The 72089-nt window shown below is 39.1% G+C and overlaps 1 protein-coding gene across 4 annotated transcripts; it reads left to right on the top strand.

Annotated features, from left to right (window-relative positions):
• Positions 1–26654: 26654 nt before the first annotated feature.
• On the top strand, positions 26655–61988 carry ZNF217 (zinc finger protein 217). 4 transcript variants are annotated; one of them, XM_088153685.1, is made up of 6 exons: positions 26655–26765; positions 46479–48245; positions 51463–51588; positions 52968–54476; positions 57429–57555; positions 59371–61988. In XM_088153685.1, exons 2-5 carry the CDS (start codon positions 46847–46849, stop codon positions 57536–57538), a joined length of 3144 nt encoding a protein of 1047 aa, XP_088009811.1. In that variant the 5' UTR covers positions 26655–26765; positions 46479–46846; the 3' UTR covers positions 57539–57555; positions 59371–61988. The 4 variants fall into 4 exon arrangements, with proteins under 4 accessions (XP_088009811.1, XP_007423567.1, XP_088009812.1 ...); XM_007423505.4 differs by lacking the exon at positions 26655–26765 and adding an exon at positions 27549–27654; XM_088153686.1 differs by lacking the exon at positions 26655–26765 and adding an exon at positions 28144–28196.
• The last annotated feature ends 10101 nt before the right edge of the window (positions 61989–72089 follow it).

The following is a 72089-nucleotide window of genomic DNA, read 5'->3' as shown; positions in this document are numbered from 1 at the left end:
AAGTGCAGTCTATTGCAACCTGTAGCCCTTTAGATGTCATGGACTACAACTCCTGTTGTGTCTCACACTTTCCAAAGCTTGATAGAAATGGATGGAAATAGAGTTCATCTATGTGTTCAACCTGTAAATTACTCCTCTTCTATTTCAACTTGTGATGCTAATTGCTAGAGACTGTTGGCCCTTCCAAAGGGTGAACAAAGTAATATAGTATTGCTGTTGCAAAGCATTTGAAAGGGGCATTTTCCAAAGTACATTAATGCAAGTGAAGAACCCTTCTTCGAAGCATTAGCTCACTGTCTTCACACGTGTGTGCATGCACAAGCAATACTTCCACTGGGATGACCAGCGAAGCAAAGAAGCTGCAAATTTCAAACTATTTATGCCTTAGGATGCTTTGGGAATATTCTGTTGCTGAGGTTCCTAATCCTAAACAAGACAGCCACTTTGCCTTACTGGCAATCCCTGTAGTGTTGTCTATTTGTGCACCTGCGCAGATAAACACCCAGGGACAAGGCTTGCAAAGAACAGACTTGCTTTACAACTATATTGAGAAGTACTTGGTTCATATGAATGGGCTTTTCAAATCACTTCTTTCAAATGCCTTGCACAGCTGGTTCACATGGCAAGGTTCACTAAAGCACAACGAGCAGGGATGCATTCTTCTTGACCAAAATGTCAGAAGATATTTCCCCACATTGTGTGGCTTCTCATTTTTTTGTTCTCAGCTTCTAGTGGTCAGAAAATATTTTTGCAATTTGTCTGGGTGTGTCAACATTTGGGATATTAGTTCCTAAATAAAAACCACCACAGAATCCTGATTTGTGTAAATGGTGGCAGGTAGGGGACTCTATACATCTGCTGATCTAAAAAACTCTCACTTTGTCATCTTGCTGTGAGATGAGCAACCCACTGTTTTTAAGCAGAACACTAACCCTTATAAATATTTCAAAGATCAAAAGAGAAAAGGTTATTATAACTGGATTGGCTTTCACTTTTGAAATGAAGTCTCTGATTTAAATAAAAGTAAGTCCTTTCTTTTGAAGGATCTTGGTTATAGTTTAAAAAATGTGGCAAACCGGTTGATGTGCATTTGACAATGCAACAGTCATTTCAAATAGCTGTGACCACTGGTAAGTCTCATACAAAGCGACTCCTTTAATATGGTACCTAGGCCTGTTGTCTGAGTTCATTCATTTGCTGAAACCAGCTGGATTGACTCAGACTCCTGATATCTCTATCTACTCAGGGATGGGCAGCCAATCACCTGCGGTTGAATTACAATAGAAGACAATATCTGTAGCTCAGGGTTGAACTGTGGAGTTCTTGATACTCTCTGAGCTTGATCTTACCTAGTTGGGTGATGAAATGCCTGCAAGCAAACAACCAATCTCAGCACCAAGAACTCCACAGATGAGTTACAGCTCAAAGCAGGCGTAATAAGCCCTAGCAAGATATAATGCACCAGTTGAGTCATCCTTACTCCAAAAAAAGAGCTAAGGATGATCAGGACACATCCAGCCAATGATGTCAGCAGAACATGTGTCATGATGTTGCTGAAGATGTGTGTCCCCTGATTGGCTTGAAGTTGTCCCCTGCATTCCAAGAAGAATAACTATTGGAAGACCATCAATAGTGGGCAAAACTGAAGCAACCAGCGAGTGGTCCTACAGCCATTCTCTCTTTCTAATACCCCTTTCATCTCTCATATAGATGCCCTCTTTTCTCTCTCTCTCTCTCTCATTCTCCTCCTTCTTCCCCTCTGAATGACAAGCCACTATTGTCAGAGAGCTGACTTCAGTGCTTTGCCAAAGACTTTTGAAATTAGGTCTATATGCATGTAACTCATATTCACTGTGACAGAATTTGGTGAATTTGAGGAGGGGAAATTGCTAGCTGGCCCTCCCACCCACCCTCTCCTATGCTTTGAGTGGATGGTCTGAATCTGCAAACCTGATTGTTAAAGGAGGGCAGCTCTATGCAAAAGAGGCTTTCTATAAGCAGGTAATTCAGAAATCATAAGCTGATTCTCATTTGGGTTTTTTTCCTCCCTTCAGTTAAGGGCTTCTGCTACTTCCACAGTCATCTGAAAAGAAAAAAAAATTAGAAAAAGAGAACTGGGTATCCTCAACATACTGATAACCCCTCAGTTCAGGTCTTTGGACTAGTTCTCCCAGAGAAGTTTTGCAGACGTTAAAAAGCAAGAGACTTCAAGGAGTTTCCTTGTACCCTCTTTGGCTGAAGACTGCAGTGTGTTCTTGTTTTACTTGTAATCACCTGGTTTGCGGTTTTCTGCTCCTCACATTTTGCAGATGGCAGGGATTTATTTACCATCACACAAACACATTTACCTTTTGAGCAGTGGCTTTTCTGTTCCCTTTATCTCCATGATTATTCTTTATTTAGTAATGCCCATTAGCTTAGAAAACTGTTTCCTCATTTTTTCTGTTTCCTCTAAATCAGTGTTTCTCAACCTTGGCAACTTTAAGACGAGTGGACTTCAACTCCCAGAATTCCCCAGCCAGTCATGCTGGCTGGGGAATTCAGGGAGTTGAAGTCCACACGTCTTAAAGTTGCCAAGGTTGAGAAACACTGCTCTAAATCTTGGAAAGGAAGTACAGTATTCCTTTAACAATGAGAGTTTAATCTTTTTTTTTTCCCTAGGGAGAACACTTGATCCAGGAGAGAAGTCCCATCAAAGTCTGTTCTGCTGGTAGGCAGGACTAGAGTAGTGGGGGGGGGGGCTTCTTTCTGCCCCCCCCCTTTTTTTGCTTGCAATGTTTATAAAAGTGAGATTCAGAACACTTAAGGAACAGACACACAAATCAACTAAATTATACATGAATTAATCTAGAATACATAATGATTTCAGGGCCAAAGATCAAGCTTTCTTCATGCAGAGGTTTTCTTCTTTTTAATTTATACTCCGAGTTATGTGTCTTGAGGAAAATCTCAGCACCTCAGTTTCCTTCTGTGGCATTTGCACCCAGCTGTTAAGACGAGTTTCAGTTATACTTTCATGGTGATTCACTGGCTTCTGAAGTATAAGTCACGCAATTCCCTGGATTTTTATTTTCACCAGCACAAATGCCGAAATTTTCATTATCTGCAACAATAATACTTGGCACCAAATCATAGTGATAAAAAGCCAGAAATCGTCCCAACAAGTCTGAGGTTTGCAGAAGTCTGTATCAACTTGTTTCCTGGTTCTGTTTCTCAGAACAGCAGAAACTCCCAGGACAGATTTGTAAGATAAACTTCCCTGAAAGGCAAAAAATTGAGAACATCAGAAGCTGCCTCCCATTACAGAAAATTTTGGTCCATTGATTTAAATATAGCCACACATAGCAGCTGCTTCAAGTTTCAAATACAGTAGGAGTCTTTCTCTGCCCTACTTGAAGATGCCACCCTCAATCTGGGACTTTTCATTCATGGAAACCTGCTGAACTAGAGCAAATGGCATGGCTATTCTGTATTTGTTCGTTTTTAATACCACTCTTCCTCCAAAGAGAGCCTGGAGCAGCGTACATATAAGCTGCAAGCCTCCTCCATAAAAACAGTTTGGTAAAAGTAGTCAACCCTAAAATAATAAAAGCAATCAAACATATGAGACAGTACAGCAATGGAAGAGCAGAGGAATTTCAGATAAAAGGCAGTGGTGGTCGGAAGTTACTCTACAGATGCCTAGTGAATGAGGAGGTCAAGTTGACCTTTGAAGCAAGACAGTCTGAGGTTAACCATTCTTTACCGGGAGAATGTCCCGATATGGGGCACTGCCATGGAGAAGGCCTTGCTCCTGTGAAATGGAACTGCTGGTGGAGCATGAGTGCCCTCCCCAGCTGATCTTAACATAAGGTGTGATAAACTGAGAGGAAGGATAATTGGCAGAGCCCTTCTTCCAAGGTTTTTCCAATAATTTATAGGTTGTCGTGCCATCAACAGGCTCAACCTTTGCTTTTCTAGCCCGGGACTTAGCTGTTCTACCAAGACTTTTTGCTTCAGCTCAGATGTAGGAAAATGGAAAGAAGGGAGGTGATTTGCATCTTCCTGCTGAAAGCCAGGAATGTAACAAAACTTGCGCAAACGGGATGGGGTGGGGGCCAGAATAGGTGTGTGATCATGCAATCTTGCATATTGAGAAGGTTTTAATGAGAAAATCCCTTCTTAAACCAACTGAACCAACCTCCTAGATATAAAAAGAAGTCCAATGGGGAAATGGGGATAAAAGAAAAGAAGGGAAGACAATAATCACATGTGGAGAATTCCAAATAAAATAAAGACAGTCAACCTAACTAAACCAGTTACTAATTACCACTTGTGTAACAGGTCAATTTCAGCACATATTCAAAATTCACTGGGGAGGGAATAACCTGAGCCTCCTGCTTGGATGTTGATAGGCAGGCCCTCATTACTGCAAATGCTTGCTTGCTCTTTTTCTCCCATTACGCTTTGTTTTACAGAATATGGAGCATAAGTGAAAATATGGGGAAACCTGTTGTAAACTCTATTTGCAAATATGTAAGTACACCAGTGGAAGTAAATAAGGACCTGAGCTCAAGAACTGCTATCAAAGCAGCCCCTGTCTCCCCTGCACCTTGGCTCCCATTTAAGGAGTTTTTTTGCCTGCTGGCTTCAAACTGGTATCTCATTCTACCAAACTGGAAATGGCCCCCAAAATGCAGGCATATGATTAATATGGGGAGGGAAAGAAAAATGTCAGTGCCCATTCGATTTCTGCCTCTCATAATTCTATGAACCCCACTGATTCATGAGGTCTTTGTCCATTTATAAGAGTCACTTGTATAGTGAGATGGGTGGCATATATAAATTTGAAAAGGGCAAATTACATTTAGAATGATGATCAGGAAAGGGCTGCATATGATTCAGGGTCAGATATCATGACATAACAGATTTTAGTTCTTAAGAATGGAGGGCTGCCATTTGGGAGCTGAGGCCATGTGGTTGGGGTGGAGAATTAAGTCAAGCAATATCTGAAGGACTCCAGGATCCCTCCCCCCACACACTTACACAAATGCCAGGAGAAGACCTGAGCAAACTGTTGAGACTGCCGACTGCTATTTATTTCTTCTCCATGTTACCGGCCCACCCGCTTGCTGCTCATGAAGGGGGCAGGAAAAAAAACAAAATGAAGACAAGGAGTTCCTTTCTCTCACCCCCTTCATATTCCAGCCCATCAACTGCCACATACGTATGCACATATCTTTTCCAAACCCACAGTGCCCCAAAAGATGGGCAAGAGGGTAGAAGGTACTTGAAGGTCTGGCTAAGAGGTCTGAAGGTGGCTTGTTTCAACAAATGGCACCGAAGAACCAGTGTGGTGTAGCGGCTAAGAGGCTGGGGTAGAAAGCAGGAGACTGTGAGTTCTAGGCCTGCCTTGAGCATGAAAGCTGGCCGGGTGACGTTGGCCAGTCACTCTCTCTCAGCTGGACCCATGTCACAGGGTTCTTGCTGCAGGGGAAATAAGAGGCAGGAGCATTAGCTCAGCTGCCGTGAGTTAACCAAAAATACAGGCAGGATAAAAACCAGATCAATAACTAAACCATAGAACTTGCCCAGCTATGGACACATTGACCAACTGCAGCTAATCTAATGTCTCTCATGGCAATGCCCTCAAAAAGAGAGGGGAGAGGCGGTGCCACAAGGTGCTCTGAGTCTAACCTTGTGTGCTCTGCAATGTTACTTTTGTAAAAGACGGGTTTTGCTCCAGAACAGTAGGCACGATGGAAACGTCTGCAAAATGTGAAAAACAGGCGGTGCCAATTACTTTTTGTTCGATTATTTTAAATATTTCCATGTCACACCCCTGCAGGAAAACATTCCATGTAATCTAGTCCTACTGATAGATAGATAGATAGATAGATAGATAGATAGATAGATAGATAGATAGATAGATAGATATGCAGGACTAGATTATATATATATTGTATCATTGTATCATATTGTATTATATATATAATTTATCGCAGAGCAAAAAACGGTATCTGCGCCTGTATATGTCTCTGCAGGAGCGGAACTTGCATTTTGACCTACCTGGTCTCTTGAGTGAAATGCATGATGCTGCCCTATAATCTGATATGTGTGAGATAGGTAAAATATTTGAAAGCATAAGAGAAGGCAAGCCAAACATAAGAGAGGTGGGACATCGGTGGTCAAACTCATAGCAGGGAGAGGGATGCGAATGCAACAATGGAAGGAACAATTATCAGAATGGATGGCTTCTCCATCTGAGGGATGCAAGGAGATGAGTGATGCCACCTACTTTATGACATAATCACGCAACTGATGCCATACATAATTTGCACAATGATGTCATGATATGCATGATATTTTTTTTCTCATGGGTTTTTGAAAACAATTTTCTGGGGGGAAGAGTATTTTTTAAAACTAATTTTATCTCTATTTGATGGTGCATATTCTGCCATGAACCTTTCCTGCACTTCGTAGGGGAGCAGGAAAGTTAATGAGTTAATCAACTGTTAATCCTAAGCGTGTTCTTATTTTATGAGTTAAAAGTGTTGAGAATTACTGAATCACAATGTAGATCGGCTTGTGCTTATTGCAGAGTTGGGGCCGGCCAAGTCACTCCCTGCATCTGGATAGGAATTCAAAAGCGGGGGGTGGGGCTAATACACTCTACTACATAATCCTTATTTTCTACGGAAGCTTAAAATCCAGGTATTTAGGGACAAATCAGAGGCAGCGTTCTATTGAGTAAAAGATTCAGAACATAGTATGTTTCCGGAATAAGACAGCTGAGACTTGTTCATGGGGTTCTCCATATACAGCTAAGTGCGGAAGACCCTATAGAAATTTACTTGTGTAGGTGGGATTTTGAGTTTCTTTGAGCCAAGGCCTTTATATTTAGAAACATTTTTTTCCTGAATCACTCAGGATGATGTGCATATGGAAACAGGTTTCTGCAGTCCTTGGAACCACCTGAAACTTATTTACACCTACTACAATCTAATACAATTAACTCTGATTGTCATCTAATCTAATTACCACTAAAGTAATTGCTCTGCCCCCCTTCCCAATGCAGCCATTTTACATTCAGGAAACAAGAAGTGACTCTTACCTCTGATGAAAGGTAAATTGCTCTTTAAATGCATTAGATGTATTAAAAATTGGAATGCAGACCAAGAACAAAAAAACCCCCAAACCACCACAAAACCCATGTCTTTGTCTTCTCCCTTTGTTTCCCTTGATTTAGCTTGTCTGTTTATTTAACTTGCAGTTTAAGAAGACCTCTAGGAAACCTGGAAGTTTATATATTACCCTGCAACCATTTAGTTAATCATAATAAAATATACTTTCCTATTGAATGAGGGCTTCTAGATCTGGAAGTGCAAAACTGTGCTGAGGCAGAATTTGTACATCAAAAGCCCCTGATGCTCCTGCATTACATTGCCACAACACTGTTCATGTTATTCTTTATAACTCTTACTAAGCTAAATGGTGGATTATTTGGTATTGGCTTAATGTGATATGGGAAATAAGCCGTTAGGATCTGTCAGCTGAGCTCTGGGTGTAAACCAAGTCACTATGTCTTGTTCAGTAAACAGTGTTAAAGCTAACTATGGCTTAGTAGAACATACGAACCAAGATTGGGGGGTGCTTTTGAATAGTGTTTCAAAAATCCACTAGTGTGAGATAATAAAGTGAGATAATCTTATTCTTCTATCAGATGATCTTATTCTACGATCAGTAGAGAATAATTTGGTGCAGTGGTTAAAGTGCCGGACTATTGGGAGGCTGTGAGTTCCAGTCCTCCCTTAGGCATGAAAGCTGGCTGAGTGACTTTGGGCCAGTCCCTTTCTCTCAGCCCAACCCACCTCACAGGGCTGTTGTTGAGGGGAAAATAGGGGGAAAGAGCATTATGTATGCTACCTTTTTCACAAAATAAAATCAGGATATAATTTACGGCAGCCAGATTGCTCTTTAAAAATACATTTTGAGACTTCTTATACAGTAAAATCCTAAATGGTTTAGAATCAGCGAGCTAGGATAAAGCCAGCCCCCTCCCCACAAAACATCTTCTTGCAAATGGATCTGTATGCAAGATCGTCCAAGGCCCATATTGAGACACTCACCAAAACAATTCTGTGGATGGGAATACAAACAAAGCATTTTCTGTGATGACCCAGTTCATATGAACCTTACCCTCGTGCCCTCTAGGTGAGCAATAAAACCTTGTCATTCTGCTGGTTGCTTTTTTAACGCTTCGGGGCTTTAATTCTCTTTTTGATTTTAAGGCTTTGATTGGAACTGGAAAGAATTCACAATATTTTGTTGCATTTTGAAATCTGCTTCCAGGGCTCTTATAAGAGCTGAGGATCAGGGCAGAAATGTGTTAGGTAAATAACAGAAGCGTATGCTGAAAGATTGCCAAATCAGTGGTAGCGTTGTTCCTGCTGCCACTGTGATCAGCTGTTTTCTGGTGGCAATATCTGAACATAGCTTCTCTTTTCCAAATAATCAGAACTGGCAGAACTGCATCTATTTAGCCAGGAAGAGGACATTAAGCTTCGCTCTGTGTCAATATTTCTAGACTGAGGCCTCCCAAATATGTATTTTTAAAAATGCTACAGAAGGAAAATCCATAAGGAAGGAGGAGAAACAAGATTACACAGCTTGAGCTGAGTCCTCAAGTTCAGCTTTTTATTTGCACCAAGAATTAAACTCCCAGCTCCCATCCTCACAAATGACCCCTTTATGGCACAGTAGGACAGTGGTAAATATTTGTGGGAAATGTGCTAGACTTCGACTCCAAAAATACCGGAAGCCTGCAACAGGAAGCATTTTTAGATGCTGATTGTTTATACAGTTGCTAGATAAAATATAACTACATCTGCTAAAGGTGGTTTTTGCCAAAGCTTGAAGCTGATTGTTCAAAATCTGAAAGCATTCGGGGTTTTTATCACTTTGTCTGGCTACACACTTGAACATATACAACAATTTCTGTTGCCCATAAGTTGTAAGAGAAATGCTCCCTATTTCTCTTAACTAATAAAAAAGTATATTTTAATCGGGCCTGCTCCAAGTATAAGTCCCTGATCTCCCTTTCGTATCCAATCTTTTTCTGCCTTTTCGCTTTCCACAGTCGTTATGGGGTTGGCTGGCTTTAGAAACTGGATAAATATATTAAATTTTTAAATGGGGCAGCTGATAGATTACACTGTTTTCCTAACTTTCCTCTGTGGAGCTCAAGGTGGTGTGCGTGGGGTGGTTCTCCTCCTCCTTCTCTAAAGCCCTATGAAATAGGTTGGGCTAAGAGAAACTGATTGGCCCAAAGTCCTTGAAAGGGGATTTGATCCAGGATCTTCCCCTCTAGCACTCAAACCATTACTTCCAGCTGAGCAGTCATAGCATTACCCCATACTACATTCAGGTTCCTCCACTCATCATTCCAGCAGGAAAAATAAACAGTAATAGATTCCACTTAGTACTGTCCTTAGTCATTGGAAAATTGGCAGCAGAGATGCCTTGATAATATCACTTTCTCTGTGTGTGTTTCCTTCTGCCTTAAAGGACCAGTAACCAATCTAGTCAAAGGGAAAGAGGAAAGCAATGGGTATACTGTAGCTCAGTGTTTCTCAACCTTGGCAACTTGAAGAGGTGTGGACTTCAACTCCCAGCATTCCCCAGCCCGCATGGGGAATGCTGGGAGTTGAAGTCCACACCTCTTCAAGTTGCCAAGGTTGAGAAACAGTGCTGTAGCTGCATGATGAGTGAGTCCAGTATACCTTTCATCTCCATGCATCCTGTTAAGTCAGAATTGCCCTGGGTTAAACAAAGGCAGAATTTAACAGGCTGCATGCATTGCCTGGTGGTGTGCTTTTTGTTTTTTGCAAAGCCTGCCAGATGTAGCTGTTATCAATGCAGTAGTGGTTGTGGCGTAGCACGTATCTTGCCAGTGTGTAACTTTTGCCCATCTCTTTTGCCACCGTAACAGCTCTTGAATAGTCATGCATGTGCGTGCACATACACCTACGCCCAGACCTAATAACACATCCTGTAAGTTTTTTTTTTTAATTACAAAATAGTTTCATATCACAAGCACATTTGGGAATAAAATATGGCAATAACATCTGCAAGAAACGCTTATTATTTTCAGCTTACCTGGTATAGATCATGAGTGATCCCACAGTATCCCTTTTCTGTTGTCCAACCCCCCCCCCTTTTTTTTTTTTGCATTAATAGGACCTTGGGGGAGGTCATAAGTCTAGGTAGATTAAAGATGCCTTTAATCTTGATTGCAAATCTTGAAAGCACCCTTCTCATCTCTTGAAAGCACCCCTGAAAGCACCCTTCTCATCTCTTAAAACTCCTGAACTGCCCTCAATAAAAGGAACCTGGTCCCATTCATTTTGGAGCACATCCTTCAACACACCACTACACAAGACCTAGTGTGGCCCTCAGGCTGATAGAGGTTGGACACCCTAGTTGTAGAGCAATAGTAAACCTTCCTAAAATTGCATGTTGTCCTGGCCTTTATGGATCCCCAAAAGACTGCTGTCAAACTACAATATTTAATACGTCAGGGGAAATTATTAGCCACAAGGGAACAATCATGTCAACTGCATTTAATTCTTGTAATTGGGTTTTAATTGCATATACTTATACCTTAAACAGGATCCAATTTAGATTTAGCTTGGTCCCACTCATTTCTTTTTTTATGGCTCTACCTATTTTTTGCAGTGCAGCCTTTGATCTGCAAACCAAAGACCTCAGGGACACGTGCATTTATACCAGGGTTTCTCAGTCTTGGCAGCTTTCAGATGGGTGGACTTCAACTCCCAGAATTCCCCAGCCAGCCTTGCTGGCTGGGGAATTCTGGGAGTTGAAGTCCACCCATCTGAAGGCTGCCAAAGATAAGAAACACCATTCTATACACACTGAGGTATTCCCTGCAGATTTCTGAAAAGTTCCAATTTCTGACTATCCCTTTTTAATTCTTTTCCATATATTGAAGCACATGGACCATTATGATTCCTTTGCACGTTCTGAAAACAAGAGGGCAAAGTGACAGGTCAAGGATAAAAACATCTGGATTCCTGATATTGTTGAACAAATCAAGCAGCCCAAATCAACATGGCCCCATCATGAGGTAACCTGGGATTGTAATTCAATATTTGTCCCACAACTTTTTTCTCCAACTAGATGCTGTTCAGATTCGTGGAACTCACCTAGCTCATGTCTGATGGAGGTGATGGACACTGAAATATTTAACAGCTTTAGGGATCATGCATGACTGGTTATTATTGCAGAAAATCCCTCCTGATTGCTGCGTGTCATAGGAGAGGCTACCTTTGAAAAGTATCTGGAAGGTGCCACTGATACAAAATGAGGCAGCTTGGCTGTTAATCAGGCAAGAAATCATATCATATCCATACTGAAGGACCTACGTTTGTTTACGGAGCATTATTTGAGGTGTGGACAGTGACTTTCCAAACTCGAAATGTCTTAAGGCCTGACTTCCTAATGGACTTTCTCTCCCATTACGAACCTGCAAAGCTATTAAGATCTGAAGGAGAGACCTCTTCAAAGGTGGCCCTGGGGTCAGAAGCCCTTATTTCCAGCAAGTAGGAGTTGAGTTTCTTCTCCAGTGTTCTCAGGCTACGGAACGCATTCTCCTGGGCCCATGCTCAGCCATCAGAACAACTGTAACCATGTCTATCACCAGGCTCAATACGTTATTTCAAAACCAATTGTATTGGATTATTGGATTATTACTTGTATTTGTAATGTTTTGGTATTCTGCTTTTTTCTTTCTTTCTTCAAATGGCTTGCCGCTTTGAGTCCTCACCAGAATAGAAAATTGGGATCTCAGTCAGCAGCAGTCGTGACTTATTCCAAGTCAAATAAATGTTTTACCGATTGGGTAAAAAAGATAACAGGCAGAAGGACTCTGGTAGCAGCTTCTCTGACTGACCAATTTTATTAAAAGGCCCAAGCCAACTAATAAGCTTTGTCAGTCGGAAAAAGGAGCGGCAAGATTCCTTTGAATAGTTAGGCTGCCCTTCTACATGGTAAAAAGGTAAAAACACTCTTAAGTCGAGCTTAACTGTAATAGATAAATTTGATAAATACATTAAATAAATAAATCTAACTACTGGTGACTACATGGCCATATTCATGTAGTCATCTTGAAACAACACAGAAGGCATTTGCCACTGCTTGTTCCACCTTTTTTCCCAGGATAGCCTTGAAATTTCCTGAAAGTTTCTCCATCCAAGTCTTAACCAATGCAGCTAGTTCCCGAAAGGTGCTTTGGATTGCATCAGGTGTGAATATAACAACTACCTGCCAATCTTTAAAGCGGTTGCATTTCTTCGAGGATTACGTGGCGGCTGCAAAGGGCAGCCATACCCACCCGAGAAAAGATGGGGTGCTTTACAGATCTGCAGATGGGAGCTTCGCATACAGGCCCCTTACTCCAAAGCCCCTTTTCCAAATTATTTTGGAAGTACAGCACAGTCCTCCTAACCACATCTGATCTGGCTTAGCTTTTTTCAAGATCAGCCCAGGTCGCTAAGATGCTGCTAGCTATTGTGACCAAGATTTGGCAGTCCTACAATAGAACTCTTTGAAACTACCCGGGCAATCATCCATGCACATCAACAGGATCAGAATTTGCAGAATTAGAGACAGTAGGGAAAAGGAGATGGGTGGAAATAAAATAAACCAAGAGAATTAAGGATGCTCAGGGACTACCACTGAGGGTTGGAAAATGCAAAGCCAGGTAGAATTGAGAATAGAAGAGAGCAGTGTTTCCCAACCTTGGCAACTTTAAGATGTGTGGACTTCAACTCCCAGAATTCCCCAGCCAGCATGGGAGTTGAGGTCCACACTTCTCAAAGTTGCCAGGGTTGAGAAACATTGGGACAGAGCAGCATTTCTTAAAGTGTGGCTGTAGGACTCCTGGGGGTCCCCCAAGAACCTCTCAGGAGTCCTCAAAACCAAAATTATTTGCCAGCCTATGTTGAAAATAATATCATATTAAAATCCCATCAAACAGTTGTGAGAAGTGGCAGCGATTTAAATTTAAAAGTTAATTTAATTTTTAATATGGTAATTATTGATAAATATAACCCATACAAACAAAAGCTCTTTTGGGACCCTCCATAATTTTTAAAAGTAGGAAGGGGTCCTGAGAGCAAAAAGTCTAAGAAACACTGGAATAGATTATCCTGGGCTGACTAAAACTCTAATCATGAAAACTCCTTACTGTATCATTGATTGCAAGTTCCCATGAGAAAGAATCATTTTGAGAGTCTTCTGTTTTGACTACAGATCTTCTGCAGTATTACACAGTATTGCACAATTTTTAAAGTAAATGAATAATTCTTTGCGGAGGAATGAGTTAGTTACATTCAAACCTTTTATATTTTTGTATTACATGAGGTTTTTTTGTATTTCAAGTAAAAATATTTATTTTAAGGAAGGCTATTATTTGCTCAGAATTTGAAATATTAGCTTCTTCTATGCTGGGGGAAAAGAAGTGGCATTACATATTAACTGTTTATTTGCTGTTACGTAATCACTACTCTTCATATTACTAGTTCTTCCTTACTTTAAATTCTAAGCTCCAGCATTAGACACGCCTCCATACTAATAAAACAGGTTTTTGCATGCAGCCAGCAGTTATCAACATTTTGTTTAGCTGTCTCTCTTTCTAATGCAAAACACTCTTCCACAACTATTTCTGGGCAAACATGCAGCTATTTCCTGCTTCATTAGGACACCATAAAGGAATAAAAAGGAAGAGTAAATCATTGTTATCACACGTTTTATTTTGTAAAAGGCAACATATGGATGTTTTTAATCACTCTAAGGATGTGGTGGCTCAAAGATAAATTACACCATTATGAACTGAATCCATATTTAGTCATATTTCAAGTAAATGATCTGAAATTAATATGACTTGAGTTTGTGACTCATGTAAATCCCTATAATTTGAGTGGGCTTACTCTAATGACTAAGCTTGGATCCAAGTCACTACAGTAACTCAGAACTATTTTTGGGGAAACTTTCATATGCCTCTATCAAACCATTTATAACAAGGAATTTTTATCCCACACAAAAGCTTTCCTTCATTACAGCAACTGATGTAGATCCAGACTTGGTTTAAACATTGCTTAAACAATGGTTCCTTTAATTGGTTTATTAATAAAAGACAGTTGACTGGATTTTCCCAACACATCAAACCATAACATGTAAAACGAAGTTTGGATTCATGCATTGTGTGAATTCAACAAGCAAGCAGATCACCTTCTGGCTTAGTGTGATCTCTGAGGGCAGTCAGTTATGTCAGCCTATCCTAATCTCTGCCAGTATAATATATTGGTGTATAATCTCACGCCTGGCCTCTTGGACATACTGTAGATAGGTTGAAAGGGTTACTATTCACTTTGGTTAGCTATCATGAAATTATTAATAATCCTTTCTGCACAAAACATTGCATATCCTAACACAAATTCTGCCGTACTCCATCTTCCCCAGTGGCAATTTTTAAAGATGTCCAGGTAACTGAATTGAATCTTTTAATTTTTTTATGAACTTCCCCACAAACTAGCTTTCCCTAGCCTGGTGGGTTGGAAAAGACTGATTTAAATCAGTGTTTCTCAACCTGGGCAACTTTAAGATGTGTGGACTTCAACTCCCAGAATTCCCCAGCCAGCACTGACATGGAATGCTGGGAGTTGAAGTCCACAGATCTTAAAGTTGCCCAGGTTGAGAAACACTGATTTAACTTATGTACCTTCTTTGTACAATTCTGTGGGAAAGTGCTTAATTATGGGGAAATGAATATTCTAAATGCATTTAGAGGAGGAATTTACAGGTAATGATAACTATGAGACATATATTGTTTTGTTGGTTTAATTTTTCCTTGATCAAAGACAGCGATGAAATGCATTTCACAGTATTTTCTTTTTTCTTTTAATCTACTGAGCAAGTATATTCTCATTTCAGCAAAATAAATGTTTCAGTCCCAAAGGAACAACATTTTTTTAAAAAATCATCTATAGAACTAAGACTAGCCTTTACATGCAACCTTTTTGACAATAAACGAATATGCTTTTTAAAGAGCTTAATTCTGAAATGAATTTGTCAGATGCTGTTGTCATTTTCAGGAACAGTGCAAATGAAAAACAGAGTGAAATACTTTTGCTGAGGCTGGCATAATCACCAAAGTTTGGAGCGAAAGAATACTTTCAAAAGTCTTCCTTTCACAGCCACTGCCCTGGCAGGGAAATGTCTTTATCGCCACCTTTGCATTTAGCCTTTTGTGATAAGCAAACAGCCTTTAGTCGGCTACAAAAAGAAATCACGTGGCCATCATTCAGCTTAGAGTAAAGCAGTTGACTGTACCACTGTATGCTGGAAGCATACACAAAGCTTTGCCCACATTAAAGCAGTCTACATATTTTGTCAAAGTTGTAAACAATGTACAGAAAAGATAGCTAGTCATCCTGCTACAGTCATGGGAAGGCAGAGAGGAAACTTAATGTGTTTGTTCATTATGCATTAGGGCACTCGCTCCTCCAACTTTGCCCCTAACAACCCTGCTAGGTAGGTACAGCCTAGACATCTTGTCTGGTCACAAAGAAAGTGAGATTTACATGAGGCAGAGATAGCCAGTTTGGAATCCTCCAGAAGTGTTGAATTCCTATCCACCCCAGCCAGCCTGGCCAGTGATGTGGGATTATGGGAGTTTTAGTCCAAAACAGTGTTTCTCAACCTTGGCAACTGGTTGAGGTGTGTGGACTTCAACTCTCAGGATTCCCCAACCAGCCATGGAATCCTGGGAGTTGAAGTCTACACATCTTAAGGTTGCCAAGGTTGAGAAACTAGTCCAAAACTTCTGGAAGTTATCAAGTTGTTGACCTGTGATGTTACAGTGGCCAAATACTCCAACAATCTGCATTTGAAATGCTACAGTTCTTTACTTACTGGTGTCTTCTCATGTGAAAGGCTGTCCAGTGGTAGACAGACAGACAGACAGACAGGATATAGTGACATAAGAATGGAGAATAAGAGCCTTGATAAGGCTGATATTTTACAATACAGTCTCTGTGGTTTTTTTTTTTTTAATTTCAGTTACAGCTACTACACCTAAATATTTGAATTAACAAATACAATTTTATTATAATAAACACCCTTTTCATCAGTGCACTCTCTTTTTTCACAGCATGCAGCTTCCCTCACAACAATAAAACCCAGAATCTGTGAAACTCTGAATAATAATGAATTTAAAGGTTTTTTTAAAAAAAACCCAATATCATTATATTTTTATCCCGCCTTTTTTTAAAATATTTGGTCAACTCAAGGCGGTGAACATACCTAAATCTCCCGCCTACTAGTTTTTCCCAGAGTTTAGATTTTTAGATTGTTTTAAATCGATAAATAGTAAGTTTTACTGTATAGAGAGGGAAAGGTTCTGCTCAGTTATGCAAAGGTACTAGTTACTGTACTGTACCGTACTGAGAAAGTAGAATAGAAAGTGACATGCAATTTTGTGATTTGGTGGTTAACGAAGACAGTTAACTAGGACCCCAGAACTCACAACTTTCTCGCTTGCAATTTTACAAATATAATCATGTGAGCCTATTAGTCAAATCAGCTACTCCATCCAGAATAGCAAACTGTCTGCATAGCAAGCACTTCCTGTAAACACAGTACTAAGTTCCGCGGCTAAAGAAAAAGAAAAAGAAAAACATAAGAGGACTTACTAAATGTCCTAATGCTATTTCTGGCCGAGCTTACACTGAAGCTGTCTAAAATAAAAGAGCTCCCTTTTTTTTCTGCGAAGGACCAAAGGGAGGGCCTTTTGGGTTGGAAGGAATTAAAATGTAAAACAAGGCTCTATCTGAACGAAGATCACCAGTTGTTCGTGTCATCTGCTCTTACTGATAGGCATGCAAGATTAACTGAATTCAAGGCATTGCAGGTTCTGATTCAGGAACTACATCGCTTTCTCTTAAAAAATGCGTTCCAGTCAATATGCTTGATTGAGCTTGCAGAGGAAGAGATGGGTTTTTGTAATAATGAACTAACTATAGAGTTTATATGCAGCCTGGCTCCTGGGTACTGTATGTAGTTAGTTCAGCAAAAAAGTACTCTCAAACTGGGGGAGGGGATATTGCAATCTAAGAATTCACAGTTTGCAACTCCTCCAGTTGCACGTAGTTCTCCTGGGTCTCCCCCCCCCCCCGCCCCCCATCCAGTATTTGCTCCTGGATTGTAATTTTTGATGCAAGAGCTGTGGGAAACAAGTCTATACACATGGGACTAATAATGTTAACTGTATTAATTTATTTTAAATGTAATTAAATCCAGTTTAACTTTGGCCCGGTATACCACGCAAAGGCTAAGTACAACATGTTGCTTTAAGTATCAGGATCCCACTATATGAAGTTTACTAAGTACCAGAGATTCAACTTTATAACATGGTTCTCTTCCCATGAATTAGCTAAATTTGATGCATGTTAGGAAAGCCGTGGCATCGTTAATTTAGCTTAAGGACACAGAAGTGGAGTAAGTGTGGTGCGTTAACTGATCCCAAAATCAAATCTATAGGACAATTAGCATGTTCACCACTGGCCTTCCATGCCCATCCCTTTTTTAAAAAGTTGTTCAAAAATCCAGATTTAAATATCCTCAAATTTATATCATCAATTTATTTATTTTTGATATAAACATATTAAAGAAACATGCAGAAATATTTAAATCTCGAAGCCTGTATTTTGTAGGACTTACTCTCAGGAGCATACATATAGGACCCCATGTAACATCTCTCAAAACCAAATTAAATCCTGTCATTTTCAATATGACGTATGTTATACTTTACTTGGAAGCAAGTCCCCTTGTATTCAGCGAGACTCTTACTTAATTTAATTATATATAGTTTTTATGTTATTTTATGTTATTTTATGTTATTTTATGTTATTTTATTGCTCTCTGGCCATTCTCCAAGGGTAAACAACTAAAATATAGAGTTTGATTATACATAAACAGATACTTATAAATAGATTTACTAATATCCAAATGAACTTTTGGGACAGAGATTAATGCACTTAACGTGGTGCATCATGAAATGCGGTTTAAATGTTTTAAAAATTATAAGCTATTGTGTTTTTTCTTCTCTCCTAGAAACAATGAATTCAGCTTTACACACACACAGACACACATAAAAATTGGTATTTTAAAAGGGTATTTTAAATTAGGCGCTGCTGATTAGTAAGCAGGACAGATAACATTATCTTAGCCCTTCAGGTATAATTCTCTTTATAGAATACATATGAAAAAAAATTCCTAAATTTGCTACCAATTTCCAAAGAGTGTGTGAAACTAGGAATAGAGTTTAATCTGACAACTGATACCAAAAGGCTATGAGGTTGGTGTGGGATTTAATTTTGCTTACGTATTAAACTGCTTATGGTGCCTTCTGAAAGGTAAACAGAGTTCTTTGGCCAAAGCAAAGGGAAGGGACTCTAACAGGTACAGATTGTTCTGTACTCTCACAGGTACAGAACGAATGCTGTAGGTGCAGAAAGTTCCAGATTTAATCCTTGGTATCTCCAGGTAGGACTGGAAAAATTCTGGTCTGAAACCCGGAAGGGTTAATGCTGGTCAGTGCGGTCAATTCTTCGCTTAGTATTACCGCATTAGTTGCTGTCACCAAATGTGTGTCCAGATTTTTGCAGCCCATTTCATAACAGCCCTAATTAGGCTAGATCAGTGTTGTCCAAACTTGGCCACATTAAGATGAGCGGACTTCAACTCCCAGAATTCCCCAGCCAGCCATGCTGGCTGGGGAATTCTGGGAGTTGAAGTCCGCTCATCTTAAAGTGGCCAAGTTTGGACAACACTGGGCTAGATGGACCAGTACTTGGCGAGACTGACTCAATATAAGGCAGTTTCCAGTATTCCAAATAAGAGAAAAATAGGGCTTAAGTTGACAAATACAATTAAAATAATCAGATCTATAAAGTTCTGTAAATGTCCATGCCATGTGCTGCTAACATTGGAACCAATGACAGAATAATGTAGCACAAATCGCCACCACCCTATCCCACTCTTGCTTCTTTTCCAGCCCCATTTAAGTCAAAGTGATATAACTGAATTCCAACACAAGGAAGTTGCTTTATGCCAACTCAAACCATTTCTTTCATCCAAGTATGGCTTAATTTGGCCTGAAGAAAGAAATCTTCCCCATCACTTGCTTCTGGATCCTTTTATCTGGAGTGACTCCTGATACAAACTGGGATCTTTGCATGAAAGCCAACTTTAGGGAGTACTTTTCTGCCACGATTTTTGGGAGCAATCACTTTCAAATGTCTTTATAAGTGTTGTAAAGTATTTATTAAGTTAGTTTCTATTTTGTACCAAAATAACCACCATCACCATACAACAACGGAATATGGTCTCTGTTCAGAATTTGAAAAAGAAAAAAGAAAGCCCTGCAGGGGGGAAAAAAGCCCTCAGATTTTATTCAGATTTTCAATGATATAAATGTATTACAACAAGGCATCCAGTTTTACATTGTCATTTGTTTTTTGTTTAGTTTCTCTTTCCAAGCTTTGCTTTACTTAAAGGGAAGGATCTCATGAATCCTTGACAGAGGAAAAGGCTTCAAGTGGAAACTGAATGAGTAAGAAATATATAACCAACCTTCTCAGTGGTGTCCACTAGAACACACCAGGCACCAACTTAAATACTCTTCATGCATGAAAGCCTCGCTCAGGCCTTCTAATAGATTTCTACTGTCTATATTTTTATTAGTAATGCGTTGCGTTATTTAATTGCTATTGTTATTTAATTCTTAAGATATTTTGGAAAAAAATGTTTTGAGTGGCCTACAATTTAAAAAATACGTAACTAATATATTTTTAATTAAATTAGGATGGTTGTTTGATAGCCACATTTCCCACTGACCCTTTTGCAAATGCAGTTTCAGAGCTAAAGATGGGTTTTCAAGAACTGGTATGTCAGGTTTAACCTGTGGTGAACAATACATCACATAGTATTGGTAACAGCAGCATTCATTTACACTAGGCTGCTCAAGTGAGCAAAATTATGCACTTCTATAAGTTTTGAATTTATAGAGAGGGAACAAGTATAAACAAGGTTTCCATGGTGCAATTTGTAGAGAACTCAAACCACAACACTGACAAAGAATAGCCCTATAACTTCTAAAGTTTAGGTGAATTTATTGTCAGACTTTAAACCCTAAAGCAGTGTTTCTCAACCTTGGCAAATTTAAGATGGGTGGACTTCAACTCCCAGAATTCTCCAACCAGCATGGCTTGCTAGGGAGTTCTGGGAGTTGAAGTCCACCCCTCTTAAAGTTGCCAAGGTTGAGAAACACCACTCTAAAGGAAAACAAGGAAGGTTGTGTAGTGTTTAGCTGTAATTAGCCACATATTGCTGATGCTTGGATAAACCATTTTTGCAGGAAGAGGGTAAGGATCCTATAAAAATACTGCATACTAGTGAAAATGAGTGATTCCTGTGCTGATCTTAAAACTCAGGATATAAAATGGTTCCCTTTCTGTCAAGTCACAGATGCTGCTCTTGATTCTGCCTTAAGATACGTGGCTTTGTGGTACAACAGTCAGAAATGCACTAATTCAAGTAGTCACACTCGCTCTACCTATCTATCATTGTCAGTACCCCTTCTTCTGTTTTGTATTACAAATTTCTGCTTAAATCTCACCTTAAGGGCAATTCCATTCAAAATTCTGCACCAGGTGAAAAGCAGGGTTCCACATTGGCTGAGTTTGGCATCTAAGCAACTTATTCCTGGCTCAACAGCAGTGTAAATCAAACTCCAACCTCCCTCTCTGAACTTTCTTTCTGCAATGACAAAGCTCTGCTGACTTTGTGGACAGTCTGGTTCTCTGTTGGAGGAACTGTTGTCTTATTGCTTCTCCTAAACATAGTTGACCTTGCAAGTCTTTTAAGGAGAATGCTGACTGGACTTGGGGTAAAAGTAAGCCTGGATTTGTTTCTTCCTTTTCTTTGGAAAGGAAGGAGTAGACTGGTAAAGTACCAGATGGGATGATGGTTTTTGTCTTCTCTTTAGTGCAGAATGGGAGGATGAAATGACTTTGATTACTGTACTCCAGTGAAATAGAAATGGTGGTGATGTGGAAGTGCTGCTACAATGAGTTTCAGTTGTGGCAGGCTAAGAAATTTGAGTTAGAACAATTTTCCCTTTCTCCCACTTCAGAGGGAGGAGGCTACAACCAGGGTTAGAAGAGCTGGAAAAAGCGCTTGGTTGCAAAATTGAGGATTTGATGTCATGCTGCCCTCATAGCTTGATACGGAGACTGCAGGAAGAATGATGGCACAGTAACCCAGCAATTCCACTAATTATAAATAGTCAGATTTGTGTGGGTGCCAATGACCCACACAAACATGTTCTGAAAACACAGACGTGGGGTGGCACTAGGAATTTTTTTCACACCTTTTTGTTTGGAATGGAAGTGAGGGGATGTTTTGCTTTTGTTGTTCCAGGACTAACAATACCTTGGATTGACTGATTTTTTTTTTCTTATTGGTCACCTGGAAGGAGATCAGATCTTGGCTCATGATCTTCTGTGTTCCAAAACTGGAAGAGGGAACGCACATAGGAGTTTTGCAGTACTTCTAACCAGTTTGAATGAACTGTAGGGTGGAAACTGTGTTCAGATTTAAGTTTTTTTACCCCAGGGCCTATACATTCCCTCTTTCTCTTTCAACTATGTTTCTCAACCTCAGCAACTTTAAGATGTGTGGACTTCAACTCCTAGAACTCCCTAGCCAGCATGGAATTCTGGGAGTTGAAGTCCATACATCTTAAAGTCGCTAAGGTTGAGAAACCCCAACTGTGGGTTCAGTTCCAGACCACCGCAATAAAGCGAATATGGCAATAAAGTGAGTCACACGAATGTTCTGGTTTCCCAGTGCATATAAAAGTTATGTTTACACTATACTATAGTCTATCAAGTGTGCAATAGCATTATGTCTAAAAAAATGTACGTATCAATTTAAAAAATTCTTTAATAAGACAACAATGAAGTTTGCTGCATTGATTGACTCTTTCTTTCACGAAAGATTTCTCTGTAGCGTGTGATGCTATTTGATAAACGCAGTAAAACGATATTTGCGAAACTCAATAAAATGAGGTATGCCTGTATAGGGAAGATGCTATCCAACCTTAGTTTCTTATTGCATTTTTCCACTTCATGTCCACAATAGTAAGTTGCTTTTGACAGAAAACGTGATTTGTAAGTGTGTGTAGAAACTTCCTCTTCCCAACAACTTTGTGCTCTTTTCTACATATTTTGCAAAAGTTTAACTTTTTCTATTCCTTGTATTGTCGAAGGCAATTTTTTCTATTCCATTCCTTCAGCAGCATTGCCCAGTCATCTTGGGGTGTGGGTGTCTGTGTACTGAATATTAACCTCACAACTACATGAAACACAACTTTCTAGAAGTGAGGCATATCTGTGTTCTGTTTTTTGAAGGGGACATTTTTAAAATACATTTTTTTAAAAAAATACATATATTCCTATAGATCTTTGGAAAGCACAAATTATTAAACTTGTGGTTTGATTTCCAAAAGTAATACATAAAAAATATTTTGCTTTAAATCAAACTGTCTATTGTCTCAGAGGAATTTTGTAAGATTTGTCCACCATTCTCAATTTTTTTGTTATCAGCTGAAAATAATCTAAACACTGCAAATTGTTGCACTGATAACACAAGTTTTTCTGGGCGCGCTCTTCTAGCTTTACTTGGCACAATAGGAGTTGCTCTGCCAATGCCAATGCATTACTGAAAAGGCTAAATTCTTCATTTGCCTATGAAAATACAAAGGGTTTTCTACCTTGTCCAGGAAGTTTTCAATATGAACTAAAAAGGACATACATCCAGCAGCACTGTTGAGAAGCAAAATCCAGGACAAGGATATGAAAATGAAAGAGCGAGGCTACAATTTAGGACTTGTTCAGATCTTCAACTCAGATCTCAGTGGTTCTTATGGAATCCTGTGGCCCATAGTAAATGAGTAAAACTTTACCTTCCCTAAAGAGAACCTTTTCTTTGATCTCACAGAAATGGCTGGAATTAATTTTTATGGCGAAATCATTAAGTGCTGAAGTTCAGGCAAGGGAACTAAAGAATGCCACTGAACCAAGAACAGAGAGGGGTCTCAATGACAGCAATGTCTCTTTGAGTGGAAGACATCTGGAAACACTGTCACCTTAAGTCTTTGTGAAATAAAAGCCCCCTATAATGATTCATAATTAGATTTTTCTCTCAGTTGGCTTCCAATAAACAGAAGTTATTTTAAAAATATATACATAAGGAGGTGCTACTGAAGGAAAAGGGGGAGAGTTCAGCACAAATGCCCACCAGATTGTCCCTCTGACTCTAGCATCTCTTTACATCATTACCCAACTACCGATATATATCAGTCCCCATCACATGTAGTTTTGCCTACCCAGACATCAAGAAACTTCTCCCTTAGCTCTTTGGGTCCCCCACCACCACGTGAGAAAGTATTCATCTGTTCTAAATAAATGTTACCGTTGAACTCTTACAAGTATGACAAGACCAAAAAAAAAAAAGTGGGAAGTGATAGTTACTATACTGGGTCTACCATACTATTTTTTTTTTCCAGAAATCTCAGTTGCTGTTTGCTTAATTCCTATAATTCCTACTAGACTAGAACAACAATTCAAAACAGTTTTAAGATTTTTTTTTAGATTTAAAGAACCACATGGTGTTATTTTGTGCAAATATTTGCTTGAAATATGACAAAGGAAATCAAGCCAGAGAAACATGATTTATTATTGCCATCTTTTTGTTGAAAGATTTAAGAATACATGCATACAAACATACTGAAAGATCTCTGAGAACACATTTGTGAATATCAAGAAACAAGTCAAGGGTTCCTCATTGGCCCTGTTTTAAGCAACATTTGGAGAATTATTATTTGGATTCCCAGAGATGCTGGCTCCCTTTTCATATTCAAACAGTAGCTAGGGATACCAGATTGCAAAAATGTGGGTTGCAAAAATGTGGATGACCACTAGATGGCAGAGAATTTCTCTTTGATGCCACCTTATGGTTACCTAGACTTGGGACCACTAAGAATAGCTGATACTCCATGGAATTCAGCTCTAACGGCAGGTATCGAATATGGTTAACTCTTGATTTATTATCATTACCCACTCTTATCTATATTTTCCTTTTTCTCTTTTGTCCTCCATTGCCATTATGGGGTAGAAAATGAAGAAAGTAACACTTTTTATAGACTAGGTTCCCCATTACTCCATGATTCCCCTTCCTCTCTACAGCACCTTTGTATTCAGCATAGGCTTTTGTGTTCCTTCTGTTACAATCCAACAAGAGATACTCCTAATTGGAGCATCTCACTCTGTTCAAGTCTACCTGATTGGCAACCATGTCTTCATTTTTTTTTCTCTGTCTGTCATCCCTTCCTTTATAACCAAACTGTGCTATAATACACACTAAAAAAGTGCAATTTTATTATTGTAAAAACCACTTTGGGAGGAAATGAATGGTCAAGTTTGTGCAATACATTGAATCCCAAAGTAGAAATCACATTTTAGCCCAGGGTATGATGCAGATCTAGGCCATTTATAGTTCAATGTCTGATGCAAACTGAGTTGAATCAGCCACGGTTCAGCCGGTATGTTGTGTAAACACAGTCATTCGTATGTGTGAAGGTGGTATTGCTCACTCTTATCCAAAATCTAAAGTACTCCCCATTTCAATACTAATAAGCATGATGAAGTTAGATTGTTAGATTAAAACTGGAAACCCAGGTTCAAAATTCCGCTCATTCAATAAATATACTCATGAATTGCTCAGAGACTAGTCCTTCAACATTGGAAATAAACTTATGGCTCCAGTTACTCTGTGGATTGAAAATCTGATGTTATTTGCAATTATAAACAAGTTTTTTATGCTTGTAGATTAAGTATGGGCTATTTCAATTATATGTGGTCATCCCTTATTGAAATTGTTGTTTTGCTTTTCTTTTTCTATTTTCATTTTTAATTAATAAAGGCAAAGAAAAAGAAAATAGTAAAAAAAAGTAAAAGGAAAGAAAATCTGTGGTCACTAGGAGTTGAAAACAACTTGATGGCACATAATCAAAATAAAAGTATGTTCGTGAAATAATCCTATATTAATATTCAGATGCAGGACCTACTGATTTAATCTTTGGTAAGTGTGTTCAAGATTAATGCCTCAGTGATCTGTAAAAGTCACTTTTTTTGCATAAGCTATCTCAGAGAGTAGTTCTGCATATAAAATAGACAGGACAACCACCATTTATGTATTTCTGAACTAGGAAAAGTCAAATCAATTACAGATTAATTTTGTTTCACTCTTTCAGTCTATAGTTGGTCAGAAAGTTTTGCATTATTCCAACTGTTATTCACAGTTCAGTCTGAATAAAGCAGTGTCTGTATGCAGAACCTAGCGGCCTAAAGTGCCAGCTTTGGGCACTTTTAGATTTAAATCCTACCTCAATCTTATTTTCAGATAAATCTCAATCGCTGCCAGTAGGACTTTATTCAATTTATAGTTTGGAAACTGGATGACTTCACAGGATGGTCGCAAGGCCGATCTGGATAACGCAAAGCATTTCAACCAGTTTAGCACGGATGTTCAACCTTCTTAGGCGTGAGAAAGCCCAAAGGTCATCGCTAGCAGATTTCCTACCCGTTGCAAGGATGCCCTTCACCATCAGCTCTCCAACCTCCTGAGCCGTGGCTAACAAGAGGACCATCCCATGGATACTTCGGGGAGCGCTGCTGGCGACCAGCCAGATGTGCACGTGGGGAAAGGCCCCATGCAGGCCCAGATCTCCCCCCCCCCCGTCCCTCCCCAGGCGGAGTCCTTCCTCGGGCGGAAAGCCTGGCTTCTTCCCTGAAACGTTCTCCCTTCCCCGTCCCTCGTTATCCTTTCCACCTCTTGTTTCCCTTCTCCACGTGGTTCAGCCGAGAAGAGGGCGAAGCAGCGCTAGCAGCGGCTTGACCCAGGAACGGTTCCCCCTTCTAAACTTCCTCCTCCCTCCAGCTGCATCTTTTGGGGGCAGCCCCATTGCAAACTCGGGCGCTCTCGGCGCCAAGTCCTTCCACGACGGCCCCTCCAGAGCCTCCACGGCCCCTCTAGGTGCGCGGGGTTGGATGGGCCCGCGCGCGCCCCAGGAAGGTGGGCCAATTCTTCAGGGCCGCGGGGCTCGCTCTGCTTCCCGCCTCCTGGCCGCTGCTGGGGCGCCTGGGAGGAGCCCGGCGAGGCAGGGGGGGGCGCGACCCAGGGCAGAGGAAAGGCTTGGCGGAGGAGCCCGCGCCCGGGGGCGCGCCGAGAGCCGCCCCTCGCTCTAAAGACAGGTTACCCTCTCCAGTGGCGCAGGGTCCCTCGGCGCCCGCAGCCCTATAGAGGGAGGGGGACAAGGGGGAGACCCTTCCCCAGCCTGAAAGGGGGGCTATGGGGAGAAGCGACGGGGGGACCCTTTCCTTGCCTCCCCCCTTGCGGGGTGACTTTCTGGAGGTCCTGCCCTTCCCCCTTATACAACAAAGGACGGGGACGCAGAAGCCTGAGCAGTCCGGCGGGGGTGCCCTCCAGGACGGGGCGCGCGGGGAGTCATAACCCCCCTTCGCAGGAGCGGGTGGAGCTGCCGAAGAGGAAGGGCTCCACGCGGGATGCAACCCCGGGTGGGTGTAAGTACTGTGCCTGGCGGCGGGGCTTGCTCCCGAGGAGCGCCTGGGGGGGGCAGTTGGGTTGTTAACCGCCCGCGCTCTTTCCAGGGCGGCTTAAAAGGCCCTGAACGCCGTGCCAAGATAAATAAAATACATACATATGTACATGTGTATAATATACATATAAAATACAGGTCCCTGCCCCCAAGGCGTTTACAGTGTAAAGAGAGAATGAGGACACACACACACACGGTGGTCTTGATCCATCTTGAAACTTTGTGGGGGGCTTTGGGGAAGGACCCCTGAGGAGACGCAGGGAAGGTGGCCTCGGGATCAATGTGCTTTATGCTCCTGTGTAATTCGCAAAATTACTTTTGTTCACCGCCTCGACAAACTGCTTCGCAGACCGTTTACACCTACAGGATCCTTCCACTTATGTAAAACAAATGCAAGAAAACAATTGTTCCGATTCCACCCTCCCCCCAAAAAGGGGGGGGAGCAGGGGTGTGTACAAAAGGCTTTCTAATTGGCAGAGATGCTGTCCAGCTGGATCATGATCACTGCATCTTAGAGCAACACGGATTCCCTGCATTGTCTTGGGCAATGCCTTCCTTTCCCCTCTCCTCCTAACCCCCTCTTCCTCGCCCCCCCATGGCATCTGGAGAATGAAACCAAAAGGATCAGGTGTGTATGTATCCCTCCTCTGTGTGTGCGTGTGTGTGCGCGCGCGCGTGTGTCACCAACCAGCCTCAAAAACTCCCAATAGCCGCCTCCCTCTTTCCCTCCCTCCTCCCGAATCCCTCCTTCCTCTCTTCTTTCTCATTCAAACGCAGCAACTCCTGTTGTGTCAGTTTTATCTTCCACTACTAGCAGCCACCACCACACTTGGCAGGGGGAGAATCAGCGGCAGGTAAAGGCACCCCTTTCCAAAATATTGCCCCTTGGAAAGCTCTCCTTAGGACCCTGGATTTCTTCTTTCTTCTTTCCACCTTCCTGCAAAGCAGAGGAAGGAGGGAGGGAGGCAGATAGATGGGGAAGACAAACATTTAGCTTCTCTGCTTCCTCTAAACTTCTTGGTGTTTTGTGATTTTTTTAAAAAAAATTATTATGATTTTGCCTCGCCTACTTCTGCAGCCTCTTCAATCCTCTCTCTTTCCCCCTTCTCTGCCCTCCCAGCCGATGTTGGTGAAACTTCCATTACATTTCTATATAAGTATTTGTTTTCAATATTCAATATATTTAATCTCGAAGGGGGGAGGGGAGGGAAGAAGGGGAAGGGAGGACTTCTTTGTGACTCAGGGATGTTCCTGGAAGCAAGATTTGTAACGTGTTTGGCACAGATGGGGGGGGCGGAATGGGAGGGGGGGCAGATTTGCTAATAAAAAGTTTATTGATCCATTTTGTCAGTTTCGTTTTCAGGGCTTCCTGGGCGGAATCGAATCTGCTCCCGAGGTGTGTTTTATTATTGAAGATTATAGAGATCATTGTAAAAAAAAAAAGTCTCCCCTCACCCTCATATACTTCTAAAAATAAAATAAACTAGTGTAGTTGGTTCCTGTAACAATAGCTCTGCTGGGAGAGGAGGAAAATAACAATTCACAAAGCCTGACGGAGTGATTTTACTTCCATATGTTGATACCTTTACCTATAGGGAGGGGGACATTAATTTCTTAATTCATTGCGTCTTCACTTGGGGGGGTGCTTGGTTTTTGTTTATTTGACTTGCAGAAATCGGTCTCCAAAAGCAGTCTTTCGACATGCAATCCCATAAGCCCCTGCTCTCCACCCCCCCCCCATGTGCTGTTTGTGAATCCCCTTGTTAGTATAATATCTGTATTGAAGTGTAAGAGTTTTTGAAGTAAGAGCTAGGAAAATTGCTGTTCTGGGCTGCTGGCATCTAAATGTGCAGATAACTTGGGTTTTTGTTGTTCAGAAGCTCTGTTGCCAAAAGGGTGGGGGGAGGAAATTACTGTAGTTGTCTATCTCTTTTTAAAAATGCCCTTTCTGAATTGACCTTGAAACCTTTAAAATCTACAGCATTTCTAATAGGGAAGGTGTTACTTGAGCAGGAGGAATCTAGTACAGAGTGAAAAGCAAAAATAGGAACTTAAGCCTGTAGACAAAGTGATTTTTTTTTTTTACAGAAGAATGTGAAAAGGGAAGTTTCTATAATGTGAAGGAGCAGAAGGAAATAACGCACTTTCGAAAACGTGAAGGGGGGTGGGAAGACTCATATCATTCTTCACAGTATAAGGCCTTGAAAAGCTGACTTGATACAATCAGAGAGGCTAAGAAATAAAAGCCCTTTCTACCAACTGAATATCAAGCATTAACTTGCTGACCAGTGTTTACATTCTGTTGGCAGGTGAGCGCTTGATTTTTGCGTCTGCAAAGGTACCTTGAGCATCCTGCTCGCAACAAGAGCTTGAAAATATTTTTGCCTAAATTCTGTTACATTTCCAGGGGTCTTCTGTAGCTTGGATGTTTCAAACAAGAGAGGATTGCTAATAATTAGATGTTCTCTTGGGCTCAGAAGAAATGGCTCAGATAAGTAGGTTAAACTGCTTTCTTTGAAGGTGGGGGAGGGAAAGTGGGTGGAGTTTGATTCCCCCTTCTGTTTTTATGTGAATCGATGAGTCAGTATGTAAGATCTGCAATTGAAGTGCCAGCTTGTAATGGGTCATCAGTAACTTGCTCTTAATATGAACTTCATTCAACTCCAGATAATTCAATATGTCTCATATTAATTACCAATGATACTTATCTCCTTGTGAATTGGAAGTGAGAATTCTCGTGGTTTTCTTGAAATGATTGGATTCCTGAAGCTTTATTTCAAGTTATGTTAATGCATTACAGAAGCTGCTGTTAAGAAACTATTGCTTGAGCTGACTATTTAGTGTCTTCTGCAAAATCCCAGAGTTGTTTTCAGTTTCATTGTCTGTACGTGCATGTATTTATACAAGGGTGTGTGTGTGTGTGTGTTTTGGTGGGAGATGGAAAAGGAAAATACTGTTGTTGCCTTGTATAGAATAATTAATGTCTCCATATTGCTATTTAAGAACAGTTTTTTTTTTTTTTGTATGAGGTTGATTCAATTATGTCTTCATCGCTTTGGAACTGGTTGAATGACTTGACATGAGATTAGGAGCAACAAAAGAGAAGGCCGAGCGAACAACAGCTGCCTTCCAGTTCTGAGGCACTATTGCGCTTAGCAGGAAGGCATTTTATCTTTTAGTGTTGTGTTGTCAGGTTTAAATGTTAAATATTTATATTCCTGTGAAAGGTTGTTAGACTACACTTATGTTAAAAAAAGGCAAAACAAAACACTCTTGTATTTAGAGCCTTTTAAAAATTAGATGGCATGCATTTCATCCTTTTTTTTAAAAAAAAAAAACCCTCATGTTCAAATATCAAATGTTCCTAACTTTTAAGTTTGCTGCTATTTTAGCTGAAAAGAGCCACCACTAGTTTGTACTTGCTTGGCAGCTGTATGGTAGGAACTTTTTAAGGTGTGGCTTTAATGGCAGCTGACGATTTCTTGCTGAGAAACAAATCTTATTTTGGGTACGTGTCTCTTTGGAAATTCTCTTGAAGCTAAATAGTAATATAGAATAGCCCCTTTGAAGAAAGAATTAATGTTAATGTGAGTTTTTTTAGGGGGGGAAATTCATATGTGTCATTTTAAAGTAACTAAAGACAATTGCATATGCCCACCCCACCCCCAAAAATTCTGTCTATAGTATGCATACTATAATGTATGAGTGCCCTTCCTTCAAAGGTTTGGTGTAAACAACTTTCTCATAACCCATAAATGCTGGAGATTGTAATTATTTGTGGATGTATGCATGTCTTTTAAACACAGTTAATTCTTTATGTTAATCCATTTTATAGTGGATAAAGAGTTATGGGGGGGTTGTTTTAATTAAATATTGTTATTTGCAAAGTTGTTATCCCCTCTAAAAGGTGACACTTCAAAGAAAGGCTAATATTCATGGGGATTTTAAGGAGATGGATACTAGCTTCTTTAATGGAAATTGCATTAGATTCCAGATGGAGAGCTATGGATGGCTTGGAATATCTCCTTTGTTTTGGTGACGAATGGAAAGGCATGGGGGTGGGGATATATGGCTAGAAAAGGAGGTATACCTCATTACTCTCTTACACTGGTTTGTTTCATCTTGGGCTTCTTTATCAAACTTTCCCAAACAATTATGTGCATTACTTAAGGCTGTTACATCTTTCATCCATCTGTAGAATGGCATTGTTTCAGGATTAATTTCTTTCTTACAAGAATAAGATCAAAGTGAAAAGCATACTTCTTTATCCTAATGTTACTTGGAAGTAAGTGCTTTGACTTTTAGTGTGGCATACTCTCAAATAGTATGTTCAGGAACAGTGAAAATTCAAGTTATTAGCTAATTGCCCAGAGGAAGAAAAAAAAAGTAAGAAAGAGAATTGCAGACCTTATTTGGCTTTCAGTATGTTAATAACTATGTAAAACGGAGTCTATGTCAGTAAGCATTATTGGCTGAGAAAGTAGTAACGTGACTTCATTTAAAAAAAAAAAATCTGGAAGCAGAAAAGAACCTGCTTTTATGTAAGTACAGTATAGAGGAATATGCCTGCCACAAAATCAAAACCCTATTGCTAATTCTCGAAGGAGGAATGGCTTCTCCCTCCCTCCCTTTTCAACCTATAGTTGAAAATGACTAAGCTTTACTATCTTTAGGCAAGTTTGAAAAAGAAGCTTGACCTTTGAATTTACTTGCTTCCACAGAGATTCAGGAAGATTAAATAACTGAGGCTGTTGGATGACCAGTTATTTATCTCATGTCATCCTTTGCAGTTTGAGCTTTTATTTAAATGTAGAAAATAGCACAATTTTTCCCACAGCAGGGCTGTTATTATGGGCTTCAGGCCTTCCTTTATTCTCCTTTGCCTGATTAGAACATCAGGAGTCCAATACAGTTGGTTCTTCCTGTCTTCTACTTCACATAATTACATTTGCTACGCCTTTGGCATAAAAGATAATTATTCATAATGAATACTTTTTAGCATTTTTAATGACACTTGAATCTTGTGCAATCCTCCAGCAATTGAGAATCAGGAGTAAAATAATGTTTTTTGTTGGGGGGGGGAGGAAAAGGGTGGATGATATTTTTAGGGGTTTGTAAGTGCTGATATGAATTGGGAAAGAAAAGCATGTTGTTTTATTTTTGTTATTGTATGCTTATAGAAGTTTTGGACTTTTAAAAATGGGAAGAGCAGTCTGTACAGCTGTTGTGTGTCAAAGTGGTTTAACAATTGTAAATTGAGGGTTTTTTTGCTCAAAGTTAGTGAGCTAGCAACACTTCTATTTTTATCCTCTTTCTAATATAAGGCCACATGTGGTCGTTCTCCAAGTTAGTATTACAGTTGATAAGCAGTTGGCAGAATTCTTGCTTTATGCTTTGTTTTCAATAAAGTTAAAGAATCTCATTTTGTCCAAAGATTAAAAGAATTCCAAGAATAGAAACTTTTAGTTGTTCAACTGGGGAAGCATTCACATCAACCATATTGTTAGTTTTAACTTAGCATCATCAGATGAAATGAAACCAGGAGGATAGTTGACACTCTTGTTTGTGTTGAGGTAGAGTGTAAGTGGGGACTGTTTTCACTGTGGACTTAATTACATGTGCTTGTAATGTTATTCCACTCCTCGGGAAACAATTGCAGCATATTAGATAGTGCGATAAATCAACTCCTCCTCCTTAGCCCAAAGAATTTTATAGTCCATTGGGCTTGTCAGAACAACTTTGTGTTGTCAACATTCAAAGTAAGAAACTAGATTTAGAAATAATATAATTTGTAATCAAGACCCGTTAGTGCAGCGCACACATATTCCCGCTGAATATGCTGAGAATTCGGAATACTTGTCCAACTTTTATTATTTTATTTATTTATTAGATGTATGTCCTATCTTTTGTTCAGGAGCTCAAAATGGTGTACATAACATTCCTCACAATGACCCTGTGAAGTGGGCTGAGCTGAGAAAGAATGACTGGCCCAAAGTCGCTCAGTGACCTTTCATGACTGAGGCTGGAGTAGAACCTGGGTCTCTCCTGTGCCAGTCAAAATCTTACCTGCCACATAACGTAGTACAGTTAAAGAATGCATTTTCTAGATTGATATTACATACATTGTTCTAGTAGTTTGTGAATAATGAGGATTAGGCATAAAGAGTAACAATATTAAAAAAACTCAGCATAGGAGTTTTGTTCCAGAAATTATAACCTACACACCTAGTCTGGAATGGGAGTTGGATGTCAGCCAGTAACTACTACTTTATTACTTCTCCCTAACTCTAGATATATAGGACTCATCAATTGTTATATCATGCTATTGTATCAGTAACTATCAACTTTAAAATGCAAATTGGTCCTTTTATGGCTTTACTTTTTTTGTTGAATACTTTATGTAGGTATCATGAAGGAGGCTAGAAAAGGAATTTGAAACAGAACCAAAATGGTTGCAATGTATTTTCATGCAATCCTCAAATGCAGCTTTAATGCTAGCTAAGGATTAAGGGAGATGAGGTCCATACCTCTAGAGAACACCATTTGGGGAGGACTGCTTAAATATATTCAGACATACAGCCGCTATAAAAGTAAAGGAAATCGTAGTTTAGGAAATTGCCTTTTATCCTTGTTTTCAGTTGAAAATATTGTGTTCTTGATTGTTTAACAAAGTATACTTTATATACTATTTAAAACCAGATGACTATAATTGCATGGTTTAAAAGAAAATGATTTGGCATTCAGATTGTGGCATACACAGGTAGTCCCTGACTTAAGAATGCCCAGTTTATGGATGACCCGTAGTTAACAACAGCGCCTAATGTAGCAAAATTCGAGTTAAATGCACAACGATTCGAGATAAATATACAATGGTGTGAGTTCATTACACAATACTACTTATACAGTATTATACAATAATACTGTTCCAGCTTACATACAAATTCAACTTAAGGACAGGCCTTGGGAACAGAACTCATTCTTAAACTGGAGACTACCTATACAGTATTATGCAAGGCAGAGAGGGAATTAAAATAGATTATTTGGTCAAAAACATGTACTGTTGCCCTGTTACTTAGGGTTGTATGCCTGACATGGTGGGTGAATTGTAGTCACCTGAAAGTTACTTCATGTAATCTAGGTGAAATTTTAGCCATGGCTTTAGTTTTTTTTTTTTTTTAATTCCTGCCTTTATTATTTTTATAAATAACTCAAGATGACAAACATACCTAATCCTCCTTCCTCCCCACAACAACAACCCACAACCCTGTTGTTTTCCCCACAACGACAACCCTGTGAGGTGAGTTGGGCTGAGGGAGAGTGACTGGCCCAAAGTCACCCGGCCAGCTTTCATGCCTAAGGTGGGACTAGAACTCATCCCCTCCTGCTCTCTAGCCTGGTGCCTTCACCACAAGACCAAACTGGCTCTCTCACTAAATAGTGAGAGAATACTAGTTCTCTCACTAGGGAATAGTGAGAGAAAAAACACTGAAATAGTGTTTATTTGGATAATGGTTGATAGATAACCTTCTGGAACTCTAACTCCCAAACTGTAACTGCAGGTATCAGCACAGGCTATATTTTCATTCAAAGGAAAATTCTGTTAGCAGAATGTTTTACTTGTGAATATATAATTTTAGATTTATTCTCTTGAATGTTGTGCTTTATGGCATAGTGAATGTATTAGGCTCTATAGCCACAATATTTTTATGCATGAATTTTGAGTTCACTTATAATTGTAAAAACGTCTAGCAGCTTTTCATATAATTAAGACATTTTCCACTTTTGAGTGGGGGTCTTGGATCAGCATTATGCTCCATAGATTATGCAGTTATTGGCTTGTGCAGTTTTGAAATAAACCTCTGAGGAGATTTGAATGCTTTTTCAATAAAACATTTGCTAATTTTAAAAACTTCAGCTAATAAGTTCAGGCAACTTTGTAAACACAAATACACATAAAACAGGTGATGCATTTCCTGACTACAGTTCGATGTCTTGTATTCCCACAGCAGAATCACTTTCTGGGTTTGTTTATCAGTTGGCTGTTAGTAAAACTATTCTGTTGTCTTCCAGGCCCAGTTTAAATCAGAGGGCTGTATGATCCATTTGGATGAATTAACTGATAACAGAATTTGGGGGATGAACCATGCAAACAAACTTACTCATTAGGGAAAATGCCAGTCTAAAACCTTTCCCCTAATATGCTTGTTTTTCACAGGCTTTTGTCTTGACTAACATTCAAACCTAGAATACTGTATATGTAGTCTCAGGAGTTTTATTCCAACTGAATATGTATATTGGCTCTATCTATCACATTTAATACTGTAGTATTACTTATCCTCTATACAGTAGTTTGGCTCAACTACATTTAAAAAAAAAATTATTTATATGCCCAACTGCATATGTGTGTTTGTATCTGTTGTCTATCTATCAATAAGCGGGTATTTTTGCTTCCTGTTTTTACCTTGGGCAAGATCCTAGCGCACAACTCATTATTGGCTAAATAGTTGTAAATTTCTGTTGTAGAGGTTTTTGTTGCAGTATTACGTACACATTAGAAAGAAATTCAAATTGCCAAGTTCTAGATATCCTAAAATCTTTAGGATATTAAGACCTGCATAGTATAATTTACAAAAAGAATGACTTGAGTATATTAATACAAATTCTTTTTAAGTACTTGAACTTTTTTTCTTTTCAGCTGCAGTCCAAAGGGATGAACATTAAATTAAATTATTTCCATTCAGTTGCTTTATCATTCAGTTAAACTGGATGGGATTACGGAGAGCTTGATCTCAAAATTCCAGTTTTTCTTTACAGTGGGAATACGGTTGGGCGTATAAATCAGAAATCTTACTAAGAGTGTACAGAAAAGTGTGCTACGTGCTGTTTATATGAGTACTCCAAGGTACTCATTGTAGGAATATCACATTATTTGGAATATCCTATCATTATTGCATGCTCTTATTAAAAATGGTGTCTTATAATGGAAACATTCAAAATTGGGGTCTGCATTCTGTTGCTTTCTTTTTATATATCAGTATTACCAGATGATAAACATGCCCTAGGACAAATTCAAATGGGTAGTTTTCTTCTACCTGAGCTACTAAAATCTCCTGTGTCTGAGTTGAAATAGATTAACAGTGTGTCTTTCATGTTTTCACAAACAGTGCATTTTATTCAAATACAGAACTGCCTAATCCTGCTCCATCCTGTTCTGTACTAGACATTGGAAAGCTAATCTATATATCCTAAAAAGGCAAATACAAAAAGGATGTTGCTTCTGCCCCAGGACTGGATCCCTGGGGGTGTTCTGGAACTTCCACTGCTAGTTAAAGTGCGTTTTAGTAACTTGGCTAGACACAAGTAAACTTTCCACCATAAAGAAGTTCCAATATGGTTACATTCTCCCAAATTTGGGGCACATTTTATTGTGACTTTAGATTTCTTTTGAATGTTTGTTGGGCCTATAAATATTTTCCAACTATTCAGTGGCAGGTATTTGCAAGTGACTGATGTATACGAATGGCATGGAAAGGAAAAGCAATGATATACAAGAATAGCTCAGATATAGTGGGATTTTGGCATTCTCTTCCCAGTTGCAGGTCCCTGAACACTTATTTCAGGCTAGTTTTGCAACAATCATCCATTACAAAAGCACTTCACCATGCAGCAAAAAGGCTGTTCTACAAGATGCATTTCCTCCTCTCCCCCCCAAACTCTGAACAGGGCAAGTAATTACTTTGGATCCTGGTAGAGTGTTCAAAAACATGACCAGGCAAGAGAGTCTGTAGTAGTGTGTGGATTAAATTGATTCAAATGGGGTAATATTTGTGGTAGAAGAAATTAATTCATTTGTAATCCTGTCATTTAGGCAAATAGTGCTTAGGGTACATCTGATATTGGTGGAAGCCATTATGTGCTATGTATATGATTATATTCACATGTATGAGTCATGTATTCATTATATGACTCATTTTTCAGTTGGTGCATAAGATACATTATATGTAGTCATGTGGCACCTCTACAAAATTAGTGTACACATTGTCTGATGCAAAATTAGTGTATTTGTGTCATGAGCTAGAGCATACATTGTCTGAGGCATCTGTTGGCAGAGAAAAGATTATATCTGTTGAGCATAAGGAAGGGAGGAAATTGTAAACCATGGAATCAAAAAAAAGAATCATAGATTCCAAGAACAACAATACATCTATAACACTTGAATAAATATATCTAATTTGAGAACAAAAGATGATCACTTCATAGTTAAATCTGAATGGAAATTTTATGAGTATTCAAAGAAAGCAAAGAAAGCTGTTTAAAAATAGTTTCTTACAAAAATGTGTCATCAACTGTAGTTTGAACTTGATTGAAACCAAGAGGACTGGTTCCTTATTAGAAGGACCAAATTAGTAAAGCAAAGTTAATCAAGAATGGCAGCTGTTATGAATGTATTGCTCTGTTGTTCACTCCCTTTGAGAACTAGGTACAAATATTATAGACTTCTATACTCTGCCTTTTTGACAAGTTGGCTTCTAGACATGGCTTCTAGAATAAGATGAAAGTAAATGTTGCTTGCTTGCAGCTGAAGTCTTGGGCATTTAGGTATCTCCTCTTGGTATTTAAAAATTGCCAACAGAGGAGTGAAGTGAGTGAATACTGATTACTGTGATTGAATATAATCATATGAAAATTTAGACTAGTCTAAATCTGTTTAATAATGACTATTATTCTGAAACCTGTACATGGAAATGTCCATTGGCAATCTCAGGCTGCATAAAATACTAACATGCAAAACCAAAATAGTAAACTGACCGGATTTCCCATGTTTAGGTCTAGAATTTGCTATTTTATAGGGCATGGCTTTTAGCATTTTCTAAGAGACACTGGGATGAGTAGGTACAAATAAAATATAAACTTCTCTCAGTAATATGTTGTGCACAATGACTTTAAATATTGTGCTTATAGTGATAAAATTATATTATAGCTCAGTGGTAAGACCAGTTTTTCCCCAAATTGTTTTGAAGCCAGGATTAGCTATGCTACTTTTGAGAAAGTAAGGGTTGTCCAGACTTAGTAATTACCTTATTGGGGTTCTTCTGCTAGTCCAATATTTTTGACTCTGAGTAAATTTTAACCTTTTACAACAAATATATGGTATATTGGAAGTACCATTATGAATTCACAGGGATTAAGTAGATTCAAAAGTAAGCACTACAGAAAGAGTAGACTACAACTGAAAAATCAAAACAGCAATTGACCCAACTAAAGAGGGAGAAAATATATAGAGGCTATTATAATTTTTTTTTAACTGTCGTTTGTGTTAATCTATACTTAATTTTTACCATGTTTTTTTTTTTTTGTCTGCGCTCAGTCATTGCTGACCCTGCAGTGACTGCTTGGACGAGTCCTTGCAGTTTTCAAGGCAATTGTTTTTCGGAAGTGGTTTGCCAGAGCCTCCTTCCTAGAGCAGAGCCCAGCTGGCGAGCGCAGGAGGCGGGGTTTCCGTTGCTTCACGCCCTTTTCGGGCGCGCACGGTTTTTCGCGCTTACCGGCAACTGCTCCCAACTCCTTTTTGCAAGGTGCCGCCAGCATGTTTCCTCCCACCTGAGTGAGAGTACCCATTTATCTACTCACACCATGTTTACTATGTATATATGGACATACATGCTCTCTGACATTAGATTATAAAAACCAATACTCATTTATTGGAAAAGGAAATAATTGTTTAAAATTTGAACAATTTGTTCTAAATATGTTACTAAGAAAATAATAATTTGAAAATATAAAAATGCAACTAAAACAGACTGCTTGAAAATTAGCATTTTCATTGATGTTCTTGAAACTTTTCTTTGTGTGCAAATATTTGCAGGTATTATTACTCAAATACAGAAATCTGATGAAACTAAAATTCCATGTTTATCTTTTTAGGAGGTGCCTAATTTGATAGAATCTCAGATTTGAATAGAATGTTTTAAACAGAAAATCTGATACTGTTTCTTAGTGGCATGGAGTACTAAGCCTTTGTAATGAACTGAATGAAAAGATTGGGCTGTTTCATGTGTAATGATAAGCTGGGACTTTTAAACATGGTTTGCTAAGCAGGCCAAGGCGGCTTGGTCATATACCATAAACCATAATGGGTGGGTTAACATACCACATTAGGACAGAAACAAGGAACCACATTATGACAACACACTTAGGTTAGCTTTTTATAAATAATATATAGTTGCTGTTAGAACTGTGTTTTTAGTAAAGAATATGCAGCACAGTGGGCTAATCTATATTATTTATGCAGTAGAAATTAAATCAATGTTGTATTTATTTGTTTTCTTCTTTGAAAAATGGAAGCTTGAAAGATTGACATCTTGTGATATCACTGGCTATTTTTCTGGGGGAAGGGAGGGTTAAATTGTAAAATAGGTGTTTTTATAAGATGAACAAATCATGCTACTGAGAATTGGCACATTTGCAAATGTTCCATAGTACATTCTGGGATCACAGAATAAGTGTAAGGATGCCTCATGGACTATGGGCTGAAGATTAGCCATTAACGAGGTGTAGACTCTGTTCACACTTTGGTTCTTCATAAGGCCACGTGAGTTTGTGGTTCCTGCATGCACCCCCCACCCCGAAGCCTCTCTTTTTCTTGCTAGAAGAGACAAGAATGTTATTTCTGAGGAGTTCTGTATACAGTGAGCAACGTTGCTGGTTGTTGGTATGACGAACAGTAAGGAAAAGCAGCAGATGAATGCTAGGGGAAAAAGAAAGAAAGAACATGTCCAAGAAGAAATTCCTTGTTTGTCTTTGAACGGGGAAGTGAGTTTCTGTGAGAACGTCAGTGGGTGTTGACGCCTCTTCCTCATTAGAAGAAGGTTGGGATGAGTGGTCTAGCCAAGCCCCTAGAACAGCTATCAGAATTGGCACCCAGAATGAGTTTTGGAGGTCCTACAACATTGCTTCTTAAAAGGGTATTGTGAATAGCAAAGCAGGCCTGTGGCCCCAGAGATCTTGCTGAATACACACATCAGTCCCAGCTAGCATGGCCGGGGCTGAGGAATGCTGGGAACTGTAGTTCAGCAATAACTGGAGTGCCACAGGTTCTCCATCCCCCACTTCGTATTGTTTGCAGCCTAAAGCAAGTATTTCTACGTCTCAAGTTTCAGTTGGGAAGTTTGAGATATTGCAGTGCCAGGTCAAATCTTAAAAAGGGATGTAAGGTCAAAATTAAGCAATGGAAATGCAGTTTGTTCTGCACAGAAGGCTGTAATGTTCAGAAATGAGTTCTGTTCCTTTTAAAATAATGCACACCTAGCAACTCTGAAATGAGATCACACTAAATGAAATTCTGTCTGAACGAGGTAGCTTTGCAGTGTTTTTATAGCTGAAATTGCCAGGCTCTTCATATTTTCAAAATGTGTAAAGTAGCTTTTTGTATCAGAGCAATCCTTATTTAAAGAACTGTGAAGAATAAATCTAATTATTTTCAATCTTCAATATCCAACTAGATTCAGTTTGACAAAACTGAACTTTGTAAGGCATTCTATCTCCCCCCCCCCCCGCCCCATTTCCTCTCTTTCTTTTGCCAAAGTCTTATCAATACAACGAGATAGCAGATGAAAATGCAGCAGGTCATAGAAATATAAGAAAAACAGTTTTAAGGGCCTGATGATGTGAATGGTTTCTAAGGTGATATCTGCATATACAATTATACTGTAGCATAAATAATCTTTCTGCAGAGGGCAGTGTTGGTAATGTATCTCCCAAACACTGAGTACTGCAAAAGATGCAACCTTTTATTTGCAAATATCACCAGGAATTGCGTTTGACAGAAGGAACTTGACTTTAGGCTAGATTAGGAAACTGGAAAGAAAGAAATGGCAAAATCTTTCTGTACTTTTGGCCTGCCTTTTACCTGAACATTTAAGCACAAAATTATTATTCTCAACAGACTGATATTTTTCAGTAGGTATCGTGTAAATGCCTTTTATCATAGTTGATGGTTTTAATCTGAAGTTATAGGATAATCATAAATATCCAAAACCAAGCCAAATTACTAACATATGATGCAGAGGGAACAGATATTTAAGGAAATCTATATAGAGGAGAGTCTTTAGCATGTATAAGTTCGTAAAGAATGTAAAAAAAATGATTATTCACAAATTTATTTTGGATTGTTCACAAATAAACTAAAAAAAAAATCAAATTTAGGTTCTCATCCCAGCTTCACTTCTTTGTCATGTGCCACTCATCTGTTGGAATGCAGCCCCCAGCCCCACAATTTAAAGGATCAGTATAATTTTTAGCCCCAGAAACATTGGATATCTCAGCCTGGCTCCTTATTAGCTAGATGAATTACACTGTGTTCTCCAATGCTTTGCAAGCATTTTACCTGAAAATAGAATGGATCTCTAAAATCTACACTGTGATTGGTTAATCACATAGCTAATAACCAACTTTTTGGGGGGGAGGAATAAGCATTGTAGGGCTGTGATCCCCAGTTTCCTGAAACTCAGCATCAGTGAATCTACTTTAAAATATTAAAAAGAAGGAGGTGTTCTGCTACACACAAATTTAGCCTTGTGTAGTTTATCCCTCATTCTAGATACTGTTTCATGAGGAATGGAGCCTTAAACCTTAACCCCAAACTGTGTGTGGAAGCTAGAATATAGGTGGATTGGGCGATGGGGGGAAGCAGGGTAGTTGTAGCAAGTTCTACTAGTTCTTTATTGGCAAATGGTCAAGAAGATGAGGAAGGAAAATAACTATTAATCAGGATTGAGCAACCTATTCCCCTGCATATATTTTTTTCAGTATCACTTCCACAATTCCTGCCATTATCTGTGTTGGTGGAGGCTGATAGGGGTTGAAGTTCAAAACTTCTGCAGAGGATCAGATTGCCTATCCCTGCTTTTAAGGCCGATACTTACCAAAATGCTTGGGACGCAGCTGGTGCTGGATACCGAAGAATTACTGACATAAGCACTGTTTTGAAAAACCAAAGGAAACTCTTAAGTCCTGGGCAAAACATAGCTGTTTGAAATGTTATTTAATATAGAATGAATGCATTTTCTTTGTTATCAGAATAGTTACACACTTTAAAGAAAAAATCAAGAGCATATAACATGATGGATGGTTTAAAATCGTGCCATTAAAAAGAATATATAGCTGCAGAATTTCACATTGTCTAAAAGTCCAGCTCCAAAAAAAGGGGGGGGGGTGTCTTTCCCCATTTTTTTCCCTGCTATTCTCCACCCAGTTGCCAATGTCCATGACATGTTTGATATTGGAGTTAAATGACCCCAGCAAGCTTGTTTGTCGTTTTAGGATGATACACATGGATATCTGCCATAGCTCTAAAAAGTATTGGACACAGAATTCAGTTTCTTGGGGATATCTGTTTTCCCTTTTACAAAGAAAGCCGTAATGATTGTGACAGTGTATTTTTAAAAAGACGTGCAGTTTGCCTTCAGCTTCAGAAGGGAGATTGATGGCTGCCATGGCTTGGTACCTTCTGTAAGCACTAAAATATATTATACATATTTTAAAAATCTGCTTAATTCGTGCAGATCATAGAATATAAATTTTCTAAATGCAGAGTTTTTGTAAGGTCTAGTGCAGTGTTGTCCAAACTTGGCCACTTTAAGATGAGTGGACTTCAACTCCCAGAATTCCCCAGCCAGCATGGCTGGCTGGGGAATTCTGGGAGTTGAAGTCCACTCATCTTAAAGTGGTCAAGTTTGGACAACGCTGGTCTAGTGGTTAAGGCCCCAGGCTAGAATCCAGGAGACCCTGAGTTCTAGTCCCGCCTTAGGCACGAAAGCCGGCTGGGTGACTTTGGGCCGGTCACTCTCTCAGCCCAACCTACCTCATGGGTTTGCTGTTGTGGGGAAACAACATCAATCCCTTGGAATACATTATTTATTTAAGTACATTGTTGCATAGTATTTTAATTAGTATTTATTCTTGTTTTATTGTAAACAGCCCAGAGTCGCTCCTTGAGTAAGATGGGCAGTGACTAAATTTGGCATATACGTAAATAAATAAAATAGGAGGAGGAAGGAGTATTAGTATGTTTGCCGCCTTGAGTTATTTATAAAAATAATAAAGGGATAAAAAAAATCTTATATATGATGCACAGTTAGAAAATACCACTTTGTTTTATGGAAATGGTTTTACTACTAAGTTGAGGTGTATATATACACATAGATTGAGAAGTGGCTGTTATGACCTGAGTTGACTCCTGAAAGTGCAAAAAAAAGGTTGATTTATAGCATAGCCTCAGTTGTCAATAGAATCTGTGATATACTTAAGAGTTACTTCTACATAAAAAGCTCCTGTCTAGGAAGTGTGAGAGAGAGTCTAAGACTACTGTTTGATCATTTTGGTCTTTACAACTTTACCTATTTAATATGATTGCCATCTGTCCTGTGTTAACATGTTGCAGTCTTGAGGTTGAGATAATGATGGAATTATGTTTACATATGCTAAATTTGAAAGTAGTGATTTGATTTTAAGGGGCTTAACTTGTTATGCTAAATTAAAACACACACACATACTTCCTGAATTTCCTGAAGTTAACTTGTGCGCCAGTTGAAAAATCTTACCAACAATTTTTTTGTAAAGGGCATTAGTGAAATTGTATCTTAAAATGAAATGCACATTGAATACTTTGGCTGCTAATTCTGTAGTAATTAGAAGCTTTGGATTTCAAACCACGGAGAATTTGTGGTGTGCCTATACATTTGGTAGGATTATCTTGTATTTCGGAGGAATAACTCTAAACCCTCACAATGTCTGTCTGTCTATCACAAAAATTTCTAATTGTACACACACACAACATATGGGACTGCAAACTAATTTAAGGCCTCAAAAGACATCAGGTATCTAATGTTTTATAGACAATGCTGTTGAGAATATAGATGGTTTGATCAAGAATTAGTCCAGTATAGTGATCATAGGATGGGTGGCGTACAACAAAGCTAAAAACAGTCAATAAATACATTAAAAATATAAAAAGCAAAATAAAACAGAATACAAGGATGTTAAAAATAAGGGAGCCACCTCAGTAATTCCGCCGTCCCCTGGGGTCCCCAGGCCAGTATATATATGCTGTTAGCATAACCTTTCTCGACAAAGGTAAATGATGGAGTGGAGTGGGAATAACCTATTCTAGCTTGGAAGAAAGGTGTCAGAGAATGACATGACATTTGAAAATCATAATGGATAAAGTAATCTTGGTTATCACTGATGAGAAGGAAATACCCGCAGAAGGTATTTGTGCTCCAGAAAGGAGGGGAATAAATGTATTTGGGTATCTTCCAGATCTTGGATTTCAGCTCCCAGAATTCCCAGCCAACATAAGCATTACTGAGAATATTTGGAGTTGAAGTTCACCTATAGGGAAGATGCCCAGGTCTGAGAAGGCTATATTAGAGCCAGCCCTGGGTCAAGATATTGATAACAGATATTTTGGCTCTTCTGACATATTAGCTGGTGCTGATCAACCTGTCTATTTTCTCAAGATGGACTTTTGGAAGTAAATAGTAGTTGCCATTTGGATAATTGCCCAGATACTGTAATTTACTCACTTGTTAAACTACCTTCTTTTATGATGTATCTTGTAATTTGCAGTGTTGCAAAAGAGAATTATGATTAGAGGCAGATAGTACATAATCAGTGCCCCCACCTTTCTTCTAGGAGTATATGGCAACATACCTGGCATTCTGCCCTCCAATTTTTCCACAAAACCACATTAGATTATTTAGGACAGTGTTTCTTAAAGTGTGGTCCTAGGAACCCTGGGAATCCCCCAAGACCCTCTCAGGGGTCCTCGAAATCAAAATTATTTGCTGGATATCAAAAATATTGGCAAAAAAATAATGTCATTTATTAACATCTTAATTTTTATTAATTTGTTTAAAAAAGGTTAAAAATTGGCTTTTTTCATGAAAGAGACTTTATTTATGATGATATCTAATGGGTTTAATATTGTTGTTTTTACATGATTCAATACATAAAAATTCTATGAATACATCCATTTTAATTTTTAGTATGGTAAATATTGATAAATATAACCCATACAAACAAAACCTCTTTTGGGGTTCTCCATACTTTTTAAAAGTGGGAAGGGGTCCTTCATAACTTTTAAAAGTAGGAAGGAGTCGTCCATAATTTTTAAAAATGGGAAGAGGTCCTGAGAATAAAAGGTTTAAGAAATACCAATTTAGGAGATACACATGAATCTGAATAGATGTCTACATGTTAGTATCTCTCTATTATCTACATCTGTCTGACTGTATCTATTGATTGTGCCAAATAAAAGGTAAAGTCAAATCAAAATATAGTACTTAATATGATTCAGATTCCGTAATACTTTTCACTGGGTCACGTTTATTAGCCTTGTGAGAAAGGTATGTGTGACTGAATGTGTGTATCTGAATATATACATCTATCTTTGTCTACCTATTTTGATTACGCCAAATAACATATAGATTAAAGTCAAAGGAAAGATACATATAATATTTGTAATTGGATCAGATTTATTAGCCTTTAGGAAAGCATTATTTTTCCTAAAAGAATTCTCTTTTACTTGAAGGTGTCTGGATAACAAACACTAAAAAGAGAGAGAGAAAGAGGGAAAAAATAACCTTTGAAAATTTGAAAGTCATACATAAATGCTGGTGTTTCTTATTAGACTAAATTATTATTTAGCATAATGATAAATGTTGTTATACTAATTCAGAATATCTGTATATTACATATTGTTTGGCTTTCATCCCTCCCCCTGCCAATAAATGTGTGTCTTGGTAGCTGATCTATTTGTTCTCAAGCAATAAATATCAAATATTTTGGCTGTGCTTGTTTATCTCCCACATAAGCTTCGTATTCAAGCTAATATTTATAATGGGCACCAAAAAACCTTACTCATATTTAGTTGTCATATAAAACCCATTGTTTTAAGCCTAGTTTTTAAGTATTCAAAGGGGCATAAACAAGCTCTCCAAATGGCTGGCATTTGAAGTGGCACCATGATTTCAAAATGGCTACCCACTAGGTGTTACGTGCAGCAGATACTGCATGCTGTTATGAAGAAATACTTAAGTAACCCTTTACAAAAAGTTCAGTGTGCTTTGGGAATCCCAGAAGTGGTTTTGTAAATAAGAGAACATTATCCCTAAAAGAATGGGTATTTGTTTTGCCAGACTTCTTATTTAGAATAATGGTGTGGACTTCTAGGGTTCTGCAAGTGAATGGCTGAATAATTGTCCTATTTCTTTCACTAACGCAGTTTCTTTGTGAGTGCTGAAGATATGTGTTACAGTAACTCCCTAAGGCAGTTTCCTTGCAGAGATTAGTAACTTCCTTTGATAATTGCATCATTTTAAAGATAAATATTTAGAGAAATCTGAATGAGTAGCTGGATTGCACATCCTTAGACATGGATTACACTGGAGCATTTATTAGAAGTGTGTTGGCAAACTGTTGATCACAAATTGTATAACTGCATCAAAAGAATTGAAAGAAGTTACCTTCTGACTTCATTGCAATATATGAAGCATTCTGTTGGAGAAAGAGTACTTGGTGTCATAAAAGTATATAGTCCTTTTGTTTTAAACTATTTTATTGATTCGTTTTGTTTCCTTAGTTAACGTTAATGTGTTTTCAAATTCTTTTCACACAGGTAGTGACATTCTTGGTGCTTCTGAGCTATTGGCAATTTTCCTCAAGCTTAAGAAGAAGAAGATCTAAAGTATTACACACGGAGATGTAAACAGACCGGTTTTGCTAAAAGCAAGTTACATAAACTGGAGAACAACATAAGCAATTCCACATCTTACGTACAAGAGCTAGTAACAGTTTTTATAAAATTGTTTCTTTCCGGGAGAGGTTAGCTACGTCTACAGATGAGCAGAATATACAACAAACTTCTCTTGAAGGAGTCATCAAGGCTCAAACGTATGCTCCTAAACAAGTGGGAAATTTCTGAAGTGGCCCTATTTCTCGCATAAAAACAACTTGACACTTCATGTTAAAACTGCCAAAGGAAATATGCCAACTCAGCCTCTTTTAGTGTACATGGATGGTCCAGAAGGTATAGCCAGTACAGTTGGTTCACGAATGGACAATAGTGATGCCACTATGCCAGTGAAAGGAGCCAACACAATCTCCTATAAGAACTTGCAAGACAAGTTCTTAATGCAAGACGAAGGATGCGTATCTTTAGACTGCATGTTTTGTGAACAGACCTTCAAGCATCCAGAAGATCTTGGTAAGCATGTCTTAACACAGCATAGGCCAACACTTTGTGAACCAGCAGTTTTGCGTGTGGAAGCAGAGTATGTTAGCCATCTTGATAAAGGACAAGGGAGAATTGACTTGCCATCACTGGATGTAAATGAAAAGGATAGCCAAGACTTCAGCTGTGTGGTTTGCGGGCAAACATTTGATGAGGCTTTTGATGTTGAGGCTCACATGAGGAAGCACAAGGATTCTTTCACTTATTGGTGCAATGTGTGTGGAAGGAGATTTAAGGAACCTTGGTTCCTCAAAAATCATATGAGAACTCACACTGGCAAACCTGGCTCTCGGAGCAAGGCGTTGCAAGGATCTGAGAGTCCCATAACAATAAATGAGGTTGTTCAGGACCAAGTGACAGAGAGCATAACATCCCCTTATAAAATCTGCATGGTGTGTGGCTTTCTGTTTCAAAATAAGGAAAGTTTAATTGAGCACAGCAAAGTACATACCAAAGATTCGCTAGCCAACAGCAGTGGCTCACCATCTGAAGGGGATGGTAAAGAAAGTAGATCACCCAGAGAAGAATTTCTCCAATTTTTAAACTTAAAGCCACTTTCACCTTCTAGTAACAGCAGACAAAAAAAGCCTGTGAAATGGATTGCTGAGTTGGATCCGTTCAGTACCTACCAAGCATGGCAGCTGGCTACTAAAGGCAAAATTGCTATTGGTTATGGGCAAACAAAAGACCCTGGTCAAGAGGGAAGCACCGACAATGATGACTCATCCTCTGATAAAGAAGAACTTGGGGAGATCTGGAATGCAAGCAAAGCAAACCCAACCGAAAGCACGGGAAAGACCAAGGGGAGCAGAGGTGCAAGTTACGCAGGGATTGGTAACATGCCACAAGACAAATTAAAATACCCTTGCCGGGAAGTGCCTTCTTTGCATATAGATTCTAAATTGTCCCAGAACAAAGACAAGCCGACCCATTGTGCAGAGTGTGGCAAAGCCTTTCGAACTTACCACCAACTCGTCCTTCACTCAAGAGTCCATAAGAGAGATCGGAAGAATGATATCGAAGCCAGTTGTGGGGAAGGGAAGCAGCCAAGGGCATGCCTTCCAGACCCTGTGACCCTGGATGAGAACGGAGCCGAGCGACTGGAGGGAGGCTCTGAAGATGGCTCCGAGGATGGGATAATAGAGGCTTCAGGTAAGGCATATTAAGGACTATTTACAATAAAAATGTATTTTGTTCTTTTAGGCCAGTGTTGTCCAAACCTGGCCACTTTAAGATGAGTGGACTTCAACTCCCAGAATTCCCCAGCCAGCTGGGCTGGCTGGGGAATTCTGGGAGTTGAAGTCCACTCATCTTAAAGTGGCCAGGTTTGGACAACACTGTTTTAGGCGTAAGAGTGTGTCCTTATTAAAGATACCATGGGGGAGACGTTTTGCTGATATCTTCACACTTCTTTCCAGGGAATATTATCACAGTGTGATCTTATGCTATTTTTAAGTCATGGCATAATTTGTATCTACACTGAAGGGTAAGATGCTTGCACAATCTTAGTACAAGCACAGGGCATTGCGCACTTCATGTACATATTATGACATTAGTGTGTAGAATTGTAGATAAGGATGGTGTAATGGAGGATCAGGCAGGTGGATATTTCCTTTAATGCTATACATTTTATGATTTTATTTTAGTTGTTTTATTTTATGTTGTTATTTTTCCACCGCAACTGATTGTTTAGTCAACTCAGAATACTGGTAGATCCTTTTGTTACGCAGTACTGTCCCCGGTGCTTTGGAGAGATTGGCAGAAATTTGGAGAAATCACACAGGGATTCCTTTGTATAAAACAGCCAGTTATATTTCTTGTCCCGTGTTTGAACTTGCCACTACTCTGCAGCCACTCCTGTTAATCAAACTTCGATGCAATTGGTTACAGCCAGAAACTATCTTGAATGAGCATAATACAGCATATGCTGCCCTCTAGTGATAAACCTTGGGAGCTGCATGCAAATTAGAGTAGGGAAAATATTTCACCTTTCGTACGTTTTCATAAAATATTATAATTGTATAAATGGTAATTCTGCATTGAGATTTATTTATTTATTTATTTATTTATTTATTTATTTATTTATTTATTTATTAAGTTTGACCTCAGCAGCACCCAACTCCGGACAGTCTCCGGGTGGCTCACAGTATAAAAAACAAAATACAAATACAATAAGCTAAATGAAAATATAGTAAAGGAAAGGGAGTGAAGAGTAATTGAAGAAATAAATGTTCCCCCGTCTCAGTGTTCAGTTTTGGAAATCATACATTTGACAGGATGAACTTCCTTTCCCTAAAATTAAAAAGAGAGGAATTACTCTCTTTTAAATGATGCAGGATTTACATAAGGCAATGAGATGTGAGATTATCTCACATTTGTCTGTTATAAAAGTTAAACAGATATTTTAAAGTTACATTTTCTAATGAACAAAAACACGTGCCTGTAGAATGGTTTTAAGGATCGCTTCAATATTGCGTATCTCATAAAGCAGGTTAAATGTGCTTCTTTCAGCTTGATCAGTGAACTCTGGTAGGTTTGTGGCTCTTGGAAGCTTAATTAGCCAGTTGTAATTACAACTAAACTGCACAAGTCTACTTTATCCATCTATCCCATCCCACTTAAAATTCTTCCTAGTACAACTGTTATCTGTTGTTATCCTGTGTTATCTGCTTTCCAGATTAAATCCTGCACAGCACAGTATAAACTCAAATTGTGTTCCCTGGGAGGGGCTGCTATGTGACCTGAAAAACTGATCTAACGTGATGCATGCATTCACTACTTAGAGTTGCGGTGAAAGTCTGTGTGCCAAATGCCATTGCAAACTTCCTAAGGAGTTGTGTACGTGTGTGTCCATGTGAGAGAAGGAATTTGCAAAAAAATATTTCTGTCCCTTGTGCCCAGTTGTCATTTTTTATACCCCAACTGTTTTAGATGCGATGGTATTGTATATGGGGTTGGGGGGTGGGGAGGACATCTCAGCCCACAAATGCCTTTCTTGCTGCCTAAGGGGGCATTCCGGGGGCTAAAATGGTCACTGGGCTACCTAAAGACCCAGGTCTTTAAAAAATATTTCAGAGGAAAATAAATTTTAACAAAGAACTTTCCGTGGTAAAATTAAAATTTACTTTGAAATGTTAGCTGTACGGTTTTAACATAGGAAAAGCAATTGATGTATTGGGGAAAAAATACTTAAGATTTTAATAAATATCAAAGAAAAAGACTTAATTGAAGGAAAGTCATGGGAAAAGTCTTTCTGCATGTTGTTGTAGTCTGTAAACGCAAAAGTACTTCACAAGACCCAGACTTTGATTTTACTGGAGATCTGTAGGGAGATCTCAAACATGCAGTGTATGCAAAGAGACCTAAGAATATTTTTGAGCTAAAAGAATTTTGCAAGGCAGAGTGGGGAAAAAATCCAAAAAGAGGAATAGAAAGATAGGAAAGATTTGAAAGCTGTTATTTCTAGCAGAGGAGGAGTTACAAAATGCTGACCAAGAGAGTCTCCAAATTTCTGCACTTGGCATATTCATAATTTTTTATCTATAAACAACTGCATATAATTGGTAAGAATGCATTCATGTTTCAAGAAAGTTGTTGTGTTTATCATTGTGCCTTGTAAAGGTTGTGCCAGCTTATGTTTTTGGGGGGTTTTTTGGAATTAATTGAAACCGTTTGACCATGGGCGACTTAACTTTTGCATACAACTGCATCTCACTCATAGTTATGCTGCATGGTAGAATATTTTTGTGTGATAGCATTGAATTGAGTAGTTCTGAAGGGTTACAGGAAGACAGTAGATTAGATATATAAGATACACCAAACAAGTGTGAGCAAACACGTGAATAAGATATAGATAAAAGTATGTGTGTTTATATCTGTCTTTCTGTCTATCTATCTATCTGTGGAGAGAGAGAGAGAATGTCCCTTCTTCCCTCCATCCCCCAAAAAGATGAGAATTAAAATCTTCAACTTTAGGGGGGTCACGGCACTCTATTCTTGGTGGATATCTTTGCAAAACAAGCTGAATCCTGTTATCATGTCTTACCTTTTTTTTTTTCATTAAAAAAATTATTTAACAATAATACAGCATATACAGATACACAAATATAAATAGAGATACCTATTCATTTCCCTCTTAAGAAGTACATCAATGGTACTCTGTGCTTGTTTTATTATTATTTTTGTCTTACTAGAATCCTTTTATTTAAAACAAAAGTGCACGCTCAAAAAAGATATTGTCTATGAATGAACAGATAATTATAGAGGTTGTGCAATTACTACTCAGTGTGTCTTTTTTTAAAAAACAATGTCCAGAATTGTGTTTCTTAGTTTTCTTTATTTTTATCCATTCCCCATTCCCAATCTAAAGATAAAAATGAAGATGTCTTGGAAAGAACAAAAGTAAAAAACCTTGGAGCCTCCAGAGAATGCAGTTACTGTGGAAAGTTTTTTCGTTCAAACTATTACCTCAATATTCATCTCAGAACTCATACAGGTAAAGAAAACTGGACTGTGCTTTTGATGAAGAGTCAAAAGGGGAAGATTTTCAATATTTTCAAGCCAGTTTGGTCTAGTGGTTAAGGTACCAGGCTAGAGAGCAGGAGACGGTGAGTTCTAGACCCGCCTTAGGCATGAAAGCTGCCTGGGTGACTTTGGGTCAGTCGCGCTCTCTCAGCCCAACTCACCTCACAGGGTTGTTGTGGGGAAAATAGGAGGAGGTGTATTTGCTGCCTTGAGTTATTTATAAAAAAACAATAAAGGTGGGTTAAAAAAAATCTAAAAAAGTAAAAGACAAATAAGTTTCAGTATTGACACTCGTTGGAGAAATAGTTTGTTGCATGCTGAGAAAATAGGAGAAGTTCCCCTTGAGGGTTGAGACCACCGAACCAGTGGAGTAGTAAAAGAGCTAAATAAAACTTTCCTAGAGTTATTGAGATGATCAAATTGCTGTCCGTGTAGAGTTCTGGATAATGGTATAAAAATGGTTGTTCTCTCCTTCCTATGCTGTTATAAACCCCAAAACTGTGAGTCAACTCTTTAAAAATTTGGAAAGGCTCTTGGTTATTGAGGGATTTTTGAATAAAAGAGTTTTTTAACTTCTGAGTTAAAAACAGCAATATTAAGGGCACTGCTACTTGCTCTTTTGAATTGTTCTAATCTCACTTTATTGCCTACAGTTGATCTACAGTTGTTAGGATTTTTTTATCAGTGTTGGGAGGAAAGACTTCCACTAGCTCTGGTGCCAAGAATGTTGGCATATTTCTAAACACCACCCCCCCCCCCATTTCTAGCAAATATCTCTAAGTTTGTCTCAACCAAACCTGTCTTACTGGTTGGATGATGTCGGGGGAAATGGAGGAAGGAGTGAATACTGTTCATGCCATCTTGAGCTTCTGGAGGAAAATAAGGTTATGAATTCAACAAATAAATGAGTTACTCTGCGAATTGCTGTGATTAGCAGTTGGGAGGCGTGAAGGTCTTCAAACACGCCTTGTGTTTCCAGGAGACTGAGCAAGGTAAATATTAAGGATTTGCAGTACAATGTTGGAAAAAGCGTCAGGCAGGCTAACAAATGAGTCCTACATGTGTATGAAGACAGAAGGAGAATTAAAGGCTTTAGGCACCACATGTGATATTGCTTGTCCTTACTTTTCTCTCTCTCTGCTAAGCAAACCATCATTTTTAATTTCTAAAAATGAAATCAAAGTCAAATAGCTAAGTGCAATTAATGAAACCATTATTTTGGCAAAGTATTTGTTGTTCTAAGATGTTTAGTAGCAGGAGAGAGAAAACACCCAGAATTCATTTCTGTTTTCCGATGAATTAAAAGAAGGAAATGAGGATTTTCTGACTTTTGGCTCATTACTTTTGCAGGCGAAAAACCATACAAATGTGAATTTTGTGAGTATGCAGCTGCGCAGAAAACATCTTTGCGCTATCACTTGGAGAGACATCACAAGGACAAACATACAGAAGCTGCAGCAGATCTGAAAAATGACAGTAAAGGGTTATTGCCTTCTCAGGAGACGGGCTTCTTGTCAGTAAGCGGTCATGCTCCAGAAACCAAAAATCTGAAAAGGCTCCTTGAAGATGCCAAAGATGCCAAAGGAGTAGTCCCACCTCTAAAACAGCAGAAAGAAGAGCTTTACCCTTTTCAGAGTGCACCAAAAACTATAACTCAGGACACGAGCAAAGGCTTAGACTGTGATGGCTTGAAAAAGGGTGCATCTGTTTCAGTTTTAACATTTGAAAAAAACACAGCAGAACTTCAGGCAAACAGTCTTGTTAATAGAACTGAAAAAAATAATTCCGAACTAGCAGAAAATGTGTTTTATGCTGGCCGAACAAATGCGGATCTTTTAAGCGACGTTACTGAAAACTCAAAATGCAGATTAACAGTTCAAGAAAAGCCCTTAAATTTATCTACCGCCTCTTCTCAGGATGCGCCAGTAATTCCTCATTCTCGGTGTTCCTTAGCAACCAGCACCTGTCCCTTTTGTACTTTCCGGACGTTATATCCAGAAGTTCTAATAATGCATCAACGGTTGGTGCATAAGTCTGCTAATAATCTCAATGCTGTTACTAAAAGTAGTATTAGAAATAAGGCAGCTCATAAAGCCAGACGTACAGGATGCCCACCCTATCTTTTGGGCAAGGACGTGCCACCACTCCCTCTTAATTCTGGGAAAATCAAATCTCCCTTGCTCACCCAGTCAAAATCTCTGCATGTGGAGAAGGCGAGGCAGTGTCCCACCCCACAAAGCAAAGGACCCATTCTTCCAGGGCAAAACTCCAGCAGCCTGGCACCAAGCAACTTGAAATCGTGCAAACCCCAAATGATGGGCCCTCAGATGAATAACTGTAGACCACAGCAGGAAATGCACCACAGCCCTAGTAGCATTTCAGTACAAGATAAAGGCAAAGCAAGACTTTTGGCTTCTCAGTTAGGAATAGGGAGCAGCAGCCTCAGCAGCTCTTTGGAGAACCCTTTGAACAAAGCTTCTGGGTCAAGTAGTCGAGGAATAGAGTTTCTCAGTAACAGATCTGCTGGGAACAGATACGTGGGATTTGATGGACTGGCTTTTAAAAGAGTTAGGCCTAGTCTCTTTGCTCTGGAACAGATTGATTCTGCCCGACACCGGACAGAAAACGATGCTGCCAGGTTACCTCTTTCAGGCAAATATTCAGGTCTGCTCCCTCAGGAATGTTCACACACCAAGCTTGCCTCCTCTCTCCTGCCTATCAAGCAAGGGCTCATGAGCTCTGAAGGAGATGCTATAAATCCCATGACTGTTCTAAAGCCATATGAAACGTACGGCCCTGGGCCATTTTCCAGTTCCTGTGGATCAAGTAGCAGCCATGTCCCCAGCTCTTCAAAAGAAGGTATATACTTTCTTAGCTCCTTGCAATGAATGATGGCAAAACAAACTGTTCTTTAAAACAAAGAATACTTGCTGAATGAAATTATAATCTTTTACAGCCATTGCACTGGCCACAGGAGAACAAGCCAGAATTTCATCTGACTCTTGATGCATTTGTAAGATGTCCTCCAAACTAGCATTTGCTTTACACTTGCTTTTTGTATTTAGATAGCTGCCTGATACTAAGTTAGACCACTGAGATGTTTAATTTCAGCCACATTGGCTTGTAGGTGTCTGTCCGGGGGTTCAGGCAGGAATTTTGAAAAATCTAGGGATTAAACTTCCCATCTAGTGCTTATAAAGCACGTGCAGGATCCCTCAGGTGCAGCCCTTTCCTTTATCTTTTCCCACTGTGGGCATGTTTCTGGAAGCATGAGCCTTCCTTCAACCTGTTACCTTCAATTACAGTAATCCCAGGAATAGGAGTGCTCAACGTTTTTGGGTTGAGGGCTGCCCTCAGATTTTGAGTGTAGGCTGAACTACTTTAGATTTCTTTTTTATTCAGGTGTAATTCAAGGTAAATTTATTAAATATATTTAACACGATTGTTCCTTGTTTACTTCATAATCAGCTGCTTCTGTCCCTTACAGTTTGGTGGCCAATTTTGGTGGGGTTCAGGGGCCTGAATGCAAGGGGCCTGTGAAATACATGAGGCCCTAGGGTGCCTCAGCATGTACACCCTGTCACAGGGGATTATGAGGCTTGATATCCAATACATCTGGATAACACCAAGTTGGGAAAGCCTGCGTTGGGCAAATATTTGTCAGTTGCGTGTAAAGACATGTTAAAAACCAATCAATTGACAGTTTCTCCATTCTAATTTGTCCCTTGTGATTTTAAAATATCATTAGAATATGCAAACTCTAGATGATCAATTATCAAGACAAATTTAACTCCTAAATGCTTGGGTGGTTGGTGTTTTTTCAGTTTCTCCCAGCGGAATGGTTGTTTTTAATCATTTGGGTTGTGGATAAGATTGGAGCCAAAAGGCATTTAATGTATTCTGAGATATGCAGGAGTACAAAACAGGGGTTTGGGGGGGGCAGCAACAAAGTCCAAGTGAGAATAAGCATACTTGCTAACCTCTGTAATCCCCCCCCCCAAATATTTTGAATGTTAAAAAAAGTACAAATGGAAAACTGGGTAGAAGAGTATATTAACCTGCATTCAAGCTAACATATTATCTGGAAGGACGGCATTACTAGTTGAAATCCTCAACCAGAGCTTTCAAAATTAAAATACTGCAATGCAGTATTGCAGGTTCTGTGTGCCTTTAATATTTCTTTCTGAAAAGTATTGACATTGTCTCCTAGAATCTTTCAGGGTGTTCTATGCCAACTAGAACAACTTTGCATAAAACGTTTAGCCCACTTCACCTTTTAGAAAGCCCAAAATGGCTTAAAATAAGTTCTCCTTGGCTTCCCACCCAAGCAACCTAGAAGTTATTAAGCCATGAAGTATTATCTGTGTCACCACTATTCCAGCAGTTGGGCAGGTCCAAGTCTGTTTAGTTTTAAAAAGCAAAGTCTCCTTTGAGTTAAGCTCAACTTCGGGTGGCCACGTGGGCACATCTATGTAATAAGGAAGCTGTTTGCCATTTTCTTTGAGAAGTTTTTTTCAACTTCCCAGTCTATTTTACACTGGAATTCCCGGTGATCTCTCATCTAAATACTAGTGAGACCAGCAGCTTCGGTATTAAGCCCAAAGAGGTGCAATACCAAGTATCAGGTGTAGAGAAAGAAAAGTAGAATTACCCTGAACTGCTGAGTTTTGATAGATCTTGTCTGTCCTTCAAGCTGAGGTGCGATGAGATGGTAGAAAACCATACTATCTTACTTACTGTGTTTTGTAGGTGGATAGCAGGTACTCTTTATCCTTTCCAGAAACACCACCCACAAAGGTACAACATGATAACAGTTTGAAATAATTATGACTCTTCAGTTGGGTCTGCTTGCACAAAATGCAGTTTTAAAATATTTACATATAAAAGTGCAATGTGTTTCCATGTAAGTTAATGTTAACAAGCCAACCCTGAATAACCAGGTGCTGGGGAGGTTGTAACTGATGGCTGATTGGACTTCAAACTTAATGATTCTAGATGTGCAAAAGATTTGTGCAGCAAGGAGATTTGAGGGTACCCATGCTCATTGACAGACTCTGTAATGCCAAGGAATAACTTGGGTGAAGATTTTTGATTAGAAAATTCAGACCAGCCATCCACATGTATATCCTCGTTCCTGGATAATGAGTGTGTGTGCATCTGTTTTTTTAAGAGCTCTTTTTTTTAAAAAAAAAATCTGATAGGATCTGATTTACAGCATAAATTCTTGCCTTTCTTGTTGTTTGGTTTTTGGTGATGAGCATATCAGTGCCTGAGAAGATCCTAGGAAGATGCACCCAACGTTAGCCTTCTAGTTTCGGTTTGGAAGAGTCATTAACCAATGATTACAGCAAGCTCCAGCAGTCTGGGCAGGGCAGTAGTGGGGCTCCCTTAGTCTAACGTTTAGACAGCCTAAATATTTACAGCGGCTACTATGCTAATTCTCCCAGAATGCCTCTGAGCCTCAGTGTAGCATCATAGAGGAATATTGCACTGGGATGGAGTCCAAAGGCATTAAGATTATGAAAGATAATGGAAACAACAGCTACTGGAGGATCTTCCTGAGATTTTAGTTAAATAATAATGCTTAATCAGCTGTAATGCAAAGATGTCTAGGTTTCATTATCATATACTTGAAAATGGGGCGGGGGGTTCATCTGAATATTTCAGAGTTCTGTATTCTATGAGCAGGCAGTAACACGTTTTAGTGGCTGAGAGAAATACATCAGATGCGTTTATAGATATCGTGCACTTAACAGTCCTGTCTTATTTGTATTCCTTTGTTAATATGTTGTAACGATTGTTTGTTTTTAGGAAAAAGACCAGTCTCGTATCAACACCTGTCTAGTACCTTGCTACAAAAGCGAAATTATGAGAGCTTTATTGGCAATGCCCATAACCGCCTGAATGATAAGAAAACATGATTTGGCTGCAACAGATGGTAAGGCACATTTTATACAGAAACATACATTTTACAGTTCCAGTGCTATCGGGAAGGCCTATGGGCCTCCACATCTTGCTGAATTGCAGCGCCCTCCATCGTTTACCATTTTATCCATGCTGACTGGGGTTTCTGGGAGTTATGGTTCTGTAACACTTGGAGGGCATCAGGCTCCCCCTCTAATGTAAAGCAATTTTCTCCAATTCAGCGCTTTGTGGATTGTCAGGACTACAGGTCCAAAATCTCCCATCTGTCGTGACCCTAAACATCTGGAAAATTAAAAGTTTGGGTAAATGGTCTAGTTCAAAGCGTGTGCAACTTTGGGGAGACCATGGGTTACCCTTGGCTTCTGAGTGGTGTTCTGGGACTTGTATTCCAAAGTATGGGTGAGCCAAGACAAAAATGAAATATGATTTTACTTAAAGTTAATTAAATATGCATTAATTAAATACAATAAACAAGATTATTCCCCATATGTTTAACACATTTCCCATTCTGGCATATTAAAAATTAGAGTTTGGCAGTAACTTTTGAAATATCTCAAATAGCCATTTTCAAGATTGGGTTGGGAGACACAATTTGGACATCTCCAATTTGGAAAATGTTAGAGGAAGAACTGGAATATATGTTAAGCAGTGGTCAGACTATTAAAATAGCATTACATGTAAATAAAGAGAACCTGTCCAGAAAATTGTGCATTTTACTTTCTATTAATGTAAGAATTTTAATGCAGGACTGGGAAATCTATAACCCTCTAAATATTGCTGAACTACAGATCCCAGTATCCATCACTGTCTAATGCTTGCTATAGCTACTGGAAGGGTTGTTCACCAATATATCTTACTGGGAGAGAAAGGCAGAGTCTAAATTAGGCTTCTGCTCAGATCTATTTTGCTTCACTGAAATGACAGCCGTAACAGCATTTAGCTAAAATCTTTTCTCCCATGGTGGTTGTCCTGCTGCCAGAAAGACATAGAGATGCTCAAGAAATCAAAGTGTAATTCTGGGCCTATGTGGTTGCTATCTTTAAGAAAAACAGGTTCGAATGAAAGAAGACACAGTTTGGCGTACAAATATTGCTCTGAATTATAGCGAGCTGTTGCTAGACTCTTTGAGACAGACTAGTTTCAGGCTACTGGCTTAGATCTTCCAGTGATCAGACCTGTCATTTGGCCCTGCCTCCAGTTGTTCGCTTTTTCCAAACTACAGTATAGCACTCTGTTAAATCCTGGCAAAGATTGATTTAATGTCTCAAATAGTTTTTGAGTTCTAAAGCGTTAATGTTCTAAAGGCAGGATATAACTCTAACAAATAAATAAATATTGTATAGTAAGAGAAAGAGCAATGACGATGATGGTAATATAAACACTGGGTTATTTTTTTTGCTCCCCGGGAATGTTCTGTGTTTAGTTTCCAGAGTATGTGTGTTTTGTTTCACCATAAAGTATCGACAATTCTTCCTAAGTATATGGATGGCTCTGAGGTTAAGGCTGCTTACTAGAATTTAGACTTAGTTTCAGTGTAAAACCTTGTCCCTAGCAGGTATTGCTGGTAAGTATTCTGTTACTTTACAGCAAACACATCATAGTTTCCATATGCCAGTTTCAATTGCAACCATATATTATGTAAAATGAAATCTGACCCCCCCCAAATCGAGTTTTTATCTAAACCTCAACACCGTATTTCCTGCATTTTGCAGTAAAACTTTAAGAAGATCAATCCATTTACAAGCCCTTGAAACAATAATGCTATCAATATTGTTTTTCCATCTGTTGTGAGTCATTTGAAAAGAACTTTTTTGTTTGTGTATTCCAGGTATGAAGATGCAGACTTTGAATTCCCTTACAGTTCATCTCTTGAGAATGATAGAATGGCAAAAGCTACCAAACTAAGCTGTGATTTTACTGTGCATAGAGAAAAACACTACAGTTGTGTAACGGAAGATCTGATCCTGTTTGGATGAAGCAATGTAAACATTGTTGTCCAAGGCAGTGTTGTCCATGTGTGTGTATCAGTTCCCAACCTTGAGTAATATTTTTTTCTTAGAATTACTGTAGACCAAATATTCAACTTAAATATATTTTTGCATATGTGAGTGCTGCTGATGCTGTGTGCAGTTCCTTGCATCTCAGGTAAAGCTGTGCGTTCTGTTTCTCTCACTGAAATACAAAGAGGATTTTTGTCTGAATATTGTCAGGTTTTGTTTTCTTCTGTAAAAACCAGTTTTCAAAGAACCATGTACTACTTATGTTCATCTTAAGCACAATTAATTACCTCTCAGATTACATCAGGAACATTTAGCACCAAACAAGACCATATCTTCTTTGGAGAAATCATATACTTTCTCAAATTGAATCTTGTTTTTGTTTTTTTCCCAGCATCGCTTCCACAAGGGAATGGAATTGGTTGCACTCTCTATTAGTGTAGGAAGTAAAACTACTCAAACCCTTGATATAAAGACATGATTCCTCTAGTACAGTTGGACGTAGAATGTTTCTAGCTGAATCCCTTCTGGGTATTTCGGTTCATCCCTTTTTCTTAATGCTGTTTTCACCTCTACATGTGCATCATATTGCAAAAATGTATAGATGTAAATAGATTTTGTACATATGCCTGAGAGGAAAGGCCAATCACCATACCAACTCATATATGTGAATATAACAACTCTTGCATATTTACTTGACAAACTGAAGGTTCAATCTGCCTCCCTCACATGGCTTCATAGAAGATTCCCCCAGGTTGCTCATGCATTCCTGTTCTGCTTGTCCCTATCACAAAGGCTGTTTGCTTTGGGTCAAGATAAAATTTTTAGACACACTGTGATGCACACAGCAATTGCCTTGAATTGGTGGCTTGTGGTCCCTTCTCATAGAAGGCCACAGTTCTCCACGTAGCCACATAATACTACTTGGGTTCCCATCTGAAAAGTCAGGACCTATGCCCAACATCATTTGCCCAAACCAAGATTGTGTGTATAGTGGTCTTGTAATTTTTGTGCGTATACACTTCATGAGTAGTTCAGCCCAAAATTGAGTGACAAGTTTAACAAGGAATCGTGATTTGCTGGTTTTGTTTTGTATTTAGATCCAAGAGGTTTTTTTCCCCATTGCACAGGACTGAAAATTGAATAGGAGAATTGTCTGCTGACTGAAAAATGAATTGTGCGTGTTGAAGCTGGATGTTCAAAGCATTTTGTAAAGCCTTTAACAACACCTTAATGTTATTTTCAGTTTGACATACCCGTGTTTCCAGAACAAAAACGGTTTCAAAAATACCTTTTGCACTGTTGAATGTGTTTCCTATCAGATGTAAATTTGCAGAAGCTAGGTAGACATTCTTGGAAGTTTTCTTCACACCCAGCAAGCAACTTTGGAAGCATTTTAATTTTCTGACTTCCTGTGTGTGAAAAAAATGTATCTCTGTAAAACTGGCAATGTAATGAAGTGCTGTGTATCAGGAAATTGTACAAAATTTACCCTTTTCCTGTTCATAAGCTGAGCCATATGTACATAAAATCTAGATTTGTTTTCCTAGTTTTGCACTTTTATAGCCTATTTTTGAAGATGAATACATTTGGAAGATGGTTGATCTATTTTTGCCTGATCCTTCAATGAGTCTTGTCTCTTTTTTCCTTCTCTCTGTTTTTAAGTAATTTTGCTTAATGAAATGATAATTTAAAAAAAAAAAAAAGACCAGGACTGTATTTAATTATAGTTTTTAAAAGCATCTCTTGCTTTTTGTTGGTGCAGTCTTTTGGAAGCTTATAGGCATCCTTCTCAATTTGGGACAGAATTAAGAACACAGGCAGTCAGTTCCCAGTCAGAGCATCCTTTTAAGCATGGGAATTACTGCAGCACAAGCTTTTTGCTGTCCTACTGAAAGTTTCTATGAAAAGCCCTGTATCTAGTCTGTATCAGAGTTGGGTTGGGTTCCAGGAGGGAATAGCATTACGTGCCTTCACATTTCTGATGTTCTATTTGCAGCATAGAATCAAGCAACTTCTGCATGTTGTATAGACTTCAACTCTCCACATAAGCAGCAGGTTCCACAGTGGCCTGGTCATTCTTTGAGCTGATCCATCTGGAGGATGTCCAGGTGGGGGAAAGCTGCTGGTGGGATGTTGCAAAAGAAGCCTTAAGCATAGTCCACTGAACCTTTCTGGGCAGAGGTGTGGTACAAACCAACATCAAAAGGAAAAGACGACTTGTGCAGCAGTTATTTGTATATTACAACATTGGTCCCCAAAATAGGTTTTGCCCATCAGTATTAACTATGGGATACTACTGTATGTGTCTTTCTTCCTTTTCCTCTTTTTGGTAGTAGTGAGGAGAATACTGGTACACTTGTTATATTTATTTCCTTCTACCTTGATTTATTTTAATTGTTACTCTTACATTGTTGAGCTGTAGACACCATAAAAATCATTTAATTTATGCTGTGTTTTCAATTCAGTGGAATTTGTTATATGTGATGTAAATACAGACATGGTGAGGGATCGGGTTTTTGTTTTTGTTTTGCAAATACTCCTGTTGTCCTTTTTTGTCATCTGAATATATTTGAAAAGAATCAAACAGGGAGAATGTTGATTCGTGGTTATGATTTGAGGACGATGGTATCCTAAGTTTGTTTATTATTCCACATGGTTACAAAGAAAATTCAGTCTTTGATCCTGCCAATATATTTGAGAAATTGAATTTCCAAGGAGTGTGAGTGTGTGTGTGTGTGTGTGTGTGTGTGTGTGTGTGTGTACTGAGAGTGGAATTAAAAAGCTTGCAGCCCTCAACAGTGGCCAATGTGGTTGGGGGCAGGGGGAGTCAGATTGATGAAGGCAGTGTTACAGCATGTAGGCTCCACCCTTTTCTACATGCATTGCGAGGTGCCAAGCATGCCCAAAAGAGGCAGAGTTTGTGCCATGATGCTGCATTCATCTGACAAAAGCAGCAAGATCCTGTGGACACCACCATAAATGGAAGTTTTTCCTGCGGTCTACTAGGACCAATGCGTGCTTTGCCAAGAAGCAACCATGTAAAACGAGCTTAGAGATTGTAGATTTTGCCTTAGTTCAGTCAGATCACTAAAAGCATATGCTGTGCTTTGGTTTGAATGCTAGCTGTCCCACATGGTCTGCTTCAGCTAGTCCTTGGTTTAACCCAGTGTTTTTCAAACTTGGCAACTTTAAGATGTGTGGACTTCAATTCCCAGAATTGGCTGGGGAATTCTGGGAATTGAAGTCCACACATCTTAAAGTTGCCAAGTTTGAAAAACACTGGGTTCACCAAACCACTGTATGTGCAAACAATGATATTCTGTAAATTAGATTTAATGGTGGCTTGGAGAGAGTAGGGTCTAGACCTAGACCACAGGAGCAGAACCCAGGAATTACAGAAGACCCCAGGTTCAGCCTTTTGTACCTCTAGCTAAAGTTTTTGTTTTGAGTTACGTTGAAGGTTTTTTTTTTTAAGCATAACCTTCCACTGCATTTTGCCCACTGATCAGATGCTGCTACTGTATACAGATTCAGGTTTAAGTAAAAGCAGTGGATGGCTAGCTGGAAATAATATTTAATGCAGTTTCATCAAAGCAGGAAAAATAAGTAATTGAAGGAGTGGCTAAATTTCATTGTATTGCTTCAGATGGTTTCATGGCAAACAGTTTCAGTCCTGTGGTTTCCTTCTATCCACTTTGAGTTCTGTGGATAGCTAAACTATAAGATCTCATCATTAAAAAAGGAAAAAATAATAATTTGCAATAACACACTTTCTAAATTTCATAGGGGCATGCTGCATAAAAAGTTTTGATTTCCAATCCATTTAATATAGTAATCATTTATCTATTGTATTAGCCAGATAGTCTAAATTTTAGGCTCTAAACGGAATGTAGGATTTTGCCTAATTGGTCGTGATCCCACCAAGGCCTGAGATTTTATAAAATTATTTTCCCATGCAGTCCCTATCAGGAAGGCCTGCTTTGGAGAAAGATTGATTTTCTTTTGGGTAAAAGATGTTGTTCCTTGGACACAATTTCTTAGCTTTTCAAAGTCACTTCATCCCAGCAGCTGAAAAAGTAGCATTTGCCCAGATTTCTAAGTCTGTCTGATGCAGCCCACAAGGGGGCACCCCAAGGCCAGTTTACACAATTTCCCAAATAGCTTTAAACCCTTTTTGTACAGGTGCTTAGTAGTGAACACTGGAAAATAGCAATTTGATTTTACTCTTACAAATGTCAGCTCAAGTATATTTGTAATTGACTTCCATTTTAAATCATTTTTCTGTTTAGATGTTTAATGACTGCTTGAATTTGGAGTCCAATAATATCTGAACAATCACAAGTTGTCCATCCCGTCTCCCACTCAAGTCTCTGCAACATACCCTATTTCATATTCTTTATCTTCTATCAGAACCAATTCATGCTACTGTACCTGCCCATCAACTGAATAGGGCTGTTACATCAATGTTGATTCTATATAATAAAGGGGTGTGTGTGTGTGTGTGTGTGTGTGTGTGTGTGTGTGTGTATTTGAAATAAGCAAATAAATATTCTAACCACTTAGATGATTAGACTTGCGGGAAAAAGGGCAGTGATGATCCACCAGCTTTGCTCCTTCTGGGAACAGGAGAATAGCACCAGCATGGAAGTGTCTCTTAAGGCATCTTAATGTACTCTGAAAATAATACTCATTCAACAAACACTTAATTCTAGTTCTATAAATAATGCTTGTAAAACAGACTTAGCAATCGCACTTGATCCCAAACTGAATATAGGTCAGCAGTGTGACATGGCAGCAAAAAAGTACAGAGGTAATTTGGGGCTGCATCAATAGGAATACTTTCTGTATTACTTTCTAAATCATAGGAAGTAAGAGTTCACTTTCATTTTGTATTGATCAGTCCCCACTTAAGTACTTGGCCCAGTTTTAGGCTCTATACTTTAAGAAAGATTAAGACCAAGTGGAATGGATTCCAAGAAGGAAAGTTAAGATCAGAGAAATGGGAACTATATTATATGCCTTATAAGGAGAGATTAAGGTGGGAGGTGATTGCTCTCCTCAGGTACCCAGAAGGGTATCTCAGAAGATAGCATGAGCTATTCTCTATTCCTGGATTGAGGTCACAAAATAATGGTTTTAAGTCTGAGGGAAACATGTTGGTTAAATAAGTACAACTACCTAATGGTAACAGCAATTTGGGGAGGTGTCAGGTGCCCCTTTTTCAGGTGGCTTGCAACACAATAGGAGACCTGTTTGTAGGATACTATATTTGGATTCTTGGCTGAACAGAGGATGAACACGCACAGGTAGTCCTCAACTTATGACCATTAGTTTAATGACCAAAGTTACAATGGTGCTGAAAAAAATGATGACCGGTCCTCACATGACTGCTGCAGAGTCCCTGCAGTCACATGATCATGATTTGGGCGCTTGACTACCATTGCACATTTATGACAGTTGCAGTGTCCTGCAGTCATGTGATTGCCATTTGCGACCTTCCCAGCTGGCTTCTGACAAGCAAAGTCAATGGAGAAGCCAGCAGAGAAGGTCACAAGTTGAGGTCACGTGATGTCTCGCTTAACAACCGTGGCAAAAGTAGAATTGGGTGCAGTCGTGTGATGCCTCACTTAACTGCACTGCTTAACAATGAATTTTCTGGTCCCTGTTGTGGTTGTAAGTCAAGGACTACCTGTATGGCCTAAATTACCTTATCAAACTTCAGCTTCTCTGAAATAGCTAAATGAAATTAAATGGCTTAATTGCAGTAGGTCAGTTTTCCCAAACCCAATGCCTTCTAGATGCATTGGGATTGCAACTCCCAACCCTTCTGGTCAGTGCCAGTTCAGGGAAGGCTGATATAGATAATTGTCATGTTGTGTATGTTAGCCTGATCAGATATTCCTAAAAGCAGCAGCATTAGGAAATCCTATTTTAGAATAATTTGTGAGTTGTGTGACCACAAGGTGACAGTATGAACTCATAGACGGGACCTAGAATACTCCTACATGAACTATGATTTGGAAAAGAAAGTTAAAAAAAAAATGTTTACACAGAAGATACTTTGTGGTTGGTCTCTGCAGGCACAAGTAATAGTTTCTGCCTTTCAAGACTACACATAACATTGGTGTGTTTGGGGTCATCCTTGGTGGTAAATTAATACATCTGTATTGGGCAATTGTTACACACGCTGCTCCCAGGTTTGGCTTATGGTCACTTACACACTCACAGCCTGTTGAGGCACATGGATCTTGTCAGCCCCCCTTGCTTTCTACCTGGGTTTTCCAAATAAGTGTGGCTGGAGCAGACAGACACACAGCCCTGTCAACCGCCGGAAAATAATTAGGGATATACACAAATCACTTCCAACCGAACACTGAGGCACAAGGGGTTCTTTGTAATACATGGAGACCCAGTGAATTTAAAGTAACAGCAAAACTGGTTGCAAGGTACATTTGCTCTTTCTCATACACGCACACACACACACGCACCCACGCACGCTCATCCACCCTCCCTTCCTTCCCAACTAGGCTGCCAGGCACTAGCTAGAGGGAAGGAAGCAAAGCCGCCAAGTCTGGATCCAAAGGTGACTCAGAGTGGGCGGGCTTTGGGACCCCTTTTTATCCCCAAAAGTCCTTGCTGGGTTGATTTACAAGTTGATGCGATTGGGGTGAGGGTTTCCATGTGCTCAACTTCCTTATTCTGGTTCAGGTCCTTTGTTTTTTCCTTAACAACTTGCTTCCTTCTTATCTACCTCCCTGAAGGGATCTCATAGATAAGTTTCCTGGCTTTTGTCCTCTCTGCTTACTGCCTGCTTCATCTTTAGGTTATGGCAGCTTCAGCCTAGTCTCACACAATACACTATTTTTTTAAAAAAAACTTTGACATCACTAGAATGCAAGCAATATATTCAGTAAAAATTAAAAATGATAGAACCAAAGGCTTGAAATAGTGCAATAATCCTGTTGTGAATTCTTGACTGGTGAGATGAATATAAATAGTTGTCAACATGCCTAAGTTATAGTAAAGTTAGTACATGCTTTATATTGATGGAGGATAAGGGGGGGGGGGAAGGACTATGAGCATATACAGATAATTATGAATGGTGTGAGAGAAGAACGCCCTGCCTATTTTGCCATTACACCACCTAATTTTTGGTTTTGCCTGCTCACTGACGTAGTCACAGGTAGGCTATCCATCAGAGAACACAAATCTTTCCTCTGAAGAAAGTGAAGACGAACTCATTAAATGTCTGATATCTTCAAGAATCATCTTTCTTTGATACCACTAAGAGAGATCGGTGATGGACCAGTTGATGTAGCTTGCTTTGGTCTAAAGGAATTTCATATACATGTAGGTTCAGTAAAGAAACTAAGGGACGCTTGCACATTATCAGTTTTGTATCAGTGGTTTTTGCAATCAGTATTGACTGATGTCTACTGCTTCTAAACAATACGTATACCTATCTATACTTATCATCATGCAAAAGACTTGATAGGCAACAATTACCTTTTTGAGGAAGACTGTATATTGTAAACCAGCCTTTCCTGAAGTAGAGCAGATCTTCTGGACTTCAACTCCTGTGATCCCAACCAGCAGAAGACTCTGACAATCCCAGGCATTCCATTGTGTATGGAGGATTCCATTTATATAGAAATGGATTCTGCATTGATGCAGTTTCTCTCTCTCTCTCTGTGTGTGTGTGTGTGTGTGTGCATGCACGCGCATGGACATTCATAAGTATAAGGTGAGTGTAAGAGTTCACATCATCAGCGCTCCAACATCAAATTCCTAGCCTACAGATATTGCTAAGATTTTTTTCTTCTGAAAACAAGGCCTGCCTCTTTTGCAAATCTACTTCCAGCACAGGTGGAAAGAGGTGTCCTATGTACCTTTTGTTAGATTTCAAGAGGAGACCCACATAGAAATTCTAAAGTAGAATTTTTACCTTCCTATTCCAAAGCTTTTGAGCTTTTTCAATGGCACGTGAATGCCATAAGCACTCCTCCAGTTCTAACGATTACGACTAATTGAAAAGGAAGTTTCTGTTCTTAATGAGTCTTGTAAAATTGTTGCTTTACAAATCATAATTTAAGACCTGCTAATTTTAATAGGTATGAAGAAAACGGTTTTCCGGGGTTCTTGTTTGTGGTTATCTTAGTGGAATCTGAGGGAACAAGAATAAAATGTCTTTTTTTTTAACGTAGTTATTCAAAAAGCATACTCCTGCTAATACAAATTTATGATTTTTAATATTTCGATGACGTAAGGGGTATTTGCATGAGTTCCCATATATGTTCATCTTTAATATGCACAGTACAATAAACTGTCCCATTTCAATTTGTGCAGAACTCACTTCTTCAAGGCAATGTATGCAAACCAGTTTCTTCCAAATGTGTTGGTCTACACTTCCCATAATTCACAGTTAGCATCATGGAAATTGTTGCCCATCACTTGGGAAAACTACTCGGGCACAGTTGCTCTTAGGGTATGATAGGCATTAGAGCAGGGTTGGGCAATCTCTGGGGCCTGCCAGATGTTGGTCACTGCTAAGTTGTGATTGTGGTATCTCCTTTGCTGGAAATGTCCTTTTCCTAGTTCACCATTGCTAGATGGCAAGGTCCCATGTTTGCAAGCCCTAATCTTAAATATTGGGATCTTGCCTGAACCTCCCTTAAAAGGAGGTTTCTGGCAAAGAAGAATACAGGGAGCTCCCATTTCATTGCAGCTGTTCAAAGTGTGCAACATTTAAAAACACAGCCTTGGATTCATATGTGAAATATTTGTTCCCCTTCCTTGCAGAGTGGAGAGCAACAAGGGGAGAGAGCTGGTAAAAGCAGGAAAAAAATAGGTTTGTATTAAAATCGCCTCTGCACTTAGGGCAGTAAATTACCAATGGATTCAAAATGGCCCATAAATTGAATATTTTAGTGTAAGTGAAGTGAGTTCCAGTGCTCTAAAGTGAGTTTATAGCATATTTCCTCTTTTGTTCCTCGTAATCATCCAGCTCTTCCAAAAAGCATTTCATCTGCCCGAGGTGGGAGGTAAAAGTTGTTCATTTGTGTTTTAAAAAGGAGGATATGAGTGATCTCAGATAGCAGTAATGGTGTCTTCTGACCATGAGATGCTTCTTTGCAACTGCTTTCAAATATGTTTAATTATAGAATGGCAAAGTCAAAAGGGACTAAGATGCAGTTTTGTGAAACTTGACTGCTCAAAGGAGGCATCACATTTGTATTCCCTCCTCCTATGAAAAGCACCTGGACCTAGCCCATTTGAAACAGAAGAACACGCCTTCCCCAAGGATAGAAGGAACTTGTTCGTAGGGAGAAATACGTTACTTGCAATTCTTCAGCAGTTGCAGACAAGGTGTTTGCAGCTGGTTTTCCACCTCTGCTTTAGCTGCATGGATAAGCATGGCTCTATTCAAAATTGCAAAAATGGATTTGAAGCTATGGAAACATTAATTCCATACTGTTTGGATTCTTTGGCCAATTCTTCATAAATTGATGCTGCAGAACTGAAACAATAAATATCCAAATTCAACACTATGCCTATTCATTTGGGAAATGGTCCCTACAGAATACAGTGACTTATTGAGTAACTCAAGCACATCAGCCAAGTTGTATATTGCAGAAAGGGTAGAGAACATGGGACTGGATCATCAGTATGATCTAAGGCTATGATGGCTGCACGTTGGGCTGGAGGAGAGAATGAAAAATTCTTTCCAATCTTCTGTAAGCTGAACCAAGCCCACCTGCCAAAGTTCTGTGAATTAAAAAATGTCAGCGAAAAATGCCATATTTGGCTTCTCAGTCTGATTGTCTAGAAAAAGGTTGGATGAAACCCAAACTCTTCTGCAACTGTGCAGTGGACATTTGAACTATACAGGCAGACAGACGTATGTATGTATGTATGTATGTATGTATGTATGTATGTATGTATATATAAAGATTTTTTTATCCTGCCTTTTATTTTTATAAACAACTCAAGGTGGTGAACATAGCTAATCCTCCTTCCTCCTCCTATTTTCCCCACAACAACAACCCTGTGAGGTGAGTAGGGCTGAGAGAGAGAGTGACTGGCTCAAAGTCACCCAGCCAGCATTACCCTTAAAATGAACTTATTAAATCCTTCTTGGATTTAAGTGTTTTTTAAAACATTACATCTTGATTTCTACAGCCTTTCAACTGATTTTTGCTATTTTTCTGAAATTGGACTTCATGGAAGAAATTAAAAAGAAATCTTTAGAGGGGACAGGTACCCTTACCTTATTAGGTGTATTAAGAGACCAAAAGGTTCTTCAATTTCTCTAAAATCCTTGGTCATTTTAAGTGATCCTTTTTGCCCCCTTTCCAGCTCTACCGTAACTCTTTCTGAGATGTAGTGACCAGCTCAAATGCTGCCCTATTTAACAGAGTTTACATATCCCAGTAAGCCATGATTTGCTTCAATCACAATTTCTCAACCAAGGCTTAGTGACCTGATATATAATTTTTTCAAAACAATAAACCATGGTTGGCAACCATTAGTAGCTGGGTACTGTGTACAGTGCTTTACCTAACAAAACTACAATACGGTTTCATGAATACATAATCCCAGCCTACAGGCTTGAAATAGTGTGTCTGCTCTTTTTTTTATTCCACTGAGAACGGTCTGCAGCATATAATTTGCCATTTTCATCCAGCGTTTTGGAGAGGGGCATGCACATTTTGAAAAGGAATGAAATATAAACAACTAAAATCAGCAACTGGCAGCATGAAGTTAGATTGATTGATTGATTGATTGATTGATTGATTGATTGATGGTATCCTGGTAAATTAAGGGTCCACTTTCAGAGGAAAGTGCAGAGCCAGGAAGTATGTGAGAGGAATTCTCTGCTGATCATACAATGTCATAACCAGGGTCTTGCAACTGCAAGCAATTTCTGTACAGTATATCCCCGTGCCAGCACCTTTGTATCCACAGACAGCGTGAAAGAAACAATATATTTCTGGCTTCTGCTTGAAAAGGTGATCTGTGCACTCTGGAAAGACATTCTTGACTTCCCTTAGCTCCCACCTTCTAACTTGCGCAGTTAGGTACTGAAGCCAAAATGCAGGATTGCCAACTCCAGTAGCATGAAGACTGTTAAAGCAATTGTGGTTTTCTACACAGAAACGTATTCTCTTATTTTTATGAAGAGGGAAGGGAGATATGTTTAGGTGCTTAGGAGCAAAGCACTCCATTACTGGCTGACACGTGAGGCCCAATTGGCTGACAGTTCTCTGTGTTTAGCTATTGGACAGGAAAAAAAAAACCACATTCTTTCAATGTGGCTGTTGCCTGCAAACTCTGTAGACTCAGAAACAGAAGAACGTCCCCTTGTCCGGAGGGTCGTGATGTCCAAATCAATTTGAATTGACTCCAAAACAGCCCAGAACAGTTTCTGGTGCGTTATTACTAAATGCAGAATGATGGAGGAATGTCCAGAATGTACAGTCTCTAAGTCAGTGTTGTCCAAACTTGGCCACTTTAAGATGAGTGGACTTCAACTCCCAGAATTCCCCAGCCAGCCATGCTGGTTGGGGAATTCTGGGAGTTGAAGTCCCTCATCTTAAAGTGGCCAAGTTTGGACAACACTGCTCTAAGTGCAACCCTGCTTTTGCTTCAGTGCTGAAATGCCCTATTTGTGAATAATGCATGAAAAGAAATTAAATGCACCTAAACTTTTCAGTCTCTCCAGGTCTCCACAGAAGTCCTGTTGGTTTGCTCTGTTGGTTTTGTATTTATTCGTATGGTTCCTTCCACAGCATTGATGATTTCCTCTGCACAATCACCAGATTCCCATGGCTAAAGCTAATTCAAATGAACTTAACAAAAGCTTTGGGACACATCCTTTAAGGACCCATCCTGCTCAAGAGTTGAACTGCGTGATCAAATATTTTTTTTTCTCTCAAGCTTTCCATGATTCATTGGCTGTTCTTAGTCATCTCTCCATATCTAAATGTTTTATTTTGCCCAGGAGGGACCTTGTGAAATATACATTGTCAAAGTCCTCTAAAAATGATCAGTTCAAAACTCAGGTGTCTTATAAATACAAGGACCTTTCAACTGACTGGATATTGACTAATTACACCAATGCCTAATAGAATATAGCAGGTATCTTTCTAGCCAGATTTGTGTGTTTTATATATGTTAATGTTGAAGACAGCATCTCAATAAAAAAGAGGGTTACTGGATTTTGGGTGTGAGGTGGTACTTCAGTGGTGGAATGTATGCTTTGTACATACATCAGCCCTCATTAACCTGATGATCTCCAAATACATTGGACTTTAATTCCCAGTCTGTATACCATTAGCAAAAATCCAAGGCACAAGACAAATCAATTATGAGTAACTTCATGTACGAGAGCCAGATTGATGTAGTGGTTAAAGGGACTGGGCTCAAAACTGGGAGACTAGGAATTCTAGTCCTAAGCACAAAGCCAGCTGGGTGACTTTGGGCCAGTCCCTCTCTTTCAACCCTATAAAGAAGCCAATGGCACACCACTTCTGAAAATGTTCAAAGA

Source organism: Python bivittatus, unplaced genomic scaffold, assembly GCF_059951505.1.
Source record: "Python bivittatus isolate LINGU-HERP-01145 unplaced genomic scaffold, Pbiv_v1 ctg000700_np1212, whole genome shotgun sequence".
NCBI classification, from domain to species: Eukaryota; Metazoa; Chordata; class Lepidosauria; order Squamata; family Pythonidae; genus Python; species Python bivittatus.
This window is presented reverse-complemented; position numbering and strand designations above follow the sequence as displayed.

Excerpts from the sequence above, each read along its gene's own strand:
- ZNF217 (XM_088153685.1), top strand. The coding sequence starts at position 46,847 with ATGCCAACTCAGCCTCTTTTAGTGTACATGGATGGTCCAGAAGGTATA. Across the intron at positions 48,246-51,462 it reads TGGGATAATAGAGGCTTCAG|ATAAAAATGAAGATGTCTTG; the intron begins GTAAGGCATATT and ends CCCAATCTAAAG. Across the intron at positions 54,477-57,428 it reads CCCCAGCTCTTCAAAAGAAG|GAAAAAGACCAGTCTCGTAT; the intron begins GTATATACTTTC and ends GTTTGTTTTTAG.